Genomic DNA, 72,089 nt, shown 5'->3' on the forward strand with positions numbered 1-72,089 from the left:
AGACATGAACAGACATTTCTCCAAAGAAGACATCCAGATGGCCAACAGGCACATGAAAAGATGCTCAACATCACTTATTGTCAGGGAAATACAAATCAAAACTACAATGAGATATCACCTCACAACTGTCAGAATGGCTAAAATCAGTAACACAAGAAACAACAGGTATTGGTGTAGATGTGGAGAAAGGGGAACTCCTGTGCCCTGTTGGTGGGAATGCAAATGGGTGCATCCACTGTGGAAAATAGTATGGAGGTTCCTCAAAAAATTAAAAATAGAACTACCCTGTGATCCAGTAATTTCACTATCAGGTATTTACTCAGAGTACAAAAATACTAATTCGAAGAGATACATGCACTCTGATGCTTAGCAGCGTTATCTACAATAGCCACATTACAGAAACGGCTCAAGTGTCCATCAATAGATAAATGGATACAGATGTGGTATACACACACACACACACACACACACACACACACACACACTAGAATATTATTCAGCCATAAAAAAATGAAATCTTGACATTTGCAACATGGATGAAGCTAGAGAGTATTATGCCAAGCAAAATAAGTCAGTCAAAAAAGACAAATATCATATGATTTCACTCATGTATGGAATTTAAGAAATAAAACAAATGAGCAAAGGGAAAAGGAGAGAGAGAGAGGCAAACTAAGAAAGAGTATAGAGAACTGAGGGTTACCAGAGGGGAGGCAGGGGGAGATGGGTTAAATAGGCGATGGGGATTAGAGTGCTCTTGTGATGAGCACCAGGTGATGTATGAATGTGCTGAATCACTATATTGTACATCTGAAACGAATATTACACTGTGTGTTAACTAACTGGAATTTAAATAAAAATTATAAAAAAATAAAAATAAAAAACTTCCTTCTTAGAATTGCTTTTGCAGGATCTGACACGTCCAATATGTTTCATTTTCATTTTCATTTATTTCAAGATTTTAAAAAAATGTCCCTTTTACTTCTTTGACCCATTGGTTGTTCAGGAGTATGTTCATTCATGTGCACAAATTTGTGAACTTTCCAATTTTTCATCTATTTTTGACTTCTTGTTTCATACCATTATGGTTGGAAAAGATACTTGGTATGATTTCAGTCTTCTTAAATTTATTAAGACTTGTTTTTTGCCCTATCATATGATTTCTCCTGGAGAATGTTCCATTGTGCTTGAGTAGAGTATGCATTCTGTAGTTGTCATATGGAATGTTCTGTACATGCCTGATAGTCCCATTTAGACTAAAGTGTGGGTCAAGTCCGACATTTCCTTCTTGATATACTGTTGGGATGATCTATCAGTTGTGCAAAGTGGAGTATGATTACTCTGCTGTTGTTTTCTATTTCTCCCTTCAGATCTGTTAGTGTTTGTTTAATATATTTAGGTGCCTCAATGTTGGGTGCATATATAATAATAATTGTTATATCCCCTTGATGAATTGACCATTTTACATCACACAATGACCTTCTTTGTCTCATTACAGCTTTTGAGTTAAAGTCTGTTTTGTCTAATAAACGATAGCTACCACTGCTCTCTTTTGGTTTCCACTTGCATGAAATAGCTTTTACCATTCCTTCACTTTGAGCATATGTCTGTATTTAAAGCTGAAGTGACTCTCTTATAGGCACCATACAGCTGGGTCTTGTTTCTGTGTGTGTGTGTGTGTGTATGTGTGTGTGTGTGTGTGTGTGTGTGTGTGTGTGTGTGTGTTTTAATTTTTAAATCCATCCAGATTCTGTGCCTTTTGCTTGCAGAATTTAACAGACTTAAATTTAAAATAATTATTGATAGGTAAAGACTTACTAATGCCATCTAATTGTTTTCTAGATTTTTTGTAGTTCCCTCATTCCTTTCTTCCTCTCTTGCTGTCTTTCTCTGTGAATTGATAAGTTTCCAATGTGGTCTTCTCTGATTACCTTCTCTTTATCTTTTATGTGTCTACTATAAGTTTTTGCTTTGTGTCTACCATGAAGCTTACATAAAACATCATACAGATATAATATTCTATATTAAACTGATAACTTAACATTGATTGCATACAAAAACTTACTTTTACTCTCCCCCTTTACTCCCACCCTTTTATTTTGTTGATGTTATAATTACATCTTTTTATATTGCATATTCATTAACAAATTATTTTAGCTATAGTTACATTAAATGCCTTGTCCTCTAACCTTTACATCAGTGTTAAGTGGCTAATGCACCACCATATCACAGTATTAGAGTATTCCGAATCTGACTATATTCTTACTGGTTCAGTGTCATGTGTATTTTCACATGTTTTCGTGCTATTAATTAGCATCCTTTCATTTCAGCAGGAAGACGCCCTTCAGCACTAGACCAGTAAGGAAGGTCTAGTAGCGAGGCATTCCCTCGGGTTTTTTTCTTTTTTTTTTCTTTTTTTTCAACTTGAAGCTTGAACTCACGACCCCAATATCAAGAGTTTCATGCTGTACCAACTGACCCAGCCAGATGTTCCTTTCAGCTTTTGTCTGTTTCAGACAGTCTTTACCTCGTCTCCATTTCTTAAGGACAACTTTGCCAGGTAAAGTATTCTTGGTTGGCAGTGTTTTTTCTTTCAGTGCTTTGACTATATCATCCCATTCTCCTGTAGATTTCTGCTGAGAAATATGTCAATAGCCTTGTGGGAGTTCCCAGCTTCACTGAATCCTTGCCAACACTGAGTAAAGATTGATTTTTTTCCACCCAGCTAATAGATATGAAACAATACCTCATTTTAAAAGTTCATTTACCAATAAGGTGGAATATAAGCATGTTGATTCTGACCAGTGTGCTTATTTGAATGCATTTCCAAATTATTTTGGTGAGTCTTCAAGTTTTGTGCTTTCATTTACATTTTAACTATCACTCATTCACCATTACTAACTCATTTTCATGTATGTTTTCTTTGTAACAACAGTATCTTAAGCTATCTTTTTCTTTCATTCATTCATTCATTCATTCATTTTCAGTTTCCACTTTTATAATAGAAGTTTCCATATAAGCAAGAACCTTGTCTTTTCTTTTTGTTTCTTTTCCCACTATTGTACTCCCAGTGCTGGTAATAATGCCTGGCAACATAGTAAGCACTCAATAAATATTTGTTGAAGAAATGATAAAGCAACAATCTAAGTTAGGCATCTCAGGGCATAATTTCATTAGCTACTTCCCAGGAAAACTCCACTGTGGCTTAAAATAGTTAATGTTCTTTCTTAAAAACCTCATTACTCTTAGTGAGTCTTTTAGACACTAAGAAATGAAATCAATGTGTCCATATCTTGTTCAATCTTGTTTCTTTTATTCTTAGCGAGTCTATATTGACGTTGCCTTAAAAAATGTAGGTTGCAAGGACAGGGATGTGACTTTCCTAATTAATCTCTGTGTCCTCTTCCCAAATACCTAGGGCAATATCACAGACACACTGGAGAGTAAAAAATTATTAACTTATAACAACAGTGATGATAATCTGGCTGTTAACAAAGAAAGGATGCCATTCTAGAAAGCTCTATAGAATTTTATTTTAATAGAAATATAACATTGTGATAGTCATATACAGAGTTAGGGCTAATTTCAGCATCAGAACTTTATTGACCTATATTTTAGCAAAGAAAAACACTACATTTGCTCTTTTACACAAATACATTGTCCTGGAAGGAATAAATCACAACAAGAAACAAACATTAAGAAGGTATCACAACACTTCTTAGCCAAAAGAACCAAGATAATTTCCAGGCATTCAGCTGATGGAGGAATATTCAAATAAGCCTATATGCTCCCACTCACAACATATAATAATTTATTAGTAATACATATATGTACACATAAACATACATGTACATATATGCATATATATACATGCATATACAGTTAATATATTAATTTATTCATTGTCACAGTGTTCAAGTTTGCATCAAACATCTGCTGTTTAATTAAGCACGATGCTTATATGTTGCTCAACAGAGTCAATCAGTTGAAAACATTTCTAGATCTTCTTCAAAACTGCTGTTAAAATACTGACCTAATGTCCTTTATAAAAATGCTCATGCAATACAATTTTCTCTTAGAAATGAAGGTCAAGGAACACTTGCAGTCTCCCACCTATATAGTTCAGTCATTATATTAATGATTCCCGCTTAGACAGGATTCTACAATTCACAAAATGCTTTCTCTACATGTGATTATTTTCCCCTTGCAACAATCCTTTGCAGGCTATAGAAATTGGGCCTTTATTGTGATCCATTATCATTGTGATCCATTATTAGGATCCACTATCCTAACGCAAATATTGAGCTCAGACTGTCAGGTGACTAGCTCCAGATCCGTAGCAGGTGAGGAGCAAGGTAGACTTGCAGAATACAGGGTTCCTTATCCATGAAAAAATTCCCTACTTTTCAACAATCGGGTGGTTAGAGCTGTATTTCCTTCTTTCCATTTTTAACTCTCAAAAGGTGCAGAACTGAATGTAATACAGTAATTTTCTCAATTTTTGTACACTTCTCTCCCCTTTTCTTAATGGTTTCTTTTATCATTCTTTTTTACCCATGTTTTATGTGTAAGTTAATTAATTTTAGAAGTAGATAGGATATTGGGGCTGCTGGGTGGCTCAGTCAGTTAAGCGTCCAACTCTTGATTTTGGCTCAGGTCATGATCTCACGGTTCATGAGTTTGAACCCAGAGATGGGCTCTATGCTCTCAGTATGGATCCTGCTTGGGATTCTCTCTCTCTGCCCTTCTCCCCACTTGTGTGTGGTCGCTCTCTGTCGCTCACTCTCTCTCTCTCTCAAAAATAAATAAATTAACATTAAAAACCAAAATGGACCAATTCCACAAGAAAGACTTGGGTGCTCCACTGGTGGCATGAGGGCAGGGGTTGTTGTAAGGCCTGCCTTTCTTCATGGGACCACATGCCTGTCCTAGACAGACCAAGGGAGTCCTCGTCGTGTCCATTTCTTTAATTTTTTTAATGTTTATTTTTGAGAGAGAGACAGACAGAGCATGAGTAGGGGAAGGGCAGAAAGGGAGACACAGAACTCGCAGGCTCCAGGCTCCATGCTGTCAGCCCAGAGCCCGACATGGGGTTTGAACCCACGAGCTGTGAGATCGTGGCCTGAGCAGAGGTCAGACGTTTAACCAACTGAGCCACCGAGGCACCCCTCATCATGTCCATTTTTTAAAGGGAGGAGAAGCATGGATCAGGGGTGCTTTGCCTTTAAGAAATAATTTCTATTAAGTGGAAGAAAAAATTTTGAACAAAACAGTAAGGCAAATATGATGCCCTGCATAAAAACTTGACAACTGTTTGGGGCGCCTGAGTGGCTTAGTCGGTTAAACGTCCAACTTCGGCTCAGGTCATGATATCGCAGTTTGTGGGTTCAAGCCCTGCGTCATCAGGGTCTGTGCTGACAGCTCAGAGCCCGGAGCCTGTTTCGGATTCTGTGTCTCCCTCTCTCTCTCCCCCTTCCCCGCTCATGCCCTGTCTCTCTCTCAAAAATAAACGCACATTAAAAAAATAAAAAGAAAACAATTTGACAACTGTTTAAAACTCCATAAATCTTTTCTATGCGTGGCAGAAACTAGACATCTAAATCCTTAGAACTGAAGAGTTACCAAATGAGATTTTAGAAAATGAGGAACTGTCCCAGCTAGCTTTCGATTTATGAAATATGTAGCACTTGCCCGCTTCACCGAGGGCAGAAATTTGTGTGACTTTCAAAAAGGCAGAATCTGAAGAGTCACATGTCCCACCAATCCGTGTCGTTGTTCCCTGCGTATCCATGATGTTGTGGCCTAAAGCATGTGGTGGTTTTTCCAAATGCAGTTGTTAATGGAATGCTTTAGGGACCCAGCCACTCGGAGATAAACCGAAAGTGGAGATTAATTTTTCTCCTGCACTCAGCTCTTATACCAGTGTGTCCCATTGGCTGAACTCAGCTGGAACCAGCTTTTAAGGGAGTCTTCATGATATGGTTCTCAGGTTAGCGCCCCGGAATACCAAGCAGAACAGAGAAAGGAATGGATGTAGAGTAGCAAACGGTAACGCGAAGAAGTTCCATTGTTAACACTTGATTTTTAGAGCTCTTTATTTATTAAGGCTCTTACTACTTTGTTATCTTTGTCACACGTACCTTTTCATTTTGTGATCATTTATGTTGGCCTTTGAAAAGGCCTAGGATTATTCCATAAATTACTCGGTTGGTTTTTTTCTTTAAAACCTCAGTTGCTTTGGATGATAAGGTTAAGAGCATGGCTCTAGGCTCCAGATGAATTGGGAGTACCTGCAAGAGCCTGGTTGTTTCGACAGCAAACGAGAAAAACTGCATTTTGGTGTGTGCAACAGCGTACCTAGGTGCTTACCCGTGGCACACTGTAACTCAAGTTCAGGGAAACAAAACTGATTCTGGGCCATGTCCCCTGGGGGACTGCTGGGTAACTGGGGTACTCCCTGCCTAGGTCTAATTTGATTTAGAACTCAGACAAAACTAAACATGCACGGTACAGCCACTTTTTAAGTTTTGTCCAGATGCTATTATAATGGAATTCCATTGCTTCCTTAATTCACGCTTTTTCCATTATGAGTGGAGTTGTCAGATAAAGGATACTCAATTAAATTTGAATTTCTGCTAACAACAAATAATTTTTAGTATAAGTATAGCCCTTGTGCTGTTCGGGAACTATGCAGTCCTTATCTGAAATTCAAATTTAACTAAGCATCCTGTATTTTTATTTGCTAAATCTGGCAACACTAATTATGAGCAGTGTTAAGCATCTCTTTATATATTTATTGTCTATTTGTATCTTTTTTTTTTTTTGAGAACTGCGTGTTCATGTCTTTTGACCATTTTTCCTTTAGGTTGTTGGTGTTTCAATACATATTAGTAAGAAAATTGTGCTTCATATGTCATATACCACACAATTCTTTTTCTGATTTTAATTTTGTGTATCATATTTTTTACCCAAACCTTTCATCTTTAATTACAGAATGTATCTTTCCTTATATGATAGCAGGGTTTTTTCTCACGCTTAGAAAGGTCTTCTCAGCTCTCTGATGTGTGTACGTGTGTGTATATGTGTACAAATACATATATATATATATATATATATATATATATATATATATATATACGCATATATATACGAAAAATGGCTCCTCAAGCAAGTCCATGACCTAATCCCTGGAACCTGTGACCTGTGACTACATTATAGTTCATGGCAAAAGGGAAATGAAGGTTGCAGATGGAATTAAGGATGCTAATCAGTTGACTTTCAAATAGGGAGGCTATCCTGGATTATCCAGGTATGCCCAATGAATTCGCAGGTGTCCTTAAAAAGTGGAAGAGGGAGGGAGTGCCTGGCTGGCTCAGTTGATAAGGCATGTGATGCTTGATCTTGATGCTGGGAGTTCAAGCCCCTCGTTGAGTGTAGAGATCACTTTAAAAAAATTTCTAGCTCTGCGAAGAATTACGGTGGTATTTTGATAGGGACTGTGTTAAATGTGTAGACTGCTTTGGGTAGTACAGACGTTTGAACAATGTTTGTTCTTCCAATCCATGAGCATGGGATGCTTTTTCATTTTGTGTGTGTGTCCTCTTTACTGTCTTTCAGAATTCTTCTGTAGTTTTCACAGTACAGATTTTTTACCTCTTTAGTTGGGTTTATTACTAGGTATCATTGTTTTTCGTGCAGTTGTCAATGGGACTGACTCCTGGATTTCTTTTTCTGCAGCTTTGTTATTAGTGTATAGAAAGGCAACAGATTTCTGCACATTGATTTTATATCCTGCGACTTTGCTGAATTCATTTATTAGTTCCAGCAATTTTTTGGTGCAGTCTTTCGGATTTTCTACATAAAGTATTACGTCATCTGCAAATAGTGAAAGTTTGACTTCTTCCTTGCCAATTTGTATGCCCTTTCTTTCTTTTTGTTGTCTGATTGCTGAGGGCCAAGACTTCCGGTACTATGTTAAATAGTAATGGTGAGAGTTGGGCATCCTTGTCTTGTTCCTGACCTTAGGGGAAAGGCTCTCAGTTTTATCCCATTGAGGAGGGTATTAGCTGTGGGTCTTTTGTATATGGCTTTTATGATGTCTCGTATGTTCCTTCTAAACTTACTTTGTTGAGGGTTTTTATCAAGAATGGATGCTGTATTTTGTCAAATTCCTTTTCTGCATGTATTGACAGGATCATATGGTTCTTATCCTTTCTTTTATTAATGTGGTGTATCATGTTGATTGATTTACAAATATTAAACCAGCCCTGCAGCCCAGGGATAAATTCCACTTGATCATGATGCATAATTCTTTTAATGTACTATTGAATTTGATTTGCTAGTATCTCACTGAGAATTTTTGCATTCTGGTTCATCAGAGAAGATATTGGCCTATAATCCTCCTTTTTAGTGGGGTCTGCGTCTGGCTTTGGAATGAAGGTAATGTTGGCTTTGTAGAATGAGTTTGGAAGTCTGCCTTCCATTTCTATTTTTTTTTTTTTTGGGAACAGTTTGAGAAGAATAGGTATTAACTCTTATTTAAAGATCTGGTAAAATTTCCCTGGGAAGCCATCTGGCCTAGGACTCTTGTTTGTTGGAAGATTTTCAATTACGGATTCAATTTCTTTGCTGGATGCGGAGAAAGGGGAACACTCTTACACTGCTGGTGGGAATGAAAGCTTATGCAGCCACCCTGGAGAGCAGTATGGAGCGTGTCAAAAAACTACAAATAGAACTATCCTACAACCCAGCCATTGCACTATTATGTATTTACCCGAAGGATACAAAAATACAGATATAAAGGAGTACATGTACCTCAATGTTTATAGCAAGCAGCATTATCAACTATAGCCAGACTATGTAAAGAGTCCTAATGTCCATCGACTGATGAATGGATAAAGAAGATGTGGTGTATATACACAATGGAATATTACTCAGCCATCAAAAAGAATGAGGACTTTAAAGAGACAAAACAGATGAACACAAGGGAAGGGAAACAAAAATAATATAAAAACAGGGAGGGGGACAAAACAGAAGAGACTCATAAATATGGAGAACAAACTGAGGGTTACTGGAGGGGTTGTGGGAGGGGGGATGGGGTAAATGGGTAAGGGGACACTCAGGAATCCACTCCTGAAATCATTGTTGCACTGTATGCTAACTAATTTGGATGTAAATTATTTTTAAAAAATTAAAGTCAAAAGAATGAAATCTTACCATTTGCGACGATGTGGATGGAGGTAGGATGTATTGTGCTAAATGAAATAAATCAGAGAAAGACGAATACTGTATGATTTCACTCATATGTGGAATTTAAGAAACAACACAAATGAACACATGAGAAGTGGGGGAGGGAGAGAAGAGAGGGAAACAAACCACAAGAGACTCTTAACGACAGAGAACAACCTGAGGGTTGATAGAGGGAGGTGGGTGGGCGATGGGCTAGGATGATTGTGGGTATCGAAAAGGGCACTTGTTGTGATGAGCACTGTTTGTTGTAAGGGATGAATCCCTGAATTCTACTCCTGAAACCAATTTTGCACTTGATGTTAACTAAAATGTAAATTAAAACATTTCTTTTTTTAAAAGTGGAAGAGGGAGGCAGAAGAGGAGGTCAGAGAGAGATGCAACTACAAAAGAAATGCTCAGAGAAATGCCACGCTGCTGGATTTGAAGACGGAGGAAGTTGATTATGAACTAAGCAATGGAGGCAGACTCCAGAAGCTGGAAATGGCAAGGAAATAGTTTTCCCCCAAAGCTTTCATAAAGGAACACTGCCTTGCAGATGCCTTGATTTTAGCCCCCTTAAGACCCATTTTCAGACTTCTGACTTCCAGAACTGCAAAATAATAAATCTGTGCTGTTTGAAGCCACCAAATGTGTGGTACCGTGCTATAGCAGCAATAGAAAACTAATACAGCATAGGGGCCCCTGGGTGGCTCAGTCGGTTGAGTGTCCAACTCTGGCTCAGATCATGATCTCACGGTTTGTGAGTTTGAGCCCCACATCAGGCTCTCTGCTGTCAGCACAGAGCCTGCTTTGGATCCTCTGCTCGTTCTCGTTTTCTCTCTCTCTCTCAAAAATGAATAAACATTAAAAAATTAAAGAAAACTAATACATCATGTAAATTTCTAAACCTGTAAATAAATATTTAAATTTCCTCTCCCCATCCTCACCCTTTCCATAGCTGGCCAATGATCCTGACTCAAACAAAACATGCTGCTGTCTTACTAGCCTCTCTATACAGAGGCTCTTAGTATAGACATTGGAACGGTTTGCTCTTCACTTCAGGTAGTGGGGCCCAAAGGTCACCTTGCAGAAAGGCCTTCCCTGAGTGCTCTATTAAAATATTCGATATAATATCCTCCCCACCCTCTGTTAGCCTCTGTCCCCTAACCCTAATTTTTATTTTTTCAAACACTTACCACCATCTGCCATATTATATATGTATTCATTCTTAACTTTGTGTCTTCAACCACTAAAGCGTGCATTCCATAAGAATTAGGGCCTCATATTCACTGCTGTGTCCCTAGCACCTAGAAAACAGTAGATAATCAGTACATATTTATCGAGTGAACTAATGTATTACTTTAGGCCTCATTGGTTAGGTTGAAGGGGTTTCCCCAGTATATCTAGATTACTTTCTGTGCATATTACAGGGTGTGTTCTCATATTCGAGGAATCAAAATAAAAAATAAATATTAAACATATGTGAGACATTATCCTGTGTCTAGAAGTCGAGACCAGTCATGTGCAGGCACATTACTTTTGTGTTCCATACCACAGTCATAGAAATCAAAGGCTTATAGGTGCCTGATGCTTTAAAGGAAAAGTGTGTTATGTGTGTCTTGAAAAAGCAGCCCCTCCTAATATCTTAATACCATTTGAAAAAGAGAAATAATAAAAAGGTTAAATTTACATAGAGATTAAGCAGCCACTTAAGAGGAAATCGCTATAATTCGTATCCCTTACTTTTTGAGGTTCAATATTATATGAACTCTCTAGTTGATCGGACTGATAACTTACTGAGATTCACTGGAAAGAAAGGATGCCAAGACTTCTAAATGAGATCTCACCATGAGTTTAGAAGTTGTCTAGGCTGATGACCAGAGCTGACACAAGAACTATGGGGTAAAATGGAGCATAGAAAAAATCTTGGCACCAATTTTTCTGGATTAATAGCTGAACGTGTAAGAATGAATCAAAAGAACTAAGACCCTAACCCTAAAATCCAGGAAATTCAGGTCCTTGTGGCAGCAATGAAAGCGAAAACCTTGACAGATTTACGATGCCTTTCCTCAGTTCTCTCTCTTCCTGATATTTAGAAGCAAAAATGATCTCTTTGTACTCAATAACTCCCCTTGGGTTATTGGGTATTAAAATGAAAGTAAGAGGGAAGGGCAGGGATCAAAGGAGAAACTATGGAATTTCTGCTACCATCAGATGGCAGATGAAGAAGAGAGATTGGACTGATTTGTACCCAAAGTTGGTGAAAAGAGATCATATTGGTTATGCATAAATTATTTTTGTTGGTTATATTTTAATGAACTGATTATGTGCCTTCCCTACTAGCTTCTGAGTATTTTGAGAAGAAGCCTTATGTTTTATTAATTTCCACGCCAGTTCTTGAATAGTGGCTGGCATATCATAACACATAGTTTCCACTCCGTTTATGTTCGATCAATGAATAGATTAATGAATTCAGCAAAACACTCGGAGGAGAGGGATGAATTTTAATGGCTTTGCCAGGCCATTATATTTTTTCTCATTTAGGATGACCTTTGAATTTCACAAGCAAAAAAAGAAAATTAACAGGAAAAAGGAAGAGAATTACTTCATTGAATCAATTGTATTGAGCTGTGCTAAGTGATTTAGGAGACACTAAAATAAACAAAACATGCCTTCTGACTCTAGCAATGCGGGAAAATCTAATTATACCAGAATATTATGTTTTAATGGTTAAAATATTCTATTTTAATTCAAATGCTGTGGTTAAGTAAATAGTACTTTAAATTATATCTGTGCATTTTTTGGTTCAAATGGTTTATGAGGCGTAGAAACTCTGAAATGGATGGCAAATATGTTTCTGTACTTCTCTTTCTTTTAACTAAATGTTCATTAATAGATCCAACCCATTTTGGTGACTATATTTGCCACTTGATATAAAATGACTTACCCTTTAAAATAAAAGCACATGGTGTTAAAGCATACGCTGTGTTGATACGTTTACTGTGAACTTTTGTGACTCTTTCATCTTTTTTGGGAGTTAAAATATTCCTGGAATAATCTAAGGGCACATTTGCCACCACTTGGCATTTTTTCTGTTTAATTTATTTCTCAATTTTGCTCTACATCAAAAAGAACATTTTAAATTTAACAAACATGACATTCTCCCAAAAGAAATAAAAGCATGCATCATTCAATCACACTTCGTGGTTTCTTTTCACAATGTATAACGTAGATAGGTAGAGCCAAGTTTGATTTTTAAACAATGACTTTTTTTGAGACAGAGAGAAAGGGAGGGAGGGAGAGGGGGGAACGCGTGCGAGGAGTTGCGGTGCAGAGGGAGAGGGAAAGGGAGAGAGAGAATCTCAAGCCGTCTCTGTGCCCAGCACAGAGCCTCACACCACCCCAGGACCGTGGGATCATGACCTGAGCCAAAATCAAGAGTCGGATGCTTAATCATTCAGCCACTCAGGTGCTCCCAAACAATAATGATTTTAAAAATCAACCTCTATTGTGTGAATAATCTTAGCTGCAAAATATGAGCAAACAGAGTGAGGTAACCATGAGTATATTCAAGTCAAAGACATTTTATCATGCCAACTAAACTAATATCTTAAACAATGAGAGTTGAGATAATTCATTTTATTAAAAACATTGGTAAGGTTAAAAAAAAAAAAATTGCCTAGAGTCTTGACCTAAGAGAAAATGCAAGACACTCGGATTTCTCCAAAGTCAGGCACTTTCACCTGAATGGCCTGCCGAAGCGGGAGATATGTAAACAATGGAAGCTGCTTTGTGAAAAGTTTGGTGAAGTTAGAAACGGTATTTAATACTCCTCTTAAAGTGCCTGGTTGGGAGTCTCACCAGAGCACAGAAATGACTTAATGGTTGTTAGACGATTAGACAGGTTTTCAATGAGCAGGGCAGAAATCTCTAGCATAGGAGAAGGGAAATACATCACTTTGGTCAGTACAAATACAATGTGTTAATTAGTGAAATCAGGCGTACGTATAGGTAAGACGTTGGAGAACAACAGGCAGGAAAAAGAGAAGATAGAGTGTTTGCATTTTTACAACCACAGGAGTGAGGTGAGTCAAGAACACAGTTGAGTGTGACCACATTAAGCAAAAGTCACAACTGAGACTGAACTGCATAGACCCACTCCTAGTTGCCCTGGCTATTTCTTGCCCCCTTTATATGTATAACATAATGAAGAAAAGTTTATTCAAATGAAGTAAATAGTAATCGGAAAGCTGATAAGTAGGGTAAAATTATGATCCAGTCAGCCCCACCTTCATGGAAACATTGGTGAGAAATTTGGTAAAGGTCTTCTTCGATAAAATGTAAGATGATACAGAGACAGATTTAAGTTGTCCATAAAAGGAATTGTACTGAACCTGCACAGGAGAGCATATTTTAGACACCACAGATCGTTGTATCTCCCAACCGACTTTATCTTAGTCAATGTCAATAAAGTAAATATTTCATGAGCCCATGTCATCATCTTCCTCCATCCTTGGCCACTGCTGTGTGGGAGGAACCCCTAGCCATGATGGAAGGGAGAGCTCCCCGCTTTGATGTGGTCAATCAGTTTGGGTTGTTAGCAACTGTGGCAGCTTGCTTCTTTGGTCTCCATGGTGTTTGATGCTAGAAAGGAAGATTAACCTCATCCTAAGGGAATGGGATAGGAAGCCAGGTGAGTCAAGAATGTGTTAAAAATTCTTTGTGTCAAAGATTTCAATTTGTATTGGGGCAATTCTTGCTGCTGAGATGGATGGTATTGCTTATGGCATTTTCTTTACAATGACCTCTGTTTTTAAGATATGTACTTCTCAGAACAGCTTGGTCAAGAAAGGCTGTTTCTGGGGGAGAGGTTTTTTCGAGTTTTACGTCGCACTGACAGGCACCAAAAGAAGTTTCCTGACAAGGTCAGGCAGTGAGTCGGAGAGCACTAAGAGTCCTGGGTACCATTAGATCTTGTCAGGGTAACAGCTTCACCTGCAAATCAGTGTTCGTACTAGAAAGGACTCGGCAACAGTTGCTTAAGGAGACATTTTGAGATGATCTTTTTCTTAGACAATGCAATCACATGGATGGTTTCGGAACACTCTACCAGTTGTCTCAACTTCTGAGCTATTAAAAAATTTTTTTAAAGTTTACTTTTGAGAGAGAGACAAAGTGTGAGTGGAGGAGGGGTAGAGAGAGAGGGAGGCACAGAATCCGAAGCAGGCTCCAGGCTCTGAGGTGTCAGCACAGAGCCCGACGCGGGGCTCGAACTCACAAACTGTGAGATCGTGACCTGCGCTGAAGTCGGACGCTCAACCGACTGGGCCCCCCAGGCGCCCCTGAGCTACTTAAAAGCTAGTCAGGCATCATTCTCACCGATAAGTCACTGACGCGTGCGCATGCGTGTGTGTGGCAAGAGGCTGGTTTGCTGCTTGGGAATGTAGCATGTGCCCCCCACTCAGATATATGCAAAGAATCATTTCTGGAGTTATTTGGAACAATTATCCAGTATATACATTGTTACATACAAGAATATACTTCCCTAACACAGCATGTTTCAGACCGGAAATTTGGTATTTTTACTATTAATTTATCAAGCTTCATCTCAGATAGGCTAGAGAAGGATACATTGAAAACCAGTAAGTTGTGACCCCTGGCCTGAGGGAGTTTACAGTGTAAGGAGACTGACCTGCAAAGAAGCAGACAGAAGAGTTTAAGGTACTCCCGGAAGAGGAATGGGTGGGATCCCTGCCTAAGCCCTTCCTACTCTGAGGCTGAGGTAAGCACTCCAGGGAACATTCCACAGGGACGAGTGCATTAGGGCACGGTCAAGCTGACGCGTAGCAGCCAGAACTAGAAGTTGCGTGTGATGCTCAACGTCAAGATGCTGCAGAACAAAGTGTGAAATACAGACATCATTGTGTTCAACTCCTTCAATGTTGTACGATTAAAAAAAAAAAAAACACCCAAAATATGAAAGAAAATGTTTGAGTGTCTTGCAAAGATTCCACCAGCAGTGCTATTCCAGTAGAGTCAGAAAATGAGAATTCTGAGTGATCTGAGACTAGATGCTTAGGCTTAGTAGTTGAGATTGGTCAATAGCATGGAATTGGTTGAAAGTGAAACATTATTTATTTCAATGGTTCACACTTGGAAACTTCACAGTACTATGCAAAGTCAATAACCTCTTTTATTTGGGGTCCATCCAATTTTACTGGTCCCCACATAAATCTAAGTGAGTAAATGTAAGTCAATTTGAAATTGACATCTCCCTAAAACCTAAGCCAAAGTCAAGTTCTTAGGTCTTTTTCTACAAAATAGAAGAGTGTGGTGTGATTCTAAGAATCCTCACTAACAAAATCGGTACACTTTCTACTCAAGGTATTGATTATTTTTTCAAGATAGTCCTTGAGATTCTTATTGAAGTTCCTTCCAGGCCAGCAGTATCAACAGCAATGGACCACTTGAATAGATATGACATATCTTCTGGCAATATTTATATGAATATAAGATATTAAATAATACGTAACATTTCAAACTTCTTTTACTGAGCTGTTTCCATGGGAACCAGAGGCATGTACTGAAAATTAAAACAGGGTTTTTTTTTTTTTCCTTACTGGATAGGTATGAGGCATCTTCTCAGAGATGCGGCTGCACAAAAGCTAAAATCACTAACTTCATTAGTTACAGGCATTAATTGCCTAACTAAATTTCTTAAAGGTCAAGGCAGGAAACGTAAAACGTATTTTAGGCAGTTTGACTTTAAACACATCGCCTTTATAAAAGGCTAAATCAAAAATTCTAAATTACCATCAATACAAAATGGCTGCAGATGTTTTCATTTTATAATTATAACACACAGATCAAGAATCAAGGAGACCCATTCTAATTTAATCTACGCAGTGGATTTTAGGCTAATTTTGTTATGGCCCAGAGTGGTCCGCAAAGAGGAATAAACTATTTTAATAGATCATCCTAGAAAATACCACTTACATGGCATTTTGATTGTGGGGAAGAGAAAGAATTCCATCCCAGCCTAGACGTTACTGTATTTTCTTTCCTTTTTTGTTCCTCTTTCTTTCGTGAATAAATTTTCACTAAGGTGCTAATATCATGTCAAGCATAGTAGAGGAATATAAAATGCCCTCCATTCAGGGTGCTTACAGTCTCGTGACAGAGACTTACGAGTTAATAGTAAATGAGAATAGTGGACATTATGGGCACCTTTCAGGGAAGGATTTGTCTCTTGGATTCCTCTTTGAATCTTGGGTCTCAACATTTAGCATGGTGCCTGGCACTAGGAAATACTCAATATATTTAAAATATGTTCACGAGCGGTTAATGAATTAATATACGAAGTCTTTAGACACTAAGTCTTTATACGATTCAGTATAAAATTAAGATGTAGAAACAGTAAATACGACACAGGTTTAAAAAAGATAAGCCACTGAGAGCCAGAGAAGGTAAAAAAGAAAAAAAGAAAAAGGTTTTCACAGCTGTGGTGAGACACTAGCTAGATTATAAAAGACACGTAGGGTTTTATCAAAGGGGAAAGATTTCAAATATGTTCATAATAACAATAACTGAATTTTGGTTAAAACATGAGAAATTAAACACAAGTGCTTCTTTTCCCTAATCCTTCACAAAATTCCATTAAAATGTGTGAAGGCATTTACTCGTTTCCTGTTGCTGCTGTAACAAACTACCACAGATTTGGTGGCTTAATGCAAGTTTACTATCTTCTAGTACTGGAGGAGCAAACTCTAAAATCTAAGTGGCGGCCATGTTACTTCTGGAGGTTTCACGGAAGAATCCACTTCCTTATCTTTTTCTTCTTCTAAAGGCTGTCTGCATTCCTTGGCTCACGGCTTTTTTTTCATTTCCTTCCAACCTACTTCTTCTGTCCTCATCTGCATTACTAATGAATCTGAGCCTCCGGCCTCCCTTTTATAGGGACCCTTGTGATTACATTGGATCCACCTGAATAACCCAGGATAATGTCCTATTGTAAGACTGGGTGGCCCAGTCGGTGGAGCATCCCACGTCGGCGCAGGTCATGATTTCACATTTCGTGAGTTCAAGCCCCGCGTTGGGCTGGCTTCTGTCGGCCCATCAGTGCAGAGCCTGCTTCGGATCCTCTGTCCCCCCCTCTCTCTCTGCCCCTTCCCTGCTTGCACTCTCCCCAAAATAAATAATTTTTTTAAAAAACAAGATTCCTAATATAATCACACCTGCAAAGTCTGTTTTACTATATAAGGTACCATATTCACATGTTCCAGGGAATAGTACGTGCACATCTTTGGAGACCCATTCTTCAGCCTACCACAGTCTTCCCTCCAGGCCCCCCAAATCCACATCCATCTCACATGTAAACTCCATCCATCTCATATCAAGGGCCAAAAAAGTCGCTACCTATCATAGCATCAACTGGAATCCAAAATCTCATCAAATTGTCTCCATCATATCAAAACCCACAAATCTTATAGTCTAAATCATCTAATTTGTTATGAGTCTGACTATCAGTAAAATCCATCCTGGTGCAAAATCACTCCCCATCTGTGAATGTCTGAAACTCAACGAACAGCTCATCTGATCCCAAAATATAATAATGGGACAGGCATAGAATAACAGTTAACTACATTTCCATTCAAAAAGGGAAAAAACCGAAAGGAAAAAAGGAATCACTGGTCCCAAGAAAATTTAAAATCCAATTGGGCAGACTCTACGAGGTTTTAAGGCGTGGGAATTAATCCTCCGTGGGTGGTGGCTCTTCCCTCAGGGCCCTCAGCTCTGGCTTTGGAATCATCCTTCCTTTTTTTTTTTTTTTTTAATTTCATGTTTTGTTTTTTAAAATTTACATCCAAATTAGTTAGCATCTAGTGGAACAATGATTTCAGGAGTCGATTCCTTAATGCCCCTTCCCCATTTAGCCCATCCCCCCGCCCACAACCCCTCCAGGAACCCTCAGTTTGTTCTCCGTATTTATGAGTCTCTTCTGTGTTGTCCCCCTCCCTGCTTTTATATTATTCTTGTTTCCCTTCCCTTGTGTTCATCTGTTTTGTCTCTTAAAGTCCTCATAGGAGTGAAGTCACAGGATGTTTTTCTCTAATTTCATCCTTCCTTTTTTATGAATCACAGCCATGTGTTTTGCCTCTAAGCAGTTTTACCAGTATGTTTCTTGCCTATAGATATTGGGGAGACTGATGGCTTTCTTTCATTTCATCTTCTCTCTGTCCCTTTCAGTACAGATGGCACAATTTCTTCTGATATAACATTCACAAAAACGTCGTGAGTGTCCGATGTATGTCAAGGGGATTCATTGCATCTATGGGTGCCTCTCCTGAGGCAAGGGAAGCATAAGCAAAAGTAAACTACAGGGACTGCATGAAAATAAAAAGCTTTTGCACAGCAAAGAAACCATCAACAAAGCAAAAAAACGCAACCTAGTGAATGGGGGAGGATATTTATAAATGATAAATCTGCTAAGGGGTTAATATCCAAAATGTATTTAGAAAACATATACAACTCAACACCAACGATACAAAACAAAACAAAACAATCTGCATAAAATACGGGCAGAGGTCCTGACCAGACATTTTTCCAAAGAAGACATCCAGATGGTCAACAGACACATGAAAAGATGTTTAATATCACTAATCATCTAGAAAATGCAAATCAAAACCATAATGATGTACCACCTTACACCAGTCACAACGGCTAGTATCAAAAAGATAAGAAATAAGATGTGTTGGTGAGGATGTGGAGAAAGGGGAGCCCTCCTACACTGTTGCTGGGACTGTACATTGGTGTAGCCACTGTGCAAAACAGTGTGAAAGTTTCTCAAGAAATAAAAAATGGAAATACCATAGGATCCAATAATTCCACTACTGGGTATTTACCCAAAGAAAACAAAAAGATGAATTCGAAGAGGTATCTGCACCCTTATGTTTACTGCAGCATCATTTACAATAGCCAAGATATGGAGGCAACCCAAGTGTCCATTGATAGACGAATGCGCACGTAAGATGTGTTATATACGTGCGACGGAATAACACTTGGTCATAAAGAGAAGGAAATCTTGCCATTTGTGACAACATGGACGAACCTAGGAGGTATAATGCTAAGTGAAACAAGCCAGACACAGAAAGACAAACACCATATGATTTCACTCCTATGTGGAATCTAAAAATGAAAATGAATAATCAAACAAAACAGACTCTTAAATACAGAGAACAAACAGCTGGTTGCCAAAGGGGAAGTGGGTGAGGGGATGGGTAAGATAGATGAAGCGAGTTAAGAGGTACAAACTTCCAGTTATAAAATGAATAAGTCACAAATAAGAAAAGTACAGCACAGGGAAGAGAGGCAATAATATAGGAGTCAGATCGTATGATGACTAGACTTTCAGTGCTGAGCATTGAGTACCGCCTAGAATTGTCAAATAAGTACGTTGTACACCTGAAACGAATATAACATTGTGTGTCAATTATAGTTCAGTAATTAAAAACAATAATTGGTCACCAGAGGCTGAAAAATAAGGAGGATTTACTGTTAGAGAGGAGGCCTCTCCAAAGGTCTTTCCTAGATAAGCCCGTATCTATTTTTGGCTCCTGCTGAGATGGCTGAAGGGATTCATGAATCCCATGACCAATCTCTTCAAAGAGCCTTCTGTTCTCGTGTTCCTTTGGACACACTAGCAAAAGGTTGTCTAGCCACAGCCTTCACTTTCTCTCTAGAGTATGCTATCTGGCAGTGAATCGCCTAGTTTGAGGATCTTGTATGATCCGGATAGGCTGAGAATTTTACAAATCATCATTTATGGTTCCTTTTTGCAAGGCAGTTCTTCCCTTAATCTGCCTTTTTTTTTTTTCTCTTGCATTTTATTATAAGCGGCAAGAAGAAATTACACTGTACCTTCACCATTTTGCTTGGGAATCTTGGCTATATTCAAACTCACTGCTTACAAGTTCCACTTTCCGTGCAACTGTCTGGCACCAATCAGCAAATCTTTTTGCAATGATATAACAAAGGTCCTCTTTCTTCCAGTTTCCAATAACATGTTCATCCTTTCCTTCTGAGCCCTCAGCAGCACGTTTATAAACATCTATATTTCTACCAGCAGTCTGTTTATGACAATTTAGGTAATCTCTCAGGCAATGTACGTTTTCTCTTACCATGTTTCTCATTTCCTTCTGAGTCTTCACCACCTTTAATTTCCATATTTCGAATGGTCTGTTCAAGGCAAAGTAGGCTTTTCTTATCATGCCCCTCAAATTCTTCCAGCCTCTGCCAATTACTCAGTTCTAAACCTACGTCCACATTTTCAGATATTTGTTACAGAATCCCCCAGTGGGATTCCCCAAATCGGTATTAGTTTCCTATTGGTGCTATGACAAATTACCACAAGTTTAGTGGCTTAAGGCAACACAAGTTTCTTCTCTTATAATTACGGAGGTCAGAAATCTAAAGCCAAGCTGTCATCATGGCTGTGTATCTTCTGGAGGCTTCAGGGCCGAATACTTTTCTTTGATGTTCTCAGCTTCTAGAGGTGGTCTGCATTCTTTGGCTCATGGCCCGTTCATTACATCCTCACATCTCTTACTAATAATTCTCATCCTTCTACCACCTGTTATAAAAACCACTGTGATTACATCGAGCTCACCCAGATAACCCAGTGCAATGCCCCAAGCTCAAGATCCTTAATTCAATCGCATCTGCAAGATCCCTTTTAACATGGAAGATGACACATGTACACAGGTTCCAGGGATCTGGATGTGGGTATCTTTGGGGAGTTATTCTGCCTACCACAGACTGTAATGTATACACCCATGAAGACTTTCTTTAAAGCCAGGAAAAAAGACAATAGATTAAAAAAAAAATTTTTTTTTAAATACAGGGGCCTAAACAACAGATGTTGGCGAGGATGCGGAGAACAAGGATCTCTTTTGCATTGTTGGTGGGAATGCAAGCTGGTGCAGCCACTCTGGAAAACAGGATGGAGGTTCCTCAGAAAATTGAAAATAGAACTACCCTACGACCCAGCAATCGCACTACTAGGTATTTATCCAAGGGATACAGGTGTGCTGTTTCGAAGAGACACAGGCACCCCCACGTTTATAGCAGCACTATCAACAACAGCCAAAGTATGGAAAGAGCCCAAATGTCCATCGATGGATGAATGGATAAAAAAGATGTGGTCTATATGTACAATGGAGTATTACCCGGCAATCAAAAAGAAGGAAATCTTGCCATTTGCAACTACGTGGATGGAACTGGAGGGTATGATGCTAAGTGAAATTAGTCAGTAGGAGAAAGACAAAAAGCATATGACTTCACTCCTATGAGGACTTTAAGAGACAAAACAGATGAACATAAGGGAAGGGAAACAAAAATAATATAAACACAGGGAGGGGGACAAAACAGAAGAGACTCATAAATATGGAGAACAAACAGAGGGTTACTGGAGGGGTTGTGGGAGGGGGGATGGGCTAAATGGGTCAGGGGCATTAAGGAATCCACTCCTGAAATCATTGCTGCACTATACGCTAATTTGGATATAAATTAAAAAAATAAAATTAAAAATGAATAAATAAAACACACACAAAAAACTCCCAGAAACAACAACAACAAAAATACAGGGGCCTAATAGTTCATTTACAAAGACAGAGGAGGCTAGAATGTTAAGTGGCAACAGAGGAGGACGCTGACGAGAACAGAACAATCCACTTGAAGAACTCCTGTGGGCCTCAATGCTTAGGGATAGTCATTAGGTAATGCAACAAGGAGAAGTAAGTGGTGGGGATAATACCAGAAATTAGTTCCTCTCCTAACTTCTCAGGCAGGCGGCCCCCAAGTTCTGAAAGAAATGACATCTGAGAGTCTTTAAACTGGGGGATGCCAAAGAAAAAGAAAACTTGAATGGAACACAGACCCAAAGGGGAATTCAGTAAGAGTTAAATTTGTGCTCTACTCTTCAACCTTGCCCCCAGCAGCCAGGCAGCCAGGTATAGACACCCTTGATCAGGTAACTGAAAAATTCATTTCTGAAGACCTGAACAACGAGGAAGAAGACTTTGAGACAGTAAATATCTTCAACTTTGCATTCTACACCAAGCCAACTACCAATCAAATAGAAGATAAATGCTTTTCGCCCTGGGAAGACTCAAAACTTTGCATACTGTGTACTCTAATTGAGAAAAGTGCTGGAGGATATATGTCAGTAAAGAAATGAACGAACTAAGACAGGGTGACATGGGACTCTAGATATAGGAGATCCAAGCCTGGGGAATGGTGAAGGGAAGTCTTAAGTTAAGTTCAAAAACTTAACAGTTTTTGAAGCAGGCATAGGAATAGCCAATCCAGGTCAGAAAAGGGGGGGATTGGCACCTCTGGGAGGAAGGTCTCTAAGCTTGTTTTTTTTTTTAAAGGAAATTTATGTGTTATATGATGTTTTGGAACATTTGGAGAAATTTTTATTATTTTTTAGGTAGGCTCCATACCCAGCATAGGGCTTGAATTCATGACCCTGAGATCAAGAGTCGAATACTGTACTGATTGAGCCAGCCAGGTGCCCTTGGAGAAATTACTGACAGGTGTTTTTATGGATATGCTGGTGAATCTGGAGAAAAAGGGAACAACAGGTACTTAAAAGCCAATCAAATAATGGAGTGCAAGGAAGAGGAAGAAGAGGAGGAGATTATTAACTCTAGAACAAATAAAATGTTTTCAGAGAAAGTGAATGTAATCATAGTTCAAAGTATGGTCCATCAACGAACAGTACTTATGTCATCATTGATGCAAATGTTGAATATTGCTTTAACAGCAACAACAACAAAAAGTAGTATAACAACATGGGGAGATCGGCTTGGAAAAGGGGGGAGCACTGTAGTATACGAAAATAAATTTTCAACCATCATAATGTGTTTTCAATATAGTCAGTAGATAATGTCTGATACTGATGTATCCAAAAAGAGAAACGTATATATATTATTTACAAATATGGCAGTTAGGGGCACCTGGGTGGCTCAGTGGGGTAAGCATTTGACTTCTGATTTGGACTCAGGTCATGATCTCACGGTTTGTGAGTTCAAGCCCCCTATCAGGCTCTGTGCTGAAGCACAGAGCCTGCTTGGGATTCTCCCTCTCCCCCCACTCTCAAAATAAATGAGCATTTAAAAATTTAAAAAATATGGCAGTCAATAGCAGCTTGAACAGCTACAATATTGAATTGATTGCCTCTCAAGAGCAGAAATAAGCAACAGGGAGGGGTGGGGCAGACAAAGAGATTCTTACTATGAGCCTTTTTGTGTTTTGTTTTTTAATATTTTTAATGTTTATTTTTAAGAGAGAGAGAGAGAGTGCGCGAGTGAGCGGGGGAGGGGCAGAGAGAGGGAGAGAGAGAGTGCAAGCAGGCTCTGCACCGTCACAAATGGTGAGAACATGACCTAGGCTAAAATCAGGAGTCAGGTGCTCAGCCGACTGAGCCACCCAGGTGCCCCTTTATTTTATTTTTTAGAACTATGTGCATGTATAACTTGTAAAATATAAATTAATTCACATTTTAAATAATATTAAGAATTCAAACAATATAAGAATATACAAATAATGTGAAATGCCTTCCCCGGATACACTCTCCAACTTCAAATGGCCAGAATATTCCAATGTATCTCTAAGTTCTAGCATAATTAATGATTTACATTATTAGCTGAATGAGCTATTATTTAGCAACCTTGTATGGAACTTACAATTCTCAAGGCAATACATGTAGTGTATCATTTAATTAGTACATAAACCCACTTGGGTAAGTAACATTATTCACATTTTAGAGATTAGGGAGTGGGTGTGGCTCAGTTGGGTGAGCTTGGGACTTCAGCTCAGATCACGATCTCATGGTTTGTGAGTTCGAGCCCTGCACGGGGCTCCCTGCTGTCAGTGCAGAGCCAACTTTGGAACGTCTATCCCCCTCTCTCTCTGCCCCTACCCCACTCATGCTCTTTCAAAATAAAAATAAAATATTGAAAAAAAGATTGGGAAACAGAGGGAGGAATACCCCAAATTATATAGCTCTTAAGCCACTTGGGGAATGAAACCCAAGTTTTCTTGATCACAATGCCTTGGCCGACCACCAAATATGATACGTATGAGGTAACTAGCATGGATTCTGGCACATAGATGGTGCTCAATGAATAATGCACATAAATATTACTCTACATAAAGAATCTCAAGGTTTTTATAAGTCTCTTCCCCTGTCATAGTAAAGGGCTGTGTTTGTTAAGGTGACTAAACAAAACACAAGTTTTCCACAGTGCATCTGGTTTAGTACAAAAATCTCTCTTTTTAAATATGTACTTGCCTGCATTGTCATAGATGCAATTTCTACATCAAATCTGTGTCTTAAACATATTGTTATTTAGTATCCTACAGTAGGTCTATGTAAAAGAATAAAGGAAACACCTATATACTGATTTCGAAGGCAAAAAACAAAACAAAATTAAATGCAGAAAACTATGTATAATAAGGTCCCATTTATGGTAGAAACTCTGTGTGTGTGTGTGTGTGTGTGTGTGTGTGTGTGTGTGTGTACGTACACAGAAGATTTCTAGAAGGATATGCAAGACACTGGCAAGCATTTGTCTCCAGGAAGAGAGGACAGTGGTATCGGGAAAGCAAGAAGGGAGACTGACATGTTACCTTACGCTCTTCTTCATTGTTCCAATTTTTTACCATGATCATGTATTGTTTACATAATTGAATGAAGCTAATTAATAAAAAAATCCTTTTTTATGCTTAATAAACAATGAAAACAATTTCATGGCTCCTCTTTAAAGCTTTTGTATCACCAGCCTTATAAAGCACAGTGCTAGGCCGCCCAGGGAATACTCAACACGGTAGTTAATATTTACTAAACGAAAAAGACATGAGTTCTGCTTATAAGACATCAGATAGGGAAAAAAATTTGAGAGTGGCTATTCTGCTCTGTTCCCCTTAACAATTTGTTTTAAAACAAAATATCTGTTGCTCACTTGCCAAAATCAGTAGTTACCCCACAACGCAGCCTGTTAATGGCTATTGTACAATAAAGTACAAAATCAGGAATGCTTAATAACAATATCAAAAGCCTAAATCAAAATGAAACTTATGGGAATAATAATAACTTCTTAAGTTTTGTTTTGAGAGGCCCGTGCAAAGCTGAAAACAAATTAAATATCAAAAGCTGATGGCACAGAAAGGCATTTGTAAAGGCCATGGTTTAGAAAAATGCACTTCCTTATTATCTCAAAAGAACAGACCCATAAATTTATCTGAAATATTTTTTAAGTGGCACAGTTTGTAATAAGTAAAAGATAATGAAGTGCTATTCCAAAGAGAGGTTTACAAAGCAGTTGATTTTAAACCAAGATTATAACTAGAAATGGGCCAAAAGTCTTGGAATCCTTGATAGCCTCAGTGGCCTCTTTTCCTTAACAAGTGACAAGACGTCTTTATCCCCTGGCTTTTGTGGAAAGATATGGAGAAAAAGATCTTCAAGATGATAATCAAAATTCTTCAACAAAAAGCAACTGAGCAATGACCTACTGGAAAGCTTTCATTCATCTTTGTTAGCTATAGGCACGTTCTGGATGCCATTGCTCACTGTGTGTATTGAATATATTACGAAATCTGAAGATTTAGACAAATTTAAGAATCAAGTTGTCTTAATTATTGCAGAGGAATCATATTTCCCCCTCATTTATGTATTCAATGAGCGTTTATGAAAGGCACACTATGCGCCAAGCACTGTGGTAGATGTCGGGGATACAAAAACGACTAAGACAATCCTGGCCTTCGCTGAGCTTACAATCCAATAATACACTTACTGTCATGCATGATGTCATGAAAGAAATAAGCACTGGGAAACACGCAACCATATAGAAAAACATCTGGTTCAGCCTCAGTGGAGAAGAAGTGGAGTTAATAGAAGGCTTCTAGAGATGATGCAACAGAAATGCTGTTCCTATTGATATTTTTAAGTTTTCTAAACTTGCCACTCTGGTGTGATATACTTTGCTTTTTTAGAATAAAGTCTTTATTTTAGGACAGTTTTAGATTTACGGGAAAATTGCAAAGTTAGTACAGAGTTCCCAAACACCTCGCAGCCGTTCCCCCTGCTACTTACATCTTATATTAGTATGTTCATTTGCTATGACTAATGAACCAATACTTAGTGATTTTATTAACTAAAGTCCATACCTTATTCAGATATCTGTAGGGTTTTTTTTTGTTTTGTTTTGTTTTGTTTTATCTAATTGCCCTTTTCTGTTCCAGAATCCCCTCTGGGATGTCATACTACATTTAGAGATCATGTCTCCTTAGGTCCCTCTTGCTCTGACAGTTTCCCAGACCTTCCTTGTTTTTGATGACCTTGACAGTTTTGAACAGTAGTGGCCAGTTATTTTGTAGAATGATGCTCTACTAAGATTTGTCTGATATCTTTCCCGAAGATTTGGCTGGGGTTATATGTTTTTGGAAGATCAGAGAGGTAAACTGCTAATGTTGACTTTGACTACCTGGCTGCAACGTTGCTCTTTTTTTCCTCTTTCCACACTGTTCTCTTTGGAAGGAAGTCACTATTCATAGCCCACAGTTAAGGAAGTGGGGAGTTAAGCCCCACTTCCTTGAGGATGGAGGATTTATGTAAATCTATTAAAATTATTCTGCTTGGAAGATTTGCCTATTTACTCCATTTATTTACTTGTTCAACAATTTATACCAGTATGAAGTCATGGACGTTCATTGTATATATTGGGATCTAATCCAACTTTGTTGGTCATATAATCCAGCTTTGGTCATTGAAAGCTCTTCAACGTTTTCCTATATCTCCTGAATGTGACCCCAACATTGTGGGGTTTTTTTTAAGCACTTACTTTCTGGCACCAGAAGATGAACCGGATTCATTTTGTATATTTCCTTCTCTAGTCCGAGAATTAGCCATTTTTCCAAAGGGCCCTTTTTTTTTGGACAATGGCATTACAAACCGCAATCAGGACATTAGGCATGCTAATTGCCGCTGGAGTGTCATTGCTTCCAGGCCATCTCAGATAACAGTGAAAGGAAATATATATATCTACATACTAGGTTAGCCTTTTCCAGAATGTCACATAGATGGAATCACAGTAGGTAGCCTTTTTTAGACTAAGTCCTTTCACCTAGCAATATGCATTTAAAATTCAGCCACGACTTTTTGGGGCTTGCCAACTCATTTGTTTTGGGCACTGAATATTTCACCGTAAGGATGCGCCACAGATTATTTATCAATTCGCCTAATGAAGGACATCTTGATTGCTCTTAGTTTGGGACTATTATGCATAAAGCTACTGTGAACATTCATTTGTAGCTTTTGGATGAGCATAAGTTTTCATATCATTCAGGAAAACATCTAGGAGCATGATTGCTGGATTATACGGTAAGAAAATGTTTAGTATTGTAAGAAGCTACCACACCGTTTTCAAAGTGGCTGTGCCCATGTTTCATTCCTACCAGGCATTAATAAGAGTTCTTGTTGCTGTGCATCGTAGTCAAAAATTGGCATTGTCAGAAGCAGTCTTGAAAAAGAAAAGCAAAGCTGGAGGCATCACGATTCCAGACTTCAAGTTATATTACAAAGCTGTAGTGATCAAGACAATATGGTACTGACACAAAAAGAGACACATAGATCAATGGAACAGAATAGCAAACTCAGAAATGAACCTACAACTATATGGCCAATTAACCTTCGACAAATCAGGAAATAATACCCAGTGGAAAAAAAGAGTCTCTTCAACAACTGGTGTTGGGAAAACTGGACACCAACACGCACAAGAATGAAACTGGACCACTTACACCATACCCAAAAATAAGTTCAAAATGGAAGAAAGAACTAAATATAAGAAACCATTAAAATCCTAGAGGAGGACACAGGCAGTAACCTCTTTGACATCAGTTGTAGCAACTTCTTTCTAGATCTGTCTCCTCAGGCAAGGGAAGCAAAAGCAAAAAGAAACTATCGAGACTTCATCAAAATAAAAAGCTTCTGCACAGCAAAGGAAACGACCAACAAAACTGAAAGGCCACCTATGGAATGGGAAAAGATATTTGCAAATGACATACCCAATAAAGGATTAGGGTCCAAAACCTATAGATAACTCATACAACTCAACACCCAAAAAACAAACCATCCAATTAAAAAATGGGCAGAAGAGGGGCACCTGGGTGGCTCAGTCGGTTGAGCATCCAACTTTGGCTCAGGTCATGATCTCGCGGTTCGTGAGTTCAAGCCCCACGTCAGGCTCACTGCTGTCAGCACGGAGCCTGCTTTGGATCTTCTGTTCCCCTCTCTCTCTCTGCCCCTCCCCTGCTTGTGCTCTTTCTCTCAAAAATAAATAAACTTAAAAAAAAATGGGCCGAAGACATGAATAGACATTCTTCCAAACAAGACATCCAGATATCCAACAGACACATGAAAAGATGCTCGACATCATTCTTCACCAGGGAAATGCAAATCAAAACTACAATAAGAGGAGTTATCACCTTATACCTAGTCAGAATGGGGAAAATTAACAACACAAGTAACAGTAGTGGTTGGCGAGAAGGCAGAGAAAGGGGAACCCTCTTACGCTGTTGGTGGGAATGTAAACTGGTGCAGTCACTCTGGAAAACAGTATGGAGGCGTCTCAAAAAGTTAAAAATAGAAATATCCTATGACCCAGGCTTTGCACTACTAGGTATTAACCCAAGGGATACAAAAATATTAATTAGAAGGGATACATGCGCCGTGATGTTTACAGCAGCAGCAGCAACGATTGCCAAACTATGGAGAGAGCCCAAATGTCCATTAAGTGATGAATGGATAAAGAAGATGTGGTACACATACACAATGGAATATCACTCGGCCATAAGAAGGAATGACATCTTGCCATTTGCAATGACAGGAATGGAGCTAGAGAGTATTATACGAAGTAAAATCAAGTCAGTCAGAGAAAGACAACTACCATATGATTTCACTCATATGTGGAATTCAAGAAATAAAACAGATGAATGTAGGGGGGAAGAAAGAGAGAGGCCAGGGGGAATGGAGGAAATAGGTGACGGGCATTGAGGAGGGTGCTTGTTATGATGAGCACTGTGTGTTGAATGTTAACTGATAAATCACAAAATTCTATACTTGAAACTAACATTACACTGTGCGTCAACTAGAATTTATTGTTTTAAGTTTTTATTTTAACAGTTGGTGAACATACAGTATAATATCATGCTCTCTGTTAATTGGAATTTAAATAAAAAATTGGAAGGAAAAAACGTGGTATCGTCAGTTTTCTGGATTTTAGCCATTCTAGTAGCTGTGTAGTCGTGTTAGTTTCCTGTGGTTGTTGTGACAAATCATCGCAAACTGACTACCTCACAGAAAGGTCTCCCCTCTGAAATCAAGGTGTCCGCTGGCTGTGATCACTCTGAGTCTATGAGTAGAATCTTCTCTTGCCCCTTCTTAGCTTCGATCCGTGGCATTCGTGGCCTGCGGCTGCATCACTCCAATCGCTGCCACTGCAGCCACAAAGCCTCCTCCCCGTGGGCCTTCGTCATCACCTAACATTTCCTTTCTTATGAGGACACCAAGTCATACTGGATTAGGGTCAGCCCTCATGACCTCAACTTGATTAAATCTGCAAAGACCCTATTTCCGAATAAGATCACATTCACAAAGAGTGGGGGATGCAATTTCAACATATCTTTGAGGAGACACAATGTAAATCATAACAGCACTGTTACCTAATCGCTATTTTAAGTTTCTTTCTTTTTTTTTTAAATTTATTTTGAGAGAGAGAAAGTGCGAGTCAGGGAGGGGCAGTGAGAGAGGGAGAGAGACAGAATCCCAAGCAGGCTCTGTGCTGTCAGCACAGATCCTGACACGGGGCTTGAACCCACAAACCGTGAGATCATGACCTGAGCTGAAATCAGATGCTCAGCTGATGGAACCACCCAGATGCCCCACCAATTGAAGTTTCAATTCCCTAAGAAAAATGATGTTGACCGCCTTTTCGTATGCTTTTTTACCATCAGTTTTTCTCCATTGGTGAGATGTATGTTCAGGTATTTGCCCATCTTTTAACAGGGTGTTTACTTTCTTCTTGCTGAGATTTAAAAATTCTTAGTATATTTTTGAAAGAAGTCCTTTATCAGGTATGTGTTTTGAAAATATTTTCTCCCTGTCTGTGGCTGGTCTATCATACGCTTAACAGTGTATTTGGCAGAGCAGAAGTTTTTAATTTCAATAAAGTCAAATCTGCCAATATTTCTTTCACGGATTGTGCTTTTGGAACTGTTTTTAAAAACTGATCTTCAAATCCAAGGTTACTTAGATTTTCTCCTACCTTTCTTCTAAAAGTTTTATAAATTCATCGTTTGCATTAGGTCTATGATGCTATGATACAGCGTGTAGCCTTTTCGGATTGGCTTCTTTCACTTAGTAACATGCACTTAAGTTTCCTCCATGTCTTTTTAATGTTTGTTTTTATTTTTTATTTATTTTTTTAACGTTTATTTATTTTTGAGACAGCGAGAGACAGAGCATAAACGGGGGAGGGCCAGAGAGAGAGGGAGACACAGAACCTGAAACAGGCTCCAGGGTCCGAGCTATCAGCACAGGGCCCGACGCGGGGCTCGAACTGACGGACCTCGAGATCATGACCTGAGCCGAAGTCGGACGCTTAACCGACTGACCCACCCAGGTGCCCCTGTTTATTTTTATTTTTGAGAGAGAGAGAGAGAGAGAGAGAGAGAGAGAGAGAGAGTGTGTGTGTGTGTGTGTAAGAGAGAGAGTGAGTGGGGGAGGGGCAGAGAAAGAGGGGGACACAAGATCTGAAGAAGGCTCTGAGCTGACAGCGGTGAGCCCAATGTGGGCTCGAACTCACAAACTGCGAGATCATGTCCTGAGCCAAAGTCGGATGCCGAAACAACTGAACCACCCAGGCGCCCCAACTCCATGTCTGTTCATGGCTTCATAGCTTGTTTCATTTACTGCTGAATAATATCCTACCTGATTAGTGTAGCACAGCTTTTTTAATCCATTCACCTATTGAAGAACATCTTGGTTGCACCCATATTTCAGCAATTATGAATAAAGCTGTTAGAAATATTTGTGCGCAGGTTTTTGTGTAGACGTACGTTTTCAACTCATTTGAGCAAATACCAAGGAGTATGATTGCCAAATCATATGAAAAAGTATGTTTAGGTTTGTAAGAAACCACCACACTTTTGAAACTTCCCCACAGTTCTTGGTTCTCTCTTCTCTCTTTTCATTCTTTTCACCATTGAATTACAGTTTGGGGAGATCCTACTGACATATGTTCAAGCTCACGGATTCTTTCCTTGGCTATGTCCAGTCTACTGATAAGATATCAAAAGGCATTCTTCATTTCTGTTTGATTTCTCTCACTTCCTGTTGTTTCTTTCCTAGGGTTTCCATCTCTGTGTTTATATTAAGCACCTATTTTTCATGTCATCTACTTTTGCCATTAGAGCCCTTATAATATCAATCGCAATTAACTTAAGTTCCTACTACGATTCATTCCTACCTCTATGTCATATCTGATTCTGATGCTGGCTTTGTATCTTCGGACAGCGTTTTGCTTGCCTTTTCGTATACCTTTTAATTTGTATATTGAAAAGTATATCCCATGATACATTGGGAACAGGAACTGAGGTTAGAAGACCTTTAGTGTGAAGTATTACGTTATTCTGGCCGGGAGTTAGGCTATGTTTAAAGTTTCCTATAGATATAGGTTCGAGAGCCTTCATGTCCCTCTACTGTCTGTCCTTGTTTTTGTCTCCTCTGTTGACTTTTGACTTCCCTAAATATTCCTCAAAAGACTACCTGCATTTTGCAGCTCTTTCAGCATCAAAACCACAGTTATTATACTGGAGCCCTATTGGTATAGCAGTAAGATGTTGAGGGGAAGAATTCTATAATCTTATGATTAAATCTCAGTCATTGAGAGATCCTGTGTTCCTGGGGTATAACCTCTACAAGTATTTCTTAGCTGCCCTCCCTGCCTTAATCCCTGCCTTCTGATACCAGAAGGCTAGAGGGGGCTGAAGCGGGAAAAGTTCCCTTTCCCAAGGTGGGATAAGGGATAGGGAAAATTTTCCCCTGCAAAGTAGACCTCTGTTGTGGGTATATCTCAAAAACTGTTACTTTCCCCCTCTTCCTGCCAAGGCTTGAGGTTATCTTTCTTAACCGACTGAGCCACCCAGGTGCCCCGAGGTTATCTTTCTTAGCTGTTCACCACGCATTATGGGCTACATTGCTTCCCCTCCAAAATTCCTATGTTGAGTCCCTAACACCCAGTACTTCAGAATATGGCTATATTTGGGGTTAGGGCCTCTACAATTGATTAAAATGTAAAATGAAGCCATTGGGGTGGGCCCAAATCCAATTTGACTGGTGTCTTATAAGAGGTGATTTGGACACACAAAGAGATACCAGGGGCAGGTGCACACAGCCGAAAGACAGTGTAAAGACACAGCAAGAAGGCAGTCATCTACAAGCCAAGGGGAGAGACCTTAAGAGAAACCAAATCTGCCAGCACCTTGATCTTGGACTTCTAGATTTCAGAACTGTGAGCAGATGAATTTCTGTCATGTAAGCTACCCAGCCTGTGGAATTTTCTTACGGCAGTCTGAGCTAACAATACATCACGAGAACCTGGTGAGAATTAAAACCACCAAAGAGGGGGAGGGCCCTAAGACTGTAGCCCACAGGAGTTTCTCATTCTCAAACCGGTCCACACTCAGCCTCTAGAAATTTGTCAAAATTACCATTTAATTGTTAGCGGTTACTGCTTCAGCGGCTTTGCTCCAGGTAAGGAAATATTGGCTATGACTCTTTGGATTCATCTGGTCCCTCCAGATTTCAGGATGGCAGTCTGCCTTGATATCTCAATTCTGTGGCGGTTCCAAGAAATTTTACTGATTTTAAGTATGTTCAGCTTTTTCTTATTGTAAAAATGGAACGGCAACTTCCGAATTCTTTACATATTGGAGCTGAAATCAGAGGTCCTGATAGTTTTACTCAAACCCTACTTGCAAAGATTTGCAATAAGCTTTATGTGAGAAAAGCTTACATTTTGCACCTTGCTATGGTATCTTAGTCATATTGGGTTGCTATAACTACATACACAAACCGGGTCATTTAAACAACAGACATCTATCTCTCACAGCTCTGGAGGCCGGAAGTCCCTGATCACAGTGCACAGGTCACAGCACAGTTGGGTTCTGCTGAGGGCCCTCTTCCCGGATTGCAGATGCCTGCCTTCCTGCTGTATCTTCACACAGGGGACAGAGAGCTCTGGCGGCTTTTCCTCTTATTATAAAGACATTCATTCCACCTCCAGGGTTTTACTCTCGTGACCTTATCTAAACCTAATTACCTCTCAAAGACCTTTCTGCAAATACCATCGCATTAAGCGTTACGGATTCGACATATGAATTTGAGGGAGACACATTCAGTCCCTAACATATACTATCCCTCTATGGGAAAGATTACTCTAAAAATGATAAACATATAACTGATACTATGATTTTTTTCCCTTTACAAATTCTGTCAGCAATCAGCCAATAGGCCTTGGGAAATGGTGCCATTACCCATAGGATTCATTAGTGTCTCCTTTTAACCTCATGACCCCTTCTTCTGAGATTAGATCAGGGGATACAGAACTCTATTGGGCTTCTGTATGTGTTCTTTCCTTTCCTAATCTCGGATGTCAAATCTCTCTCCACAAGCAATGTACAGTTGTTCAAAAGCCCCACAGACATCAGAGGTGACCGAATACTATTTTCTTAGGCCAGAGATGGAAAGGTGATTGAAATAAAATTCATCATACCATACTTGGGACACTGATATTTTCAACAACCAGATCCTTCTCCCCTGGCAATTTTGGAAAAAGCTACAAACTAACCAACTATATTGACAATTTAATATTTCCGCAAGGCCAGGTCATAAGACAGTGAAATGGTAATTGGAGGGGCACAAAATTAATCAAAGAGGCCCCTGTTCGTTACCTCAAAGTAATGTTATCCATAAAAGGAAGAGTTCAAATTAATACTCCCAGGAGCAATTCAGGTCTTACACGTGTTAGAGCATCTATAGATTAGACATATCTAACCTCTCAAATTATCTTAATTCGTTTTTATAACAAATGAAACACCTATTTATGTTTAATACCGAAACATAGTACTTACACGTGAAATGCTTTAGGAAAAATGTAATATATTATTTGATGAAATTCTAAATAAGGAAGTCATATGATAAGTAGCTAGAAAAACAGATAATATCAAGCAATTTATGGGAATTGATCTGGACTTTGAAGGAGGAGTAGATTCTGCATAGCCACCATTTGACCCTATTTTCGTGCTTCAGTGCCTGGAATCCTATTGACTGACTGGAAAATTCTTAATCATCTCTTAAGCCACATTAAGATTCCTCAAATTTCCAGGTGAAGTTATTTTCTCCCTCATCTTTATGCCCATGACACTTCATTATGTTCCTCTCTCTTACAGTTTACATTGTGTTTTCTTTTTTTTTAAGTTTATTTATTTAGAGAGAGAAAGATAGAGACAGAGACAAAGAGAGAGGGAGAGAGAGAAACCAAGCAGGCTCCATGCTATCAGTGCAGAGCCCAACACAGGGCTGGAACCCACGAACCACAAGATCATGACCCGAGCCAAAATCAAGAGCTGGATGTTTAACTGACGGAGTCCCCCAGGCGCCCCTATATTGTTTCCTTGTATGTTCTCCCCAGTCAATTGAGCAAATCTGGCACAGAGATGTAGCCTTCTGTTGTTGTTGCCCATCTGATGTTTCTTTTTCCACCATTAGACACTTCCTTTTGTTTTTTTGTTTATTTTTTAGAGAAGTACCCCTCTATCATTTCAGAAAGTTTTGGTGGAATGATCAGTAAAGGTGGTCTGCTATCTTCTGGAAGGGGAGAACATGGGGCCCAATGACCTGTCATTTCCCAAGAATTTGAATATGGATTAGTGATACTAGGGTGAAAACCATTTGGCCCTGTCTGAGGAGATCATCTACTAATCTCTGCCGAACATCGCCTGTGGTACAATGTCATTTTTGTTTAAAATAGGAAAAAGAATACTTAGCTATACAGAGCTGTAGTTAACAGATCCAGGTACGTGTAAGTGGATGCCTAGGAAGAGATCTGGAATATTCCAAACCAGCATGTTTCAAGTGGTTATGTATGGAAACAATTTGGATTTGGGATAGAGTAAAGGGGTATTGTCACTTCTAACTCTGTATATTACTGACCTATTTCATTTGGGGGTTTAAGAGTCATGTGTTACTTTTGTGATTTCTTTATTTTATTTCACAAAGTTCACTTTTAAAATTATATTCCCCAAATTACAATTATAATAGGATTTTTTTTTCCTATTCTTCGAGATAATTCGCCAGGGTTTCGTGTTCTTCTGTGACATATACAGTCACATACAGAAGGAGAATGACACATAGTTGAACAGCTGTTTTAATTCTCCTGAGAGACAGGGAATTATAACATTAAAGTGATCCAAATGGGAATTCTATACAACCTAAGAATAAAGTGATAACCTGAGGAGATAATAGAACGCAAACAGTTTGGGGAGGAAATTGTACAGCATTCCACAGGATTCTGAGGCCTGTTTTTTGCACTCAACCACAATTTTGTGCATCTGTCCCTATCAGTATACATAGATGTACCACATTTTATCTTGGCATGAGACGCTGAATGTTATAGAATGGATGGCTATACCATAATTTAGTTAGCTGTTCCTCTATGTGAGCATTTATGTTTTCAAAATTTTTACAATTATCAACGATATTGCGGTAGAAATCTATGTCCACACATTTTTGAGCACATGAATCAGTATTTCTGCAGGAAAAGATGAGAGAAGTCGAAAAACACATCAAAGGGTTTCCACATGTGAATCGCTGATAACTATCAGTTCTCAAAGAAAGGACGTGTCGATCTGTATTTCCAACAACAGTGAGAGTACTGATTTCTTCGCGCTTTGCCCATATCAGATATTACTGTTTTGTTTTCTTAACTTGATGGTCAGCCAGGTAAAAAAAATATGTAATTGAAGGATATTCTGTGCAAACTGCTTGTTTTTTACCAAGGAGATTCTCCTTCATTCCATGGCTGTAGGTCATCAATAAGAAAAGGCGAATAGTTTTAGATTTCACAGACCCTCTATTTCCAGAAGCCATGTTTGGACACATTCATATGCTCAGTTCTAGGCCTGAGGAAAGTCTGACTTATGACAACCATTCTCTAAATGGAAAAGTTCGCCACAGGCTGAAGACCTAGGCGTTATTCTACACGGAGAACGTGAACTAGCTTTCAGGACCAGATAGGCAGTAGACCGCATCTCCCGGCAGAAGTCCAGCTCTAAAGCAAGCTAATAAGGCCAAAATCACAGCCATCTCTCGGTCCCTCCCTGAAACAGTTCCCTGTTTCTGTGGCTGAACACCTGATGGGGGAGGCACCTTGCATTTAGGGGCAATATTATACAACATGCCTATTCATAAATCCTTGACTCGCACTCAGCACGGTGAGTGGATTGCACCCTGAGAGGCAGGTAGGAAATGAGAGGGTCCTAAAAACAGAACCTCTGCCCCCTCTCACACTTCATACCGAGCGCATATAGCTCTGTGAAGCAGCTGTGCTAATAAAAGGGAGCACAAAGGTAGATATTCCATGCCAGTATCACTTTGGAAATACCTCTCAAATTCATAGCGAAATGTTAACTGCTTAATGCATTACTAATCTTATCATATAACATTAAGCTAATAACAAAGTGTTTAAATTAAGCCTGGAAATTGCTGGGGTTCCCTCCCCCCACGTAGCACTGGTAAAACGCCTGTCAAGGGCAAAAAAGTTTAAGTGGCTCAAATAGAAGTAAAAGGCACTATTGAGCTGATTCACATCAGAAAGCACCCGACAAGCAGGTAGGTCAGCTAACTCACCCTGTCACACCAGGGTTGTACTTTTATAGGGCGAGGAAAAGACAGAGAGAGTTCTTGTAACAGTTGTCATCTCTAATTTCTGTGAGACATCCGGCTGGAACAGCTGGAGACTGTTCCAGTACTCCTGCCTCGCGCTCAAGAACATTTGGACAGTCTCACCCTGCTAACTGTCAAGAACGGTTGTTCAACGGTCCTGCCCTGGTTCTACTAAGGTTGGGGGCCGGAGGGAGAGCAACAAAAAGCTGAAAGGACCGAGTAAGAAAAGGAAGCAACGCTGGGAGACAAGGGAGCTGGAGACCTTCTCGCGTACCTGGTTTCAATCCTCGACCCGCCTGGGGAAACAAATTTCCAGTGAACCCTGGCCGCTCTAGTGATGTCACCGTTCATGACGGTCCGGCTGCGCTTCGCCACGTGTCCCAGGTACTGAGGGTTGTTTCCTTAGCTTCGGCCAGGATTTCGGCTAAAGGTCACGTCCGGCCTTCCCGATGGGACTGGCCAGAAGTGGGGGGACGGAGAAAAAGAAAAAAGAAGAAGAAAGGCCGCAGTGATGAGGGTACCTGGGTGCCACGGGCCACGGAAAGGTAAATAATTCAGGAAGCGACCCGGGGAAGCTAAAATATTCGGGTGCCAGAACTTCAGCACGACAGGAAACGCCGTAACTGGAACAATAGCTCGCTGCTGGTACTTGCCTCAGCTCCTGAAGTTCCAGGTGCCAGAAGTCAGGATTGGTCCCAGAAGGTGGAGGGCTCTTCAGGGGGTGAGAGGCCATTTCCAGATGTCCGATTTCTATCGGGAACAGGCAAGCTTCAAGTACGTCTCTAAGGCTTATGGGAGCTCATTCCAAACTTTTCACAACTGGGTATTTAGGCCTTTATAGCGTGGGAGCTTTGCGGAATGGGCAAAGAGGAAGAGGATTCCCGGCAAGAAGTTAGGAACATGCTCACCATCGAGGCCACGTTATCTTCAGGGAAATCTCTGCCCTAGAGAGCAGCGTGGTAACGTGGACTAAAGATTTGTGCCAAAGGTGCTCTTAATCAACTGTCAGTCCTTGGCAGGTCCGGCTTGATTTTATCCCCCTTTCTACCTCTAGGATGCAACACAGCACCTGGCTAAAGGGCTGTCGCTTGAATCGGAATCAGGGGCTTGAAAACCGAGGGAGCATCAGGATCATCCGGACAGTTTGTTAGACTACAGAAGGCTTTTGGTCCAGGCAGCCTGGGGCAAGAATTCGCATTCCTATCCCAGTCCCAAAGGGTGCCAAAGATACTGCTCCAGGAATCACACGTTGAGAACCAGTCAGCATTGTTTTAAATCGGGGGTCCACAAGCTACAGCCAGCTGGCCGATCTACACTCAGCCTCCTTTTATACAGCCCAGGATCTAAGAACTTTTTACAGTTTTTTTAAATTTTTTTAATGTTTATTTATTTTTGAGACACACACACACACACACACACACACACACACACACACACACAGCGCAGGAGCAGGGAAGGGGCGAGAGAGAGGGAGACACAGAACTCAAAGTGAGCTCCAGGCTCCGAGCTGTCAGCACAAAGCCCCACGCGGGGCCTGAACCCACAGACCGCGAGATCATGACCTGAACCGAAGTCGGACGCTTAACTGACTGAACCACCCAGGCGCCCCAAAGAATTTTTTTAATACTTTTAAAACACACACAGAAGAGTACGTGACAGACTATATGTGTCCCACAAAGTCTAAAATATTTCCTATTTGGCCGTTTGCAGAAAACATTTACCAACCTCTGGTTTAAACAATACAGTTCTTGCAAAAGTGAACAACTTAACCTGGAAAAGGTTTACACTGCAGAATCAAAACCAGATATTTATGTTCCGTGTTACCTAAACCGCACTGTATTTCCAATATGCTATCTCTGCCCAATGCTTGTTTGGCTGCTTACATCCATTTTAGGAGCTATAAGAATGATTTCAATTATTCTGTGGAAGCATTTCACTGAATTAAAATGTAGATATTTTTAGAAGCATTATTCGGTGATAGTTTGAGGAAAACAGGCACAGATTAGTGCTTTCAATATTTAAGCTTCTCTATTTTAACTGCACTTTAAATCCTCCAGTTTGGGGGATGTTCTGAGAGGCCATTTCCAGATGTCAGATTTCTATCGGGAACAGGCAAGCTTCAAGTACGTCTCTAAGGCTTATGGGAGCTCATTCCAAACTTTTTACAACTGGGTATTTAGGCCTTTATATTGTGGGAGCCGCGTATTGGTATGCCACGGTGTATGCTCACAGCGGAGAGCTGGTTTGTACGAGCAGAGCCCGAATGACCTTGTGAATCACTATCTTGAGAATGTAGAGACCCGTCCTCCCTCTAGGGCACCATCAAGTAGAATGTACAAAAGAACGTGTTGTTCGGTGTTCAAGGTCAGGGGCTTTGAGGGTGGCCAACCCGGAGTGTCTAGATGACAGGTCTTGATCTCCTTGGAAACGCCAGCTGTGGAAGGAGGGGAAAGGCCACTGATGGTTGCTAGGTTAAGTTGCCATGCTATAAAAGGTTTTTGCACAGAAATCCCAGCTGCGGATGCTTTGTCCAATCTGCTGTTCCTGGACTCCCTGTACTTAAGTCCCCCCCCCCTCCACCAAACCTATGTCTCATGGCTGTCTCACTGGACCACCACCCACCCCAGGCTTAGAACCCGCGGGGACGCACTCGCACACCCTGTAGGTCACCAGCCCGGATTTCCGTTATTCTTTATCTAGTTTAGAACTGCATCCAGGATCAAGAAGGGAACCGTAACGTAACTAGTCTCTTAAAAGCGTAAGATCCATCCAAAGACTCCTGCCCGTCCACATGGTCTGAGGTTGACTGTAGATTGATCATGAGTAGCCCCAATTATGAGTGTTGAGATTTCAGATACCCAGATAATGATTACTGATCAGAGGGATTTTCCCAGTGCCTTACGATAAGACGTCAGGACCTCTGAGCTACCCTGATAGGTCTGGGCCTCACGAATGACTGAAATGGGTTTCCTTTCCTGGCTGGCAGGGGGGAGCCTCTAAGTTAAACAGATATTAACTGAAAGAAAGAATGTGGTATATCTCCTACAACTGAGCATTTGTATTGAAATGTAAACTTCCCCCATGAGGAGAGTCTCTCCTTGGATTTCGAAAAATGTGTGCCCATCCTCATCACAGCCTACCTCATCAAAGCCTGTAGAACGGAAGAAGGTTTGGTCTGAGACCATGGCTATGATAGTTACTGCGCTGGTATGCAGAAATGAATGTGGCCTCTCAGAAGTCACTGCTGCTTCTATGATAGTGGGCTGGGATACGTGAAGTTTGACAGAATCTACGTTTGAAACACCCCCCTCCCCAGCAGGGTGATCTTTAGAAGGGATCCTCAGGAGGAGAAGAGAACGCGTACATTCATACTCGATTCTGCTGATGGGATTAGCTTCCCTGCGATTCCCAGGAGCATGGGTAGAAAGGGAGAGGATATGAATTTTTTTGTGTAAGGCCCTTTATTAGATTTTAAACGTTAAAACCCAAAACGAAACAAAATAGGAAATTCGTTCCTGAGAGCGGTGGCACACCACAGGAGATGTTGGCAGGTCCTGAGTTATAAAAGATCCCTAACTGCCCCTTGCCTGGATGTGCTGCTCAAGACCCACACCATTTCATTTGGACAGAATATCTTGCCTGCTACGGAAATGATCATCTGCCCACAGGTGAGGATGTGCGTAGCAATTGCTACAAGGGTAGACACACAACAAATGCTGTGGCAACGGTAGGTATCCGAGGCCAAGAAACTATCGAATCTGATGGAATTCCTAAAGGCACTCGGGTTCTGCAAGCATACAAGTGACTCTGGCTGAATCTCCGCTAGCTTTAGAAGAGGGTTTTCTTCCTGCTGACAACCAGAGTGCATATTAGACAAGCTTCTTAAATACACATCAGAGTGCTGGAGAAAAAGTCATCTGCATTTACACAGATGCTAGCGATTCTCTAACACAGGAGACTGGCCCAGGAAGTGGAGACCCAGACACCATTTAGCACAGATTTTGGCAGAAGAAGAGGTCCTGACAGCCACTTTGCAGACTTTTGGGAAGCCAGGTGGTAGCACGCTTATGTACTGCCACTAAGCACAAGTCGCCAAGTAAAAGGGAACTTGGTTCCTCACCAGATGGACACACCCTTGATTTTGCCATCAAGATGACAGCCTAGGGCACTGGCAGAAAAGCTGTGATTAATGGCACTGCTGGGCCATGAACAGTTCAGAAAAATGAAAACATCTATTTTTGCCTTGCTTATAGAAAGCCACAGACGTTTCACGGTAGATTGTGCTGATTAAGAGAATTAACAGGTAGTGATGCAGAAGACAGGCTTAACTTGAGCGATTTCAGGCTATCTGGGAAGGACACACTTGTTCCACGTCAGTCTAGCTTCAGCCAGCCCCGAGACCCCTGGGTCAGACCGGTGACACCAAGTAGTCGGACAGAAAGGGGCATAAACGGTTACCAGATGGTAAGTGTTGGGTGACTGAATGAGTGATTGGCTCACAAGTCAACTCTCTTCCTGCTCTACACCCTAATGTTAGACGAAATGAACACGAGATGATATTCAACATTTTGTTCCCAGAATCCAGGGCACACTGTAGAAAAACTAAAAAAAACACAAAGGACACACACCAATCTGGAAAGTCACCAAAGAAATGAGACAGATTAACTAAAACAAAATGGCCATCATCAGGCTGAGTTATATCAGCGAAAACAGATGCCAAAAGACATACGCAAAGGAAAATGGAGAAGGTCAAGAAATCCAAGACGAGTTTTCTGAAAAGACCAACAAAAGACTCAAAAACTAGCAAAACAGATCAAGAAACGTAAAGAAGGGGAGAATGCAAAACTGAGTGAGATAAGGGAATATTTACATAATTACAGACACATTTTTTAAAATCACAAGAGGATAGTAACAATAGTATCTTGACAGAATTTTTGAGAATTATTCATTGTTAACATATATTTGAATGAATAAATAAATAAATATATATATCTACAATCATTAATAAAAGTGAATTGGTAGTCAATTTCTACCTCCATCTCAATAAAAAAAGATATGAATGCCAAGAAGTTTTACAGGCAAATTTCACCAAATATTCAAGCAACTGATAGTCCTTATGTAATACAAATTATTTCCAGGAATAAAAATGAGAGAAAGCTGTTCAACACATTTAATGAAACTAGTATAACCTTTGTACCAAATAAGAGAAAAACAGTATAAAAATAAATGTAAGGGAGGAAATTTTACCCACCGAAAATATGCCTCTTTGGCATATTGATTATTCTAAGCTGGTTATTTTTAAGTAACTGCAGACACACAGAAACCCTGAAAACCAAGTCGAAGTTACCCTTTTATGAAAGACATTTACATGTATCAGGAAAATATCCATTTCTAAGGGCGTCCCCCTCAGTACTAGGAAGAGGGGAATGACTCTCTAAACCTCTAGAAACTGTTATTAGTGGAGAAGGCTAGGACTTACACCTGCTTAACTACCTTACCTTCGCTTACTGCGCTTTCCTGGTAACCTCCCATAACTGACTCTCTGCCCCCACCATCATCTTTCATCTTTGGCTGGAGATAGTGCTTAAGGTGACGGCCTCAGCCATTCTGGGGAGTTACCATTTTCCTGGGTCTTTCCAATGTATGTAGGTAGTATACATGTAATTAAGCTTTGATTTGATTTTCTCCCATTAATCCGTCTCACGTCAATTTTATTCTTAGACTAGTTAGAAGAAGCTTGAAGGGAAGAGGAAATTTTTTCTTCGCCAACATAAGCATATAGCATAAAAGAAAAATCCTGGGGCGCCTGGGTGGCTCAGTCGGTTAAGCGTCCGACTTCAGCTCAGGTCACGATCTCACGGTCCGTGAGTTCGAGCCCCGCATCGGGCTCTGGGCTGATGGCTCAGAGCCTGGAGCCTGCTTCCGATTCTGTGTCTCCCTCTCTCTCTGCCCCTCCCCCATTCATGCTCTGTCTCTCTCTGTCTCAAAAATAAATAAAAAAAGAAAAAAAGAAAAAAAAGAAAAATCCTAAATACGGTATCATATTTAACCCAGCTGTGTGTGCACATGCACGCACACCTGTACATATACATAATGATCAAGAATGTTTTGTCTTAGGAATATAAGGATGCATCAATATCAGAAAACCCATGCAATTTATCACATAGATAGTTATAGAAGACAACAATATCAACAGATGGCAAAAAGAAAAAAAAAACAATTCAGCAAGAGTGAATCATTCATGACTGAAATTATTAGCAAACTAGGAATAGAGTAATACTTTCTTAATCTGATAAATAGCTATTAAATAGCTTAACACAAAACATATTTAATGATAAAACATTAAAACCACGTCCGTTATCTTCAGGAACGAAACAAATATCACTGCTATCACTACTGCTATTTACCATTGTGCTAGAAATTCTAAATGAAATACTGTAAGAAAAAGAAAATATATTAAAATCAAAAGAGGGGCACCTGGGTGGCAGTCAGTTGAGCCTCCGACTTTGACTCAAGTCATGATCTCGGGGTTTGTGTGTTCAAGCCCTGCATGGGGCTCGCTGCTGTCAGCACAGAGCCTGCTTCCAATACCCTCTGTCCGCGCCACCCACCCCCACTCTCTCTGCCCCTCTCCTGCTCGGGCTCTCTCTCCCTCAAATATAAACAGACATGAAAAAAATTAAAATCAGAAGAACCAAGAGGGAGAGACAAATTGTCATTGTTCGTTGATGATAGGATTTCCTCACAGAGAAACCAGGAGTCACAGGCAAATGAAACTGAGACCGTTTCAAAGCGCAAAGTTGAACAAAAGTCAAAATGGCTGCCCTCCGGCTTCAGTGAAGCTCTATTTTATTTTATTTTTATTTATTTTTCATTTTTTTGAAGCTCTATTTTCAAGCAACCCTTTTTACTCTCTTCTGCAAACCTCCCTTCCTCCCTTCTTAGCCTTTTGTTTCTGGAACCCAGTACCACCCTGAAAACATGATGCAGGAGGCTGGCAGCCTTTCAAACCTCTGAGCCCCTTCCTCCAGGAGGACTGCTGCACAGCTATTGTTTCTCTTGATCCCAAACGTTCGGCTCCAAAGCACCAAGCATGAAGCACGGAGGTTGGCTTTTGACACCAAAACTGACAAGAAAGTCCATGGAGGTTGCTAAACATAAGTCAACATAGGAAAACCAACAGTGTTTCTATACACAGCAATAATCAGTTCAAACATGTAACAGAAAAGAAACATCCAGTGTTGGAACAGTTTAAAGTGAGACTAAAAACATGTAATATATACCTTGACAGAGAAAAGTATATATTTATTTCATTTTCAAAGAACATAAAAGTCCTGAGCAAATGGAAAATAAACCATATCCCAGAATGGGAGAGCTCAATATCATAAAATGAAAATTCTCTTCCAAATCAATCTGTAAATTCAATGCTGTTCCAGTCAAAATCTTACAAGGAAATATTTCATGCCAGATAGATTCTAAGATTCATATTGAGGACTAAAAGTCCAAGAAGCTTGCTTGCTTGCTTGCTTGCTTGCTTGATTTTTAATTTTTTTTTAATGTTTATTTATTTCTGAGACACAGACAGAGCATGAGCAGGGGAGGGGCAGAGAGAGAGGGAGACACAGAATCTGAAGCAGGCTGCAGGCCCTGAGCTGTCAGCACAGAGCCCATGGGGCTCGAACTCACAAACCGCGAGATCATGACCTGAGCCGAAGTCGGTCGCTCAACCGACTGGGCCACCCAGGCACCCCGAAACTTTTTTTTGAATGTTTATTTATTTTTGAGAGAGAGAGAGCAAGAGAAAGAGAGAGCATGCAAGAAGAGACGGGCAGAGAGAGAGGGAAACAGACAATCCCAAGCAGACTCCGCGCTGTCAGCACGGAGCCTGACGTGGGGCTCAAACTAAGGAACCGTGAGATCATCACCTAAGCCAAAGTTGGACGCTTAACCAACTGAGCCATTCAGATGCCCCTAAAAGTCCAAGATACCTTAAAATTATCTTTGTAAAATGATACTGGAAGAAAGACCTTTCTTCCATACATCAAGATTTAGGACAAAGTTATCTTAGGAGTATTGATGCTGATCAGTGGAACAGAGTAGATGACCCAGGAAAAGATCTGTGCACGTTGGTATGTGATATGGTTGGCATTACAATTAAGTGGGGGAAATTGACTTGCCATATGTTAAAAATAAGACACTGTACCTTACCATACCCAAAGTAAATTAAAAATGCTTCAGTGTGTAAGTGTTTAATATAAACTACATAAGTGTAATAAGAAAACCTAAATGATACCTTCGTGACCTTGTGATAGGAAAGGATCTCTTAAGCATGACACAGGAAGTACACATAAAAAAATTGGGGGCACCTAGGTGGTTCAGTCAGGTAAGCATCTGACTCTTGATTTTGACTCAGGTCATGATCTCGTAGCTTGGGATTCTCTCTTTCCCTCCCTCTCTCTCTGCCCCTCCCCTGCTTGCTCACTCACTCACTCTCTCACTCTCTCTCAAAATAAATACCCATTAAAAAAAGAGAAAAGAAAAAAATTGATGGAGTTGATTATGTCAAAATTTTAAAGTTCTGTACAAAAAAACAGCACAAAGAGAGTTAAAAGATAAGTTGTAGACTTGGAGAAGCTATTTGTGACATTCATTTAAAGAAAATCAAATACATGAGACACAACAGAAAATGGTTCTCTTGCAGAAGAGGGAATTGGAATGTCTAAGAGTAAACGAAAGATGAAATGCTCAACCTCACTAGCAGACTGAAGAAAAACAAAACAAAGCACACATCTATCAGATTTTTTAAAACATAAACCTCGTAAATGTTCGTGAGAAAGAATGCAGAATTGTAAAGAAGAGTAAATTAACAACAGGTAGCCAATGCTAAAACTTGACATCTTAAATAGAGGCAACTACTGTCATGTGAATAAAATTAAGTACTAGAAGGATTTAACAAATTCCTGTCAGTGATGGCATCAGGTTAGGAGAAAGGGAAATTGCACTGTGGAGAAATGCAACGAGGAGATCAGCTCCGTCCACAATATTTTTATTCTATTTAAAAAATATTAATCAAATGTTAACACTTGTTAACAAAATAGGATTTAGATTGGGAAGCTGATTCTAGGCTAAGATTGAATTGACATAAACAGCAATAAAGGAATCAAGACATCTTGCAGAGATGGAGACAAAGAGGGAAAGAGGGAGAGAGGGAGGAGAGCGGGAAAGGAAGACGGAGAGAGTGCGTCTCAGCTTGGGTGGAAGGCGGTGAGGTGACAGGAGAGTAAGAGAAGGTACCACGGTGCTTGAAAACAACAGAATGATAAAAGTGCGAGGGAGGGTCATGAAGTCATGGATGAAGCTGTCTTTTATCTGATAGCCTACTGGGGGTAAAACAGCATTTCTGAAGTAGGAGGTGACAGAAGTCATCTCTTAGGAAAAGCCCTCTGATGGGAGTTAAGAGCTGGTGGGATTCAGAGAAGTCCCCTCCTACCCGCTTCAGAAACAAAGGAGGAACACAATAGAAGCTTTCATTCCTGAATTCCTTCATCTCCCCTATGCCCTTCTTTGCGAAAGAACAGAAGACAGGCCCTTCTACATCCTACCCTGTTTGCCACTTTTCTATCCTAAGAATCACAGAGTTTAGCAGTTCGGAGACATTTTCCCCAGACACTATTCACTGCATCGGATAGTTCGTGCATAGGCTGGCATTTTCAGCAAGGGCACGTTTCTTCCTGCGTAAAAAATATTATGACGAATAATTTTGTTATAAGCTAGGATGAATTCATTGCTAGCATCTCTCTTCTGCAAAAGAAACAAAGAAGCGAATGACTCTGCATCCTCAGCCTAGGCAAATACCACATCGTTTCTAGTGAACGCTTCCAACAATTCTCGTTGTTATTTTTCCTAACAAAGTGCAAAAACATCAGCGAAAAAATGACGGTTTATAGTGTTGTGTGATTCGAAGGGACTGATACTCCACACAGTATTCTTGCCTATTACTACCCTGGAGGTACTTGAAAAATAATCAAATATTAATTAACAAATTATCTATGGCTCCATGCAGAGGAGAAAATAGCATTTTTTTCACCTGAAATTCAGACTAATTAACACGGATTTTTAACAAACACTGGATTAGGCTTTTGGGCACTTGGGGGTGTGGATCCGGCTCCAACGAGATTTGCTGCTGGTCCAAAATGGGGAATTAATCATTCCTACTCCTCCTGTTAACTGTGAAACTAGCAAGATAATTAGGTACTGCTGGATTCATTATAAACTTTCAAATACTGTTCAAAGGCCATTTTTCAGTTTATGATCTTGAGAAAGTTTACACATTAAAACTAAGGAATTTGATGCAGAGGGAATACCAAGATAATAAGAGAAGAGGTCCTTGGGTTTCATTCATCACAACCTGTAGGTACCCGCGATCACTTGAAAGGGACTGAAGACTGTCACCAACAGTAGTATATTTATGTACCTTATCAATATGAAATATACGTCATCGCATGCCCTTTCAATACGGTGGCAACATATAATGTAACTGTAGAGAATAACATCCACTTTAAGAATTGATGGAAGCTATTATGTTATAGGTTAAAGGGGAGAATAATGGTAGGAAACGATCATCAAAATCTCTTTGCACCAATAGCAGAAAGAGGAAAGAGCATGCCATTCACTCCTCATACAAGACTTCTCACTAAAGGTGAATTCCAAGATAAGTTAAATCCCATTCATTGAGTTGTTGGGAGAAAATAACAGAAACTCTATTTATATTTATTTTTGACCTGCCGCCTTTTAATTCCTATGTTTCATTTGTTTTAGAATTCACATAAACATTAATACAGTGATATATGGCTACAATTTATATAAATAAATAAATAAATAAATAAATAAATAAATAAATAATGCAAAAGCACTGTTTCATGTTGTAGAGGAGGAAAAAAATAATTTTCTCACTATCCTTCTAGGTCCTTAGCTGAGACCTCCTGCAATTAAAGAGATTAACGGAGAAAAACAAACAGGAGTTTAATAACATGTATACTCCCGTATAATGGGAGAGACCCAGGAAAACTGACTACCTCCCCGAAATGGCCCAAGCCACCACCTTAACTACCGTCTCTGACTAAAGACAAAATGAAGGATACTGGGGCTGTGGAGCAGGTTATGGGAGGTGACTGTAAAAGGCACAGTACACAAGGATCAGGTTGTTAGGCAGATTTAGGTCCTGGTTTTCTAGAGATCAGAGTCATCCTCCCCTTCCTGATACAAGGAGGGAGACAAGCGGAGGTTTTCCTTATAAATGTACATGTCTCTTACAAAAATGTAACTTCTACTAGGTTTCCAGGGCTTCTCCCATTTCTGCTGTGTCTTTAAAAATAGCCAACTCAAGATAATTAATCCTATGCCAAGAGGCATAGTTTGGGGTGGCAAATTCTGCTCCCCTTCAATCTCTTTACCAAGTGTTGTCTGAATTAGTCTTCTAATTGGTCCCGCTGCCTCTAGTGTTACCCAGATCCCTCCGATCCCTTCTCTACATTGCCACCAGAGACATCTTGTGTACATCTGATTTTGTTATTCTCCTGCTTAAAACCTGTCCAAAGGTTCCTCGTTGCCTACAGAAAAGCAATCCATAAGGAACGTCATGATCTGGTCAGTACCCACTTCTTCATCGGAGCCCATTGATACACTTCACTCAAACTGTACTGAACTACTCTGATCCATGTTAAATTTGTTCAGATCACACTTCACCTATAACAGTATTTTAAATTGGAAGTTTGAACTGAGTCACCACAGTACAATAGACATGGAATTTCAAAGCCAGGTTGCCAGAATAAAAAGCAGACTTTCACAATGTAAAACCTTTAGAACCAGTTAGAGATTAATTTTAGGTCAGATTTCCTGGAAACAGACTGTGAGATGGGTGGTTATGTGCACAGGGTTCACTGGGAGTATTCTAGGGAGATGTAGGACAGTAAAGAAGCAGGACCGAACAAAGAGAGAATCTTATCTCCACTTCTTTGCAAATGGGGCCTTCGAGAATATTCCAGAAATCTCTAGAGCTTGGATGCCTAGATTTTCAAAGTTGTACCAAATGCAGGAAGGGGTCAGGCCTTTGAACCCTCACATCACCCAATCATTGTCCATACACCACCTGGTTGAAAGGTAGTTGTAATCTCGGATGAGAAGACAATGCCCTTTAAGAGGCCCAGTTGTGAGCCGTCAGCAGAAGGGATCTCCAGCATTGGTGCTGACGAGGGGATCTCGGTGGATCAAGACGCTACCTGCTAGAAATTTCTAAAGCCCAAAGAAAGATATTAAAAGTGCAAGTGAAGAGAGATAAGGGAAGGACTTGTGAACGATTTCTGCTAGTCAAAAGAAATTGCTCCTGTGCCCAGAAGGAGAAAAATGTTGGAGGGCGGGCACTCTTCCTTTTACTTCGAGCCTAGAAAAAGACGCTTCAAGGAGAGCAATTTACAAACCTAAAGTAGGTCTCTTGAAGTTTGAGAAAATAGTGATTAACAGTGAGGACTTTAACAAGTTATATAATTCCTCTGACCGGTTTCCTCAGCCGTAAAATGTTTACAAAAATATTTACTTTGTTGCTGGTTGTGACCACTAAATAAGAGAAGCGATCTAATTAATTTAGCCCAGAACCGGCTGGAGTAATTTATTGATTAATATAGTTCGCTTTACATTATCTCCTTCTAATCTTTGCCAAAATCACACATTCTTAATGAGGTCTTAAATGACCATTCTCTCAAAAGTCTTGACTCTCTACTCCTCATGGCAGCATTTCCTTATAGACCACCTGTTTACAACTCTCCATAGTACCCGCCGTCTAACGTACAGGATAAATCTACTTCTTTTTTGTTTGTTGTCTGACTACTGCCACTAGAATGTCAGCTCAGTGACAACAGAGACTTGATCTTTCTTGCTCTCTGCTGTATTCTCAGTGCCTGGAACAGGGCCTAGCACATAATAGGCACTCCAAAACTATTTGTTGAATAAATGCATCTAGAATACTATTTAGGGAAACATAGTTAATTTGCACTATAACCAAGTCTATTTTATACTATACTGCATGAATATTTCAGGAGCATTCAACCCAGAAATTGGGAGCATAATTGACATACATTGAAAGGTTTAGAGAGTTATGGTTGACAAGACATTAGTATTAGGAATTAACTTTACATTTCAGATTTGGCAGGCACAACAGCCCTATAGGACTAACAGCAAAGCTGACTGAAGAGTTAAGAAATTTTACTGTTTGTATTGGCATAGAGCCGACTTATCTGAACAGGGAAAGTACAAGGTGACAACTTGTTATTGAATAAAGCAGACTAAAGAGACAACCCAAAGAGGTTTATTTTTTTTAAATATGAAATTTATTGTCCAATTGGTTTCCATCCAACACCCAGTGCTCATCCCCACAGGTGCCCTCCTCAATGCCCATCACCCACTTTCCCCTCCCTCCCACCCCCAATCAACCCTCAGTTTATTCTCAGTTTTTAAGAGTCTCTCATGGTTTGGCTCCCTTCCTCTCTAACTTTTTTTCCCCCTTCCCTTCCCCCATGGTCTTCTGTTAAGTTTCTCAGGACCCACATAGGAGTGAAAACCTATGGTCTCTGTCTTTCTCTGTATGGCTTATTTCACTTAGCATCACACTCTCCAGTTCCATCCACGTTGCCACAAAAGGCCGGATTTCGTTCTTTCTCATTGCCACGTAGTATTCCATTGTGTATATAAACCACAATTTCTTTATCCATTCATCAGCTGATGGACATTTAGGCTCTTTCCATAATTTGGCTATTGTTCAAAGTGCTGCTATAAACACTGGGGTCCAAGTGCCCCTCTGCATCAGCACTCCTGGATCCCTCGGGTAAATTCCTAGCAGTGGTATTGCTGGGTCACAGGGTAGGTCTATTTTTAATTTTCTGAGGAACCTCCACACTGTTCTCCAGAGTGGCTGCACCAGTCTGCATTCCCACCAACAGTGCAAGAGGGTTCCCGTTTCTCCACATCCTCGCCAGCATCTAGAGTCTCCCGACTTGTTCATTTTAGCCGCTCTGACTGGCATGAGGTGATATCTGAGTGTGGTTTTGATGTGTATTTCCCTGATGAGGAGTGACGTTGAGCATCTTTTCATGTGCCTGTTGGCCATCTGCATGTCTTCTTTGGAAAAGTGTCTATTCATGTCTTCTGCCCATTTCTTCACTGGATTATTTGTTTTTCGGGTGTGGAGTTTGGTGAGCTCTTTACAGATTTTGGATACTAGCCCGACAACCCAAAGAGGTTTAAAATCCACATGGTTCTAGACTTGCTTTAAGTCTGACAAATTATGAACATTATTAAAAACCAAGTATGACAAAGTATCTTACGATATTAGAGGAAGATAGTATTTGTATGGCAACTATTTGTGTACTAGGCACTTTTATATCCAGGTTAACCCAATTAATCCTTGCAACAACCCAATGATGAATGTATTATAACCTTTTTACAGATGAAAACACCTGAGGTTTATTTATTTTTATTTTTTACTTTTATTTTCATTTGAAAGAGAGAATGGGGGAGGAGCAGAGGGAGACAGAGAGAGAGAGGGAGAGAGAGAGAAAGAAAGAGACTCTTAAGCAGGCTCCACGCTCAGCATGGAGCCCCATGCTGATCCTTGACCCTAGGATCATGACCTGAGCCAAAATGAAGAGTTGGCTGCTTGACCAACTGAGCCACCTCGGTGCTCCCAAAACACCTGAGATTTAGAGAGTTCGTAACACAATGAAGCCACCCAACCAGGAAGTATCATTCATGACATAAGCCTCGGTTTTCAACACATAGACCATTGGTTTCTCTACCACATTGTCATTTTATCATCCTTGTTTCTTCCTGAGGAGGTTAAGAGCACCATAGAATTATGAATTAGAACCACGGCAGGCCATTTCCTGATCAGTTATATATCCTACATAACCCAGTAACAAATCCTGAGTGTGTGTCCAGATCCTGAATGGAGTATCTTAACAAATTCTGCTGAAAAGAAAAATATCAATTAATATAACCAGTGGGATTAAGTACACTCCCCTGTTTTGAATGCTTAGGGTGCCTAAAGTAAAGGAATTCATCTTAAGTAGATATTATTCATGAAATTTAAGATTTCCAAAGGGGAGAGTTCTCTACCACATGGGAATCTGTTTTCAAGCCCAGAAGTAGAGGAAATATGCCCTTCCTTGTCTGACTCATGTAGTAGAGTTGAGAATAATTCCAGACTGAACTAGCTTTCTATCACTGTTCCCAATAACATATTCAAGTTCTCTGCAAAACTCTACACACGCACACGCCTGCGCTCACAAGCGGGGGAGGGGCAGATAGAGCTGGGGACAGAGGACCTGAAGCAGGCTCCTTGCTGCTGACAGCAGTGAGCCCAATGTGGGGCTCAAACTCACAAACTGAGATCGTGGCCCGAGCCGAAGTGGGCCGCTCAATTGACTGAGCCCCCCAAGTGCCCCACGCGATCTTTTGACACTATGCACGGTGTTCTTGCCGACAACGCGCAAGACTTCTATTCCATTCCGTTCACCCATTCCATTCTGCTGACTCTTAACAATGCTAAACAAGCATGTGAACTTGAGCAGGCAGGGGAAAGAAAACACTTTACTTCATATCTGTATCTGTGTCTGTATCCGTACCCATATCCATGTTAAGTTAAATGCAATGACCTTGCCTTTTAGAAGTCAAGCCCGGCTAGCAGTTTCATACGGTTCTACATGCTATTATACACGCAGTAGAGGAGACTGTTGAAGAGGGTGGGTTTTGGTACTGGGCAAATGTTGCCCTTGGAGCCCAGCGCTTTCACGCAAGGGCAAGATCACTGACTACTGTGAACCTCAGAATCCTCACTGTTCTTAATGGAATACTAAATCAATAATAGTTCTTAGAGCTGCATCTAGCATATACTAAGCCCTCAGTAACTTAATTACGGCTGACAGTAATATTACTATTATGAGTAACAGCGAGGACGCTCATCCACAAGAGAGAAGAAATCATCCTTACTCTAGTCCTCAGTAGTTCTTTGAATAAGTATCTGGGTGAAGTATATCAAAGTATTTGCAACTTCTAGAGGAATCCAATGCAGTGCTGTGTTTAAACCATCCTATCTAACTCATGAGAGCTTAACTACTAACGTTTCAGAGATTTTGCAGGCTGGTTCCAGCAGTCAGTATTAAAAATTATAACAAACTTATGATTTAATACATTACATTATAAGCAAGAGTAATAAACACTCAAAACGTATATCTTAAATACTTTACTGTTCTCTATGCTCTTGATATTATTTACATCTCTTGCATCATTATGCTGTAAATGGTAATTAACAGTGTGCTACAGTGCATCCGTTCTTGCCTATGCATTCAGTGACATCAGTTTGGTAGCTTTAAATTGGCCAACGTAGGAGTATCGACACCACAGAAATCAGAAAATGCTATCAATGCTTCCTCCCCACTCCCGGAAAGCCAGTTGTTAAACATCTAGCAACACACGATTAGACCAGGGTTATGCGAGTTGCTTTTAACCACAGTATCATACCAGTGGCTTACAGTCTGCCCTCCCCCACTCCACACATCTGAATTTTAGGATTTGCTTATAGCCATCTTCACTAAAGCCTTGAGCAGAATATAAGGTGACTGAGAAATGTGCAGGTGTAGATAATTCCACAGCCTCAAAATAAGCCCAGGCTTGGGAAACTCATCAGCCTATATTGTTCCCTTTGGAGCAACTGATATGAAGCATATTTCACTTTGAGGGTTAATATACATGTATGCGCGCGCACACACACACACACACACACACATCTAGGAAATTCAAATGACAAATAAAGAATTTGAACACTACTCTAAAATCTTTACAAATATAAGTTAATTTTGTGTAAAAAATTAAGGTATGATCTTTGGTTATAAATTTTATCAACTGTTTCAATATATATATTTGTCAAGTGACTTGATGCACTTCTGACATAATATATACATGTGAGACGCAATTCAAACTATCTTTAAGAGCAGGTACTTCAATGGTATACGCCAATATTTTTGCAGAGCATGGAGACGACGCACAAAAATATTTTGTGGTGCTAAAACATTCTTTTAGCACAGAGCAATATCCAGAGGAGAGAGGAATTCGTATCTTTGGAACCATTACAATGAGAGGACCTGGGCAGGAACGAACTCTGCCAAATATTTTGAAAAACAAATCGTAGGCATTTGGATGACAATGGGTGGGTCCCCAAGTAATTACAAGCAAAGTCAAGCTTTTGCATCGCATACTCATCCCTGAATGCCATATTGCAATTGGATACTGCATGGAAAACTAATTGAGGAGACAGAAGAATTCAGACACATTGAAGACAACTGTTTAAGTTTACATTTGCAATTAGTTCTGTTTTGCTGTGTATATTTAATATTTAATGATGGATATAAACATCTATATTTTCAACATACTAGTTTCTAACAGTAAATCTAGCATTTATTATGCGATGTATTATGTACATGGAATGCTCATAAGAATATGAATAAGTGGGGCGCCTGGGCGGCGCAGTCGGTGAAGCGTCCGACTTCAGCCAGGTCACGATCTCGCGGTCCGTGAGTTCGAGCCCCGCGTCGGGCTCGGGGCGGAGGGCTCGGAGCCTGGAGCCCGTTTCCGATTCTGTGTCTCCCTCTCTCTCTGCCCCTCCCCCGTTCATGCTCTGTCTCTCTCTGTCCCAAAAATAAATTAAAAAAAAAAAACGTTGAAAAAAAAAAAAGAATATGAATAAGTAAAGATATATGCTTTTTTGTAAAATAGGATTGTGGAAGAAGCACCATTTTGTTGTGGATTTAATGTTTATGTCTCTACAAATTTCATAGGCTAAAGCCCTGATATCCAATGTGATGGTATTTGGAGATGTGCTTTTTGAGAGGGAATTAGGGTTAGATGAGGTCATAAGGGTGGGGCCCCGGTAGTGTGGGATCAGTGCCCTTACAAAAGCAGAGACACTGAAATAGAGATACCTGAGAGCTTGCTCTCTCTCTGCCACGTGACCACAGAAGAAGTTGGCCATCTCCAAGCCAGAAAGAGCTCATACCAAAATGGAACCAGGCTGGCACCCTGATCTTAGACTTCCAACCTCTAGAACTGTGAGAAAATGTGTTCCTCTGCTGTTTATGCCACCCAGTCTATGGAATTTTGTCATGGTGGCCTGAGCTGACTGATACACATTTCAAAAAGTTTTCATTTTCATCAAGGAGTCTATGAGATACTTCAAATTTATTAAGGAGCACTTTTCTGAATCTGTGAGATAGGCCCGAGGAAAAGTACAGTGCAAGTTCTCATGTTTTTGTGGCTGTTTTTTGTTTTTTTGGTTTTTTTTCTGAGGGAATTCGGGTCAAATATAAAATGGATATAAGCTTATTATCTAAATGCAGCATATTAGTCAAAAAAAAAAAAACAAACCACCCACATCAATGGAGCCAGACTACCTTAGTCTAAAGTCTGCTTTTTCTTTTAAAACACTTACTAAAATATCCATGCCTCGGGCCACCTTGGTGGCTCAGTTGGTTAAGCCTCCCACTCTTGATTTTGGCTCAAGTTATGATCTGGTTCTTGAGGTCGAGCCCCGTGTCAGACTCTGCGCTGACAGCTGATAGCACGGAGCCTGCTTGGAATTCTCTCTCCCTCTCTCTCTGCCCCTACCCAACTCATGCTCACTCATTCTCTCTCTCTTTCTCAAAATAAACTTAAAAAATAAAATAAAATACCCATGCCTCAGTTTCCCCATGTGTAAGGATAATAACAGTACTTCCCTCAAAGAGTTGTAAAACTAAAATGAGTTAATACACATAAAAGCGCTTAGAGAAAATGCTCAGCACATAATAAGCTTTCAATATATGTTGGGTATAATAACTACTATTGTCACTCTTAAGCAATACCATTTATTGAGCATATATCATGTAGAAAATCCTCTAAATAACACCACCTTGCTTAATCTTCACTACAGCCATGATGAGGTAACTATTCCATTAAACTTACAATATTAATAAGTTGTTTGTGGGCCCATGGTTAGCAAGTTGGAGAATCAACCAAGGATTTGTAAAAATGTCTCCCTAACACCAAAAACCCATGCTTTTCCTATTGAGTGTTTCTCAAAATATAGTCTATACCAACTTCATTAGAATCACCTAGGGTTCTGGTTAAAATGCGAATTTGAAGTATTTATGAAATGCTTACTGGTTCAGAGCCTCTGGGAATGGCTCCAGAAAAATCTTTTTTTTTAAATTTAGTTGCTACTTTATTTTTAGTTTTTAGATATTATTTTTATTGAAGTAAAATCGGCGTTACATTAGCTTCAGGTGTACAACATAGTAATTTGACAATTCTGTATGCTATGCTATGCTCGCCACAAGTATAGCTACCCTGTGTCACCATACAGCACTATTCCAATACAGTTGACTACATTCCCTATGCTGTACCTTTCGTTCCTGTGACTTAGTCATTCCATAACTGGAAGCCCATGCTCCCGCTCCCTTCTCCTCTGGCAACCACTCATTTCTTCTCTGCATTATGGGTCTGTTTCTGCCTTTTCTGTTTTTCTTTAATTCACAGAAAAGTGAAATCATATGGTATTTGTCTTTCACTGTCTGACTTAGTTCACTTAACACAATACTCTCTAGGCCCATCCACGCATGTTGTTGCAAATGGCAAGATCACATGTTTTTTTTAATGGCTGAGTAACGTGTGTGTGTGCGCGCGTGTGTGTGTGTGTGTGTGTGTGTGTGTGTGTGTGTGTAATACTCAATACTCAATAGGAAAAGCATGGGTTTTTGGTGTTAGGGAGACATTTTTACAAATCCTTGATTGATTCTCCAACTTGCTAACCATGGGCCCACAAACAACTTATTAATATTGTAAGTTTAATGGAACAGTTACCTCATCATGGTTGTTGTGAAGATTAAGCAAGGTGGTGTTATTTAGAGGATTTTATACATCATATATATGTGATATATATTATATATATATATATATATATATATATATATATATATATATATAACATCTTCTGTATCCATTCATCTATTGATGGGCACTTAGGCTGCTTCCATATCTTGGCTATTGCCAAAAATGCCGCAATGTACATAGGGGTGCATATATCCCTTTGACTTAGTGTTTTTGTATCCTTTGGGTAAATACCTAGTAGTGCAATTGCTGGATCACATAGTAGTTCTATTTGGAATCTTTTGAGAAACCTCCGTACTGTGATCCACAGTGGTGCACCAGTTTACATGCCCACCAATGGTGCAGTAGAATTCTATTCTCTCCACATTCTTGCCAACACTGGCTATATCTTTTGTTTTGTTTTGTTTTTGATAGTAGCCATTCCGACAGGTATGTGGTGCTATCTCACTGTGCTTTTGATTTGATTTCCCTGGTGAGGAAAATCTTACTTTTTGACCAGTTCTCCAGGTGATGCTTATGCACATCAATGGTTGACTACCAATGCATTGTGCCATGATGGCTATGCTCATTAACTTTCCCACTGGAACATTTTACCATCAACACCGGTGCAAAAAGTCTACAAGATAGGGCTCTTGCAATATCAACCACAGGACTATTGATTATTTCTTCTATCTCCAGTCCTCGAGTCAGTTATACTTAGAATCATTTGGGCAAAAATACTGCAGTTATCAGGTAATAATTAAAGATCTATTTGCTCACTACGAATTAACAGTAATTTTATCTTTTTCAAATAAGGCAGATTGATACTCAGATCCATCCAATAGTATGGTTCCCTTCCGTTTTATGAAATAGTGGATGATGAGTTGTTTATTATACTGTAAATAAATAAGTCTGATTAATAAAATTTGGGCTGCTTCTATGTTACTGTAGTGAGTATCAGTCTATCTAGCATTTTCAGAAACTACCGTAGCTAAAATATAGAACGTGCTCTTTGTGTGTATGTGTTTGTGTGTGTGTGCACATGTATATTTGGAAGAGAAAAATTGTGTGCACACTGTAATATTTGGAAGAGAAAAATTTAGAAAAATGAATTGTTCTTAAAATCACTTCCAAATATACTCATTATTATTTGTGTAATGTTTATTATATATATATATATATATATATATATATATATATATATATATTTACATATATATACATATACATATACACACACACACTCATTTACTGGCTGTTTCTATACATTGTTAACAGCTATTTTTAACATAGTTATCCTTATATTTTATATACAATTTTATAGTCTTTTTCTATGCTCTTTTTTTTGTTATGAAAGTCTTCATACACATTTTCAGTGGCTGATAATGTTGCAACTATAAGATGTAATATAATGTACTCTATCATATAATAATGTGTATTTAGATTATCTTCAGTTATTTTATTATTATCAACTATAAAGTCTAAAACACCAAACTATTTTTTAAAAATTTTTAAAAATGTTTTTATTTATTTTTGAGACAGAGAGAGACCGAGCATGAGCAGGGGAGGGACAGAGAGAGAGAGAGGGAGACACAGACTCTGAAGAGGCTCCAGGCTCTGAGGTGTCAGCACAGAGCCCAACACGGGGCTCGAACTCATGGACTGTGAGATCATGACCTGAGCCAAAGTCAGACACTCAACCAACTGAGCCACCCAGGCACCCCAAACTATTAACAAGAGTTATCTTTGAGTAGTAAGATTGTGTACAGTTATTTTTTTTTAGCTTTTCAAAATTTATACCACATACATATATATTTTTTAACAGAGAAAATGTTATTAAAAATAAAATGAGGGGCACCTGGGTGGCTCAGCTGATTGAGTGTCCAACTCTTGATTTCAACTCAGGTCATCTCATGGTTCGTGATACTGAGCCCCGCATTGGGCTCTGTGCTGACAGCACGGAGCCTGCTTGGGATTCTCCCTCTCTCTCTCTCTCTTTCTCTCTCTCTCTCTGCCTTTCCCCTGCTCACACACTATGTCTCTCAAATCAACAGAAATTTTAAAAAATAAAATAAAAATAAAATGAATTGTATAATAACAAATGATTACAGATAAAAGAACTACAAATCTCAGACCCAATTTAAGGAGTCTCTAGGAAAAACCAAAGACAATAGGTAAGACAAAAGCAAGGACACTAGAGGAAATTTTAGACTCCTGTGTCACAAATACAACAAATAATACACACAGTCTATCTCCTACCTAGATAAAATAAAACCTTATACTAAGGCCTATTTATCATAGTTCCCTTTACCTGATATATTATGTATGGCTTTCAATAAAAAAAAAAAAAATCACAATACATGCTGAAAGGCAAAAAACACATTCTGATAAGCAAAAGCAAGCATCAGAACCAAACTTGGATATAGCAGAGATTTGAAAATTATCAAATCAGGACTTTAAGATAACTATGATTAATATGCCAAGGGCTCTAATTTTAAAAATGGACAATATATAAGAACAGATGGGTAATATTGAAACTCTAGAAATATCAAAAGAAAATTCTAAAATTCAAAAACTCTAACAAAAGTTTTAAATGCCTTTAGAGGTTCATAGTAGACTAGACACAGCCAAAGAATCTGTGAGCTTAAAGATAGGTCAATGGAAACTTCCTAAATTGAAAAGCGAAGGGAAAGAAAGAACTTTAAAAAATGGGATGTAATATCCATACAAATATCCTTACAAAAGGATAACATACACATAATAGGAATACCTGAAGAAGGAAAGAAAGGAATAGAAAAAATGAATAAAGTAATAATGGCTGAGATTTTTTCAAAAATAATGATAGACACCAAACTACAGATCCAAGAAACTCAGAGAACATCAAGGATGATATTCCAAAAAAATCTACAACTAGATATATCACATCCAAACTAAAGAAAACCAAAGACAAAGAGAAAATCTTGAATAAAACCAGAGGTGGGGGCACAAGGATAACAATTGCATCAGATTTCTTTTCAAACATCATTCAAGTAAGAAGAGAGTAAAGTGAAATCTATTAAGTGCTGAAAGGCAAAAAAAAAAAAACAACCCCAAAAACTCATGAACCTAGAATTCTGTATCCAGTGAAAATACCCATTAAGAGTAAAGGAAAATAAAGACTTTCTCCAAAAAAGTCAAGTGGAGAGAATCTGTTACCAGTAGACTGCCTTGTAAGAAGTGTTAAAAGTTCTTCAGAGAGAAAGAAAATGATACAGGTCAGAAAGTGGAATTTACATAAAGAAAGAAAAAGTATTAGAGAAGAAATAAATGATGGGAAAATATTTTATTTTTCTTATTTTTAATTAATTTAACAGAAAATAATTTATTCAAAATAATAATAGAAACAACTTTTGGGATGACCATAGCTCATGGATAAATGAAATGAATGACATAAAAATTATGGGGGACAAGCGTGCCTGGGTGGCTCAGTTGGTTAAGCATCCGACTCTTGATTTCTGCTCAGGTCATGATCTCATGGTTTGCGAGTTCAAGCCCCACTTGGGCTCTGCTCTGACAGCATAGAGCCTGCTTGGAATTGCCCCTCCCCTGCTCTCTCTTTCTTTCTCTCAAAATTAGTAAGTAAATAAACTTAAAAAAAAGTTATGGGGGACAGAGGGAGGAATTGAGAATACTCTATAATAAGGTGCCTGCACTATCATGTGAAGTACAAATGGACTTAGATTGGTTGTAAATGTATATTGTAATCTAGGGTAGGACTAAAAATATAAAAATAAATGTAACCGTTATGCTAAGAAAAGAAAAATAATGGAATCACACAAAATGTTCAATTAAAGAATGGACAGGCAGAAAATGAGAGACAAAAAGAAACAAAGCATAGAGCAATGAATCAATGAATAGAAAACAATTACAAATATTATATATATAAGCCAAAGTATATAAATAAGCACTATAAATATCAACGGTCTGTGCTATTTAAAGACAGAGATTGTCAACATGGATCAAAAACACAACCCAACTGTATGTTGCCCTCAAGAAACTCACTTTAATATAAAAACACAGATAGATTAAGTGAATAGAGTAAAATATGCCATGGTATTTGCAGTAACCAAAAGAAGTTGGAACAGCTATATTAATTTCAGACAAAGGAAACTTGAGAGCACAGGAAATCATCAGGAATAAATGAAACAACACTAACAATAGGGTTAATTATCTAAGAAGACATAAGAATCCTTAATGTATATGCACCAACCATCAAGTGTCAAGATACCAAAATACATGCACGGCGAAAACTGACAGAACTTCAAAAAGAAATAGATGAATCCACTTTTAAAGGTGGAGAGTTCAATACCCTTCTATCAGTAATCCATACATCCCGTAGGCAGAAAATAGGGAAAGATATAGTTGAACTGATCCACACCATCAATCATCTGGATCTAATTGACATTTATAGACTACTTCCTTCAGCCAACAACAGAAGAGCACACATTCTTCTCCAACTCACACAGAACATTTACCAAGACAGATGAAATTCTGGGCCATAAAACTCACCTTAACAAATTTTTTAAGATAGACATCACATAAAGCGTGCTCTCAAACAACGATGGAATTAAACTAGAAATCAGTACCAGAAAGACTTCCCCAAATATTTGGAGACTGAACAACATACTTCTAAGTGGCACAAGGATCAAAGAAGTCTCAGGAGAAAAATAAAAATATTCTAAACAAAATTAATTTGAAAATACAACTTACCAAATTTGTGAGATGTAGTGAAAGCAGGGCTTAAAGGGAAATGTAATGCCTTAAGTACACATATTAGGAAAGAAGGAAGAAAGACCTAAAATCAATCCTCTAAGCTTCTAACTCAGTAAACTAGAAAAGCAGGGGTAAATTAAATCTAAAGTAATCAAAATAAATTCAATAATAAATATTAAAGCAATAATCACTGAAAGTTTAAATAGAAAAACAATAGAGAAATTCAACAAAATCAAAAGCTGATTCAAATCTTTGAAAGGTTAGTAAAACTTGATTTTTTTAAACTCTTTTTATTGTGGTAAAATACACATAATAAAATTTACCATCTTAACCATTTTTAAGGGTACATTTAAGTCCAGTCACACTGTTGTGCAACCATCCATCTCCAGAAGTCTTTTCACCTTGCAAAACTGAAACTGTATCCACAAAACAGTAGCTCCCCATTTCTCCTTCCCTCAGCCCAAGGCTACCACCACCAATATAAACTCTACCCGTTAAAGATCATTCCTTCTTCTCTTCTCCTCCTATTCCCTGGTAACCTCGAATCTACTCTCTGTGTCTAAGAATCTGACCATTCTAGGTAACTCATAAAAGTAGAATCGTGCAATATTTGTTCCTTTGTAGACTGGCTTATTTCACTTAGCATAATGACCTCAAGGTACATCTGAGTTGTAGCATGGGTCAGAATTTCCTTTTTTAAAGCTGAATGATATCCCATTGTATGTATATACCACCTTTTGTTTATCCATTCATCCACAGAAAGACACTCGGGTTGCTTCTACCTTGGGGCTATTACGAATAGTTCTGCTATGAACATGGGTATATAAGTATCTGTTTGAGTTCCTGTGTTTTTTTCTTTTTGGTGGGGGGTGGGGTGGGGTGGATGTAAGTCCCTGAGGTGCCTTTGCATGGCTTTTACTAATGCCTGTAAAAGGAAGGAGACAAATTATTAATATCAAGAAGGAAAGGGGCCAACACTACTGGTCACCTAAACATTAAAAGAATTATAAAGGAATATTAGCAAGAAAGCTATGCCCACAAACTTGAGAACCAGATGAAATGGGCCAAATTCTTCGAAAGACACAAATTATAGACTCTCACAAAAGGAGAAACAATCTGAAAGGCTTATATCTATTAAAGAAATGGAATCAATAATTAATAACCATCCTAAAAAGAAACTAGCAGGCTTAGTTTCACTGGTGAATGCTAATAAGTATTTAAGGAAGAAATGAGTAATTCTCTCCAATCTGTTCTAAAAAATTGAAGCAGAAGAAATACTTCCCCATTCTATAAAGTCAGCATTACCCTAATACCAAAAAAAAAAAAAAGACAAAGACATTACAAGAAAGAAAAATAATAGGCCAATATCTCTCATAAACATAAATGCAAAAATACCCAACAGAATATTAGCAAATTGAATCCAACAATGTATAAAAAGAATTACACACTATAACCAAATGGAACTTATTCCAGGTACACAAGGCTGGTCAACATTGCAAAATCAATGAATGTAATTCTTCACATCAATAGGCTAAATAAGAGAAATCCTATGATCATATCCATAACGGCATAACAATATTGACAAAATCCACCTATTTGGGACAAAAATTCTCCGCATACTTAAAGGAGAAATCCCTTCATTTCATAAGAAGTACCTACAAAAAACCTATAGGCAACATCATACTTAATGATAAGAAACTAGATGCTTTCCCCCCAATTTGGGGAACAAGGCAAGCATGTTCTCTCTCACTGCTCCTTTTCAACATTGTACTGGAAATCTTAACTAATGCAATAAGTAAGGGAAATAAAAGGTATGTAAATTGGGAAGGAAGAAATAAATTTTGTTCACAGGTTATAAGATTGTCTCTGTAAGAAATTCCAAAGAATTAGCAATAACAAAAAAAAAAATGGGGACTCATAAGCAATTATAGCAAGGTTGCAGGATACAGCTTAATATATATAAGTCAATTGTTTTTTATATACCAGCAATGAACAGTTGTAATTTGAAATTAAAAACATAACATCATTTACTTTAGTATGAAAAAAAGGAAATACTTAGGTATAAATCTAACAAAATACATACAAGATGTATATGAGAAAAACTACAAAAATCTGATGAAAGAACTTAAGGATTTATATAAATGGAAAGATATTCCATGGCCACAGAGAGGGAGATTCAATACTGTTAACACGGCGGTTCTTCCTAAATGATGTACAGATTTAATGCAATCCCTGTAATAATCCCAGCAAGTTACTTGTGGATGTTGACTGATTCTAAAGTTTGTATGGAAAGGCAAAAGACTCCGAATAGTCCACATAATATTGAAGACGATCAAAGCTGGAGGACTAACAATCTGACTTTGAGACTTATCTTATCTCTTTTATTGAAGTTTAATTAACATACAATGTTATACTAGTTTTAGGTGTACAATCCAAAGATTCAACAATTCTATACATTTCTTGGTGCTCATCTGGATGACTGTCCTCTTAGTCCCCTTACATATTTCACCCATCCCTTCACCCACCTCTCCTCTGGCAACCACCAGTTTGTTATCTGTATTTAAAGATCTGTTTTTTGGAGCAGTTAAGATGTCAGAGCAGTAGAAGGACCCTGGGCTTTCCTCGTCCTTCAAACACAGCTACACTGAGGTCAGATCACTTGGAAAACTCAAGACATTGATCTGCAGAAAGATCTCCAAGACTGGAGGAAGAGAGCTGGAAAGGTCAAGGTGTGTGGATGTGAATTGGGGAGAGAAAGATGGAGGTACCGCAGAGGGAAGGGCAACGTTTCCATGGAAAGATAAAAGGGAGAGAGAGGCCTTGAGATAGTGCAGGATCAAGTGAGCAAAGAGGAAGACCTCTCTGCACCACGAACTGGGGAGCAAAGAGTACTTAGTGTCCCGGTTCTTTTTTGCAAACAGCTTTAGGAGCTCAAACCCTGAGGATTTGGAAGTGCACAACTTTGGAGCAGATCCATGGCATGTGCTCCTGGGGAAGAGGGAGCTGGCCCCAGAGTTCACAGCATGGTTTAGGGTGCGCTGGGAGAGAAGAGTCCCCTTCCTGGAGTACTTTTGGAAGAGGGTTTATTGCCTCCCCCCCCCCCCAAAAAAGACCCTGCAGGTGCCAGCCAGAGGCCTTTCATCAGGAGGGTGGAGCGGCTTTGGTCTGGAGGAGGAGAGCAGATCCACAATGTGCCGGGTCCTTTAAGACTGGGTTTTAAATCCCAGTCATGCGCCAAAGAAAAAATGCAGGATAATTGTGGCGCAGCATGAGCCAACTGCCCTTGCTATTCTGTGAGGGCTGCCTGAGCAGCGTGGGTTGAAATCCTTGGTCCAGGGAGGTGAGATCGGGGTGGCACCGTTTTCCCTCAACGCCAACACGCGGGGACTTCAGAGGGCAGCACGGCGGCCCCCAGGGGAGGCAGGCCCTGCCTAAAACACACTCTGCCCCTCCGCGCCTGGCAACTGCTTGTTTACTGGGGCAACATTTCCGGAGCCAACGCAGCTGGTCTGTCCTCCAGACAAGCACAGGCAGCACCTCCCAGACACCGAGACACCTCTGTTTCCTTTTTTTCCCTCCTTTTTTTCTTTTGCAATAAGGCTCACAGTTTCTTTTCTTTCTTTTTTTTTCATTTCCTTTTCTCTTTTTTTTTTGGATCAGGCTTTTCTATTCTTTTCTTTTTCCCTTTTCTTTTCTTCTGCTTTTTTCTTTTTTGCTTTTATTTTCCCTTCTTTTTCTTTGGAACCAGCCTTATAGCGGCTCTGATTCTTTGTTCTGTTGTTGTTGTCGTTCCCTTTCCTTTTCTCTTTTTCTCGGGATCAGGCTCCCCACCCCCTTTTTCCCCAAGGTTACATCAACAAACAAATCAAATCACACCTAGTTAAAGTTCCAAACACTCCCCGACTGCAAGCAAGGACCAAAAACACCAAGACACCAAAAACGACCTGGACGGTGTATGACCACTTTTTAATATAGTAGTACTCTCAAGTACAGGAAACAAAACAAGATTTTAAAATATGCAGAAGACAGAAACTTAGCCAAAATGACAATACAGAGAAATTCTCCCAAAAAGAAAGGTCAAGAAATCACAAGCAGGGACCTCCTCAAAACTGATATAAACAATACATGTGAACAAGAATTCAGAACACCAGTCATAAAACTGCTAGCTGGGCTTGAAAAAAAGCACAGAGGACACCAGAGAAACCCTTGCGGCAGAGATCAAAGACCTAAGAACTAGTTAGGATGAATTTATAAAAGCTATAACTGAGATGTCAAATAAACTGGGTATAGTCACAACAAGGAATGAAGAAGCAGAGGAGAGAACAGCTGAAATAGAAGATAAAATTATGGAAAATAACAATGCTGAAAAAAAGGAGGAAAGGAAATTACTAGATCACAAGGGTACACTTAGAGAATGAAGTGATTCCATGAAACAAACAATATCCGTATCGTAGGAGTCACAGAAGAGGAAGAGTGAGAAAATGGGGCAGAAGGTTCATTTGGACAAATTATAGCTGGACCTTCCCTAATCTGGGGAAGGAAACAGACATCTAAGTCCAAGAGGCACAGAGGACTCCCTTCAAAATCAACAAAAATAGGTCAGTACCACGACATATCATAGTGAAACTGGCAAAATACAAAGATAAAGAGAGCATTCTGAAAGCAGCTAGGGACAAACGGTCTTTAACCTACAAGGGTAGACACAGAAGGGTAGTAGCAGACCTGTCCACTGAATCTTGGCAGGCCAGAAGGGAGTGGCAGGAAATATTCAACGTGCTGAAGAGGAAAAATATGCAGCCAAGAATCCTTTATCCAGCAAAGCTGTCATTCAGAATAGGAGAGAGAAAAAGGCTTTCCCAGACAAACAAAAACTAAAGGAGTATGTGACCGCTAAAGCAGCCTTGCAAGACATTTTAAGGACGACTCCCTGAGTGGAGAGAAAAAAAAAGGCCAAAGTAGCAAAGACTACAAAGGGCCAGAGAATATTGCCAGAAACACCAAATCTACAGATAACAAAAAAGCACTAAATTCATATCTTTCAATAATCCCTTTGTATGTAAATGGACTAAATGCTTCAATCAAAAGACATAGGGTAGCAGAATTGTTAAAAGCAAACAAACAAACACGATTCATCCGTATACTGCCTATGAGAGATGCATTTTAGATGTAAGGACGCCTGCAGATTGAAAGTGAGGGGACACAGAACCATTTCGCACGCTAATGGTTGTCAAAAGAAAGTCAGAGTAGGGGCGCCTGGGTGGCTCAGTCGGTTAAGCGGCCGACTTCGGCTCAGGTCATGATCTCGCGGTCCGTGAGTTCGAGCCCCGCGTTGGGCTCTGTGCCGACAGCTCAGAGCCTGGAGCCTGTTTCGGATTCTGTGTCTCCCTCTCTCTGACCCTCCCCTGTTCATGCTCTGTCTCTCCCTGTCTCAAAAATAAATAAAACGTTAAAAAAAATTTTTTTAAAAAGTCAGAGTAGCCATACTTATATCATACAATCTAGACTTCAAAGTAAAGACTGTAACAAGAGATGAAGAAGGGCATGCTATCATAATTAAGGGTTCGACCCATCAAGAACATCTAATAATTGTGAATATTTAGGCCCCCAAGTGGGTGCACCCAAATATAGAACTCAGTTAGTCACAAACATAAAGAAACCCATTCATAACAATACCATAATAGTAGGAGTCTTTATTTTTTTCTAAGATAAGGAGTCTTATACCATGTAGTATTCTTTTTTCATTTTTTAAAATGTATTATTTTTAAATTTACATCTAAGTTAGTTAACATATAGTGCAATAATGATTTCAGGAGCAGAATTCGGTGATTCATCACCTATATATAACACCCAGTGCTCATCCCAACAAGCGCCCTCCTTAATGCCCCTTGCCCAATTAGCCCATCCCCCCACCCCAAACCCATCCAGCAACCCTTGGTTTGTCTCTGTATTTAAGAGTCGCTTATGGTTTGTCCCCTTCCCTGTTTTTATCTTATTTTTCCTTCCCTTCCCCTATGTTCACCTGTTGTGTTTCTTAAATTCCACATGAGTGACGTCATATGGTATTTGTCTTTCTCTGACTAATTTTGCTTAGCATAATACACTCTAGCTCCATCCAGGTTGTTGGCAAATGATAAGATTTCATTCTTTTTGATTGCCAAGTAATACTGCATTGTATATATGTATGTATATGTATATATGTATTGTATATTGTGTATATTGTGTATACGTGTATATTGTATAGCTCCATCCAGGTTGTTGGCAAATGATAAGATTTCATTCTTTTTGATTGCCAAGTAATACTGCATTGTATATATGTATGTATATGTATATATGTATTGTATATTGTGTATATTGTGTATACATGTATATTGTATATACACAATATACACATATGTTGTATGTGTATATTGTGTATACACACACACACACACACATATACACATCTTCTTTATCCATTCATCAATTGATGGACATTTGGACTCTCTCCATATTTGGCTATTTTTGATAGCACCGCTATAAACACTGGGGGGCATGTGCCCCTTTGAAACACCACTCCTGTATCCTTTGGATAAATACCTAGTAGTGCAATTGCTGGGTCCTAGGGTAGTTCTATTTTTCATTTTTTGCCGAACCTCCACACTGTTTTCCAGAGTGCTTGCACCAGTGTGCATTCCCACCAGCAGTGTGAAAGGTTTCCCCTTTCTCCACATCCTCACCAACATCTGTTGTTTCCTGTGTGGTTAATTTTAGCCATTCTGACAGGTGTGAGGTGGTTTCTCATCATGGTTTTGATAAGTATTTCCCCGATGATGAGTGATGTTAAGCATCTTTTCATGTGTCTGTTGGCCATCTGGATGTCTTCTTTGGAAAAATGTCTATTCGGGTCAAGACTTCTTTTAAAGCTACAGTAATCAAGTCAGTGTGGTATTGCTGAAATAATAGAAAAATGATCACTGAACAGACTAGGGAGCCCGGAAATAGATCCAAACAAATACGTTCAATTGATCTTTGACAAAGAAGCAAACTCAACGCAGTGGAGGGGGAAAAAAGCCTTTTCAACAAATGGTGCTAGAACAGCTGGACATCCACATGTAAAAATAATGAGTCTCAACGCATACCTTATCCCTCTGATCCCTTTCACCAGAATTAGCAGAAGATGGGTCATAGGCCTCAATGTAAAAACACAAAACTATAAAACTAGACAACACTGGAGAACATTCAGGTGAACTTGGGTTTGGCAATGAATTTTCACATGTCATTCCAAAAGCAGGATCCATAAAAGAAAAAAATTAATAAGTTGGACTTCATTAAAACTCAAATCTCCTTCTCCGGGAAAGACAATGTTAGTAGAATGGGACAAAATTCAGAGATTAGGATAAAATATTTTCAAAACACATAACTGATAAAAGACTTGCATCCCAAATATTTAAAGAATTCCTAAAACTCACCAGTACGGAAACTAAAAACCCAATTGAAACGTGGGCAAAATACCTAAACAGACGCCTCAACAAAGAGATACCCATATGGCAAATAAGCCATGTGAAGATGCTCAACACCGTATGTTAGGGATTTGCAAGTTAAAACAATGAGATACAACTACACGCCTGTCAGAATGGCTAAAATCCAAAACACGGATAACATAAACACTGACAAGGACGTGGAGCAGCAGGAACTTTCAGTGCTGGTGGGGGGGGGTGGGGGGGTGGGGGGGTGGGATGCAAACTGGTACAGCCATTTTGGAAGACAGTTTGGCAGTTTCCTAAAAATCTAAGCACACTCTTACCGTATGACATTTGTACTCTTACAGATTTAGCCCAATTGACTTGATAACTTACAGGCACACAAAAAAAGTGGACACAAGTATCTGTAGCAGCCTTATTCACAATTGCCCCCAACTGGCAGCCACCGAAGTGTCCTTTAATAGGTGAATGGCTAAACATCTGTACAATGCAATCATATTCATCCATGAAATGAAGTGAACTATTAAGCCACACAAAGAAATGGAGGAGCAGTAAAAGCATATTGCTAAGTGAAAAGAGCCAATCTGACAAAGGTACTGTATTATTCCCCCTGCATGACATTCTGTGGTTGCAAAACTATATAGACGTTAGAAAAGATCAGTGAGGAGCGCCTGGCTGGCTCAGTCGGTTAGGCGCCCAACTTCAGCTCAGGTCATGATTTCGTGGTTTGTGAGTTCGAGCCCCATGTTGGGCTCTGTGCTGACCGTTCAGAGCCTGGAGCCTGCTTTGGACTCTGTGTTTGCCTCTTTCTCTGCCCCTCCGCCACTTGTGTGCGCCCTCTCTCTCACTCTCTCTCTCAAAAATAAATCAACATTAAAAAAATACTTTAAAAACGATCAGTGATTGCCAGGGGTCGAGGGGTGAGAGGCAAAGGGATAAACAGGCGGAGTGCGGGGATTTTTACAACAGTGAAACTATTTTGTATGATACTATAATGGGGGCTACGTGACATTATGAGTTTGTCAACACCCACAGAACTGTACAACTCCAAGCGTGAACCCTAATATAAAATAAAATAAATAGATAAAAGTGCATTGAACATCACCATAATAACCCTGGATTGCATTTCTATTTTCACAGGATAGAGTTCCATAAGTAAACTCAGTCAATCTGTATGGCTACACTTAAGACACTTGTTACAGCTGAATCCATTCTCACACCAGTGACCAATGTTACATCTCAGACTCTCATAGTGGACTTTGCATTTGTCAGTCTGGCTCTTCCCTGATCCTGGCAAGTCAACTCACAAAAGAGTACATGTTGGTCATAAGAAAGAGAAGTTGGGGTGCCTGGGTGGCTTAGTCGGTTAAGCATCCGACTCTTGATTTTGGCTCAGGTCATGGTCTCACGGTTTGTGGGATCAGGCCCCACATGGGGCTGTCAGGGCAGACTGACAGCACGGATCCTGCTTGGGATTCTCTCTCTCCCTCTCTCTCTGCCCCTCTGCAACTCGCATGTGCTCTCTCTCAAAATAAAAAAATATATTTAAAAAATCTTAAAAAAATAAATAAACATAACGAAAGAAATCACGAGGCTACAGACAGATTAGCAAAAGGTATCACTCTCCGGAAAGAAGAATGGAATCTACTTGTCACCTCTTGCCTGCTCAGCATCAAGCCCGTTTGGATGCTTGGCTGCATAGACACGGAATAATTTCCTTCTCTTACTTTGTAAATTAAATTTAGCAGTAAAACCCCCACAAGTTAGTATACACATAAAATAGCAGACCCTTATTGTGTTTATCAGTTGTTTGTCCATTTCATTGTTGAGCAGTATTACACTTGTGAGTGTAACACAGTTCCTTTCCCCTTTCCCCGCTCAACGGGCATTTGGGTTGGGTCCAGTTTGGGCCTATCGTGAATAACACTTATATAAATAATTACATACAGGTCTCTGTTGATGCATCTTCGGGATAGGCTAAGTGAAAAAATTTCAGATACAAAAGGCCATATACTATATGATTTTATTTATGCGATATTATAGAAGAGGCAAAATCACCATGACAAAAATCTGACCAGTGGGGAGAAGATAAACTAAAGAGAGCACCAGAAAATTGGGGAGGTTACAAAAATGAACCATCCCTGATTTTCGTGGCAGTTACACAATTAGAGCAATTATCAAAGCTCATCAAATTGCACACTTAAAATTCGTGAAATTTATTGTATGTAAGATACAGCTTAATAAAACCAACCATAGGAAGAAAACAACCAATCATTCATTCTCAAGGATAGTACAGTCTCAACGTATCAGAGAATAGCTAGTTCATGAGATTATACAGAGAAGTGCTAGTTTCTTCTCGTCATCTCCCTGATACCTTCTTCCCTTCCAGATTTTTTTAGCTGATTGGGAGTGGAAAATAATGTGATTGCTGAGCCATACACTTCTTAATGGCCTTTCCCTCAACTACAGACAGATACGACTGAAGCTTTCAAAGCAATGTTTATAATGACTAAATTCTAAGTCAAGGATGATTCTAATTCACAGTCTCCATCTGGCAGGACCGAAGGGGATGGTTTTATACTTTCAACTGTGTAGTGTTTATGGTTGTATCCACGGTGCCTATCATAGTGCCTGGCATA

This window comes from Neofelis nebulosa, chromosome X (assembly GCF_028018385.1).
Source record: "Neofelis nebulosa isolate mNeoNeb1 chromosome X, mNeoNeb1.pri, whole genome shotgun sequence".
In the NCBI taxonomy this organism is placed as follows: domain Eukaryota; kingdom Metazoa; phylum Chordata; class Mammalia; order Carnivora; family Felidae; genus Neofelis; species Neofelis nebulosa.